The following is a 72089-nucleotide window of genomic DNA, read 5'->3' as shown; positions in this document are numbered from 1 at the left end:
CGATCGCCATTTTTCAAAAAAATGGTTTCAACAACAAGTATTGAAAATATTAAATTATGTCAATCACAAAAATAAATTATAAAATATATGTAAACATTATGTAATATGAATTATTAATGTGTAAATATTAATTATATAAATTTATAAAACTTTGCACACTAAAAAAATAAAACACAAGGTAAATGAATACAAGATAAACTATAAAAATATATACAACAAAATACAATACAAAAATAACGTCAACACAATAGAAACATAAAAAGTGTCAAAAACTTTATATAACAAATCATAAAATATGTAACATATTTAATGCTTTCAAATTATGGAAAAAAATAAAAAAAAATAAAAATAAAAAAAATCAAAACAAAACAAAAGAGGGAGAAACATTCGGTAAATTAAATAAAAGGTGGTTTTAAAAAAATAATTAGGAATTTAAGTCGGGTTTTTTTTTTCAAACTTAGAGAAATAAGCTGATTTTGGAAAGAGAAACACAAATGCGCATCCTGCAAGAAGCATTTTATGTTTCTAAAAACTTGTTTTTTTTTTTGTGTGTGTATTGGGTGTTGAAATTTTGGGGAGAAAGATTTATTTGTGCTTGTGTTTGATGTAAACATTGTGATAATTTTAAAGTATATTTGAGTTCACAGTGATGCGATGACGCTCGGAGACTTACACACTTCATTTGTCGTGTGGGAATAGAACCATCCCTTTAGAAGCTCATCGCATTGCAACTCAGGCTCCTAGTTCACAGTGGTTATACAGTCACGAGTTAAAGTATAACTCGGGCCCCCAATTGACAGCGGTTATGTGGTTACGAGTTCAAGTTTCATTATATTGAAAGAGGATACTTTATAAACCCCATACATAAATTTGATATCATAATCATAGAGACAAACAAAGGGGCCTTCCAGTATAATCAACTTAGTTTTTTTATCGATCTCCACCAAAGGTAGTATCCTTAACCTCATTGTCCATAACCTGTGATAGAGTTGGGGACAAGAAGACTTACAAGGGGAGGAGTGACTTTGACGGTGGAGAAAAAATTGAAACTTGAGTCGGGCAGTAGCGGTTGTAGTTAGTAATGAGTTCTTTAATCACAGCAATCACTGTCGCGTTTCAACTTTTTTCCAACGTCACAGTCACTCTTCCTTGTGAAAGTCTCATTGTCCCCAACTCTGTCATAGGTTATAGTAACGGGGAGGTTAAGGATATTACATTTGGTAGAGATAGAAAAAAATAAAAAGTTGATTATACTGGAAAGCCCATTTGTTTTTCCCTATGATTATAATCTCAAACTTATGTATGAGGTTTATAAAGTATCCTCATCTGGTGGCATTAAATTTGAACTCGTGACCCCATAACCACCGTCAACTAGGACCCAAGTTATGCTTGAATCTGTGACTGCATAACCATCATCAACTGGGAGTCATAGTTATACTTCAACCTATGACCATATAACCATTGTGAACTTGGATCCCGAGTTGCAATGTGACGGGCTTCTCAGGTGATAGTTTGATCCCCACACAGTAGATGAAATGTGTGGCTCTTCGAGCACCATTGCATCACCGTGAACTCAAACGCATCTTAAAACTATTAGAATGTCTCCCTCAAACACAAACATAAATAAATATTTCCCTCCAAATAGTTCAACACTCAACAAAAAAAATATAATTTAAGAGAGAATTTTTAATTTTCTAAGGGATAGTGGGCGAGAAAGTTGATGGAGTAGGGGGAGCAAAATCTCTTTTATATAGGCAACCAAGAGGAAATTTTTTTTTAAAATGATGTGGGAGCCCATTTTTATGATATTAGGGATTAAATTGTAAAGTTGTGAAATTTGTAATTGAAATAAGAGAAGTTATGATAAAACTATACATTAATGATAAATGAGTTTTAAGGATTAAATTGAATACTAATTGAAGTAAAATGATTATGTATGTCTAAATGAAAGTTAATACAAAGAACCATGAAAAAGTAAAAATTAGCATTAAAATAGTTTTAGACAACAACAGTAGTATAACTTTGAAAATTCACTAAAAAACGAATCTTAATTTGGAATACTGTAGATCAAGATAAAAATAATGTAACGACTGCTACTCAAGTGGACAACTTTGCTAAAATTATGTAATTAGTAAAATTGAAACTAATGTTACATATAGGCATACAATAATAAATGCCATAAATTTTCATATAAATACACGTACATAAAGGATGTGGAATTGAGAGCAGGAGGAGGAAAACTTGTAGAAGAGTGTGATGCTAAGAAATTATTATAAATGATAGAATTGCGAATACATAAGAATAGTTTAGGTGAATTGTTAAGACATTAAGTGGATAATTGTAAAATGATGTATTAATAGATTTATTTGTAAAACTTTGATAGTTGTGTTAATCTTATAAATTTTATTGAAACATATGGTGTGGAATTTGGAAATGGATATAATAGAATGATATGCTGAGTTGAATTGATTGAATTTTCAGTTTTGAAAAATGACTTGGATGTTAAAAACTTGAAATATGGTAAAACAAAAGAAATAGAATTCTCGTCGCGACGATAGAGAAACCACATCGTGATGACATAGGTCAATTTGTGACGTCGTGACGAGGAATCCCTGACATTGCAACGCCAAGCTCGAAATTTTGAGAACCTTTTATTTTAGTCTTTGGTCCTCGTTATACTATTTTAAAGGCTGCAATAAACATGTATAAGACCCGAAAATGATAATAAAACATCTCAAAAGCTTAAATTGATCAAATTGATTAAATAAGTACTCAGAACCAAATGAATTTGACTATCGCTACTTCAGCAACAAATGTAGCATTCCGATATCTTGACCCGGTGATCAGATCGGGTATAAAGGTGTTACAATACCAAATATTACGTTGCTCGCAAGTCAAAAGATCAGTCGAATTCTACTCAGAAATGCAACAATATGAATATTTGGGAGAGGATAGACCAACCGAGGTTATGCAATTATTGTAGGATTCTAGAGTATAATAAGCCAATATGTCCACACTTGGGGTAACATTGAGAAGAAGAATTAATTAAAACATTTATTCATTTTTTTATAAACATACAAAAAAGAAACAAACAAACAAATAATTTGTTCACTTTTTTATTACTTCTCATTTTCTGGTAAATTGTAAATATTGATATATTATTGATGTAAAATATAATAGAATAAATATAAATATTTTTTTATTTTTCTCGTAGATTGTAAATAAGTATATATTATTGATATGAAATACAATAGAATACAACAAAAATATTTTTAAATTTTTTTTTAGATTGTAAATGAGTGCAACATCCCAAAATAAGGCCTAAACGGAACAATGGTTGTAAAACCATGAATCTGAGATAGAAAAGTTTATTGTGATTAATTTTTATGATTTACTGATTGATTGGATGCATGTGTTAGAATACCGATAAGAAATTTTAGCGATTGCATGTCTGAATTGCATATTAGGGTTTAATTGCAAAAGTGGGTAAATATGAGCTTTAGATGATAAAGGATTTAATTGAAGTGCATAATTGAAGTAGAGGTCCTTAAATGGGAATTAGACCATTAGATTTTCATGGACAAAAATGGGCAAGCATAGATAAAAATAACTAAAGTTTTAATGAAGGGCATTTTAGACATTTGGTAACAAAAAGAATTAAAAGGGAAAAAGATGGCAAAATGTGCTCATCTTCTTCCATAAGGGAAAACGAGTAAAACGACATAATCGGTAAAAATACCTAATGTTCATAAGTAAATGTTAGAGTGGGAATTTGATGTTGCCATAGAAGGGAAAGATGTTTAGCATGTCATAAAACATAAGAATAAGGGATGAAGTTTAATTTCCGAGCTTTGGGGCAAAAGTGTAAATATGCAAAAGTTGAGCGGCAAAATCATAATTTTGCCGAAGTTCGAGTCAAGGATTGTTTTGATGAATGTGAGTATTAAATAAACTAAAATTTCCATTATAGATCAAGAGGAACGAAATCCAGAGTTAGACCGGGGAAAGAAAAAGGTTGATGACTAAGTTGCTAGATTTGATCGTATTTTGTACCGAGGTAAGTTTACGGTAAATAAATGTAATATTTAAATGATTATTATTAATGTTGTTATTTTCCAGTAATTATGTACTTATTTCATGAAATTATTTAATGTTGACTCAAGTATGAGATGATAGAGAATCAGTGTTAAAAAGTCCCGTTGAAACATTAGGAATGTATCGGATAAAAAAGTCATGACATTAAGGGAATGAGACCCCATGTAAGATCATGTCTGGGACATAGAATTGGCATTATTGAGGTTATGAGAGGTCCCACGTAAGACCATGTCTGGGACATGGCGTTGGCACCGAGATGAGAGGTCCCCCGTAAGACCATGTTTGAGGCATGGCATGGGCACCGATATTGAACTCCCATGTAAGACCATGTCTAGGACATGACTTTGGCATGTTATTATCAGATGGGAGACCCGAGTATCCTTAGTATTCCAAGTGGTTCAACGGGCTAGTAAATAGACTATGTTACATGAAGGTTCAAGTAAAAGCATAATAAATAGATTCTGGTGGGTTATAAGGGTTAAGAATATTTCAGTTATCAGTTGAGAAAGAAATTTCAGCAAGGGAGGAGAAGTTATAATCATGAGTTATTTAAATAAGCAAGTAAGTAAACAAATAAGAGAGTAAGTAAAGAAGAAGCAAAGATCATGATACTTGATGATGATTTATGAGTATAATTATTTATGATAAATATTGTTATTTATTTGCTTGTAAACTTACTAAGCTTTACGGTTACTCCCTTTATTTTCCTTCTTTTTTATAGTATGGCTAAGCCAATTCAGGGATCGTAAGGGCGTTGGAATTCGTTTCACACTATCAACAGACCATCTCGGTATTTTGTGGTTCGAAAAGTTTTAAGTTATGACATGTATAGGGACATAGTCATTTTGTGTGTGTGCCCTTATGATATGGCTAATGAATAGCATGTAAATATTCGATAATGATTAGTTATTGAAATGGCTATTTAAGAACATGTTTTGGTGTTATGTATGCTTAAATGATAGTTAATACAAAGAAATTATAAAATAGTAAAAATTTGCAATGGAACAGTTGTTGGACAGTAGCATTGACGTGATTTTGAAAAATCACCAAGGATAGTATAAATGGAATTAGAGAGTGAATGAGATATAGAATTAAATCTTATCGAGTCTATTTTCATATGAAAGAAACGATGTAGGCAAATGAATTTTATATTTTGTAATATTTGAATTTTAGTAAGACAGGGTCAGAATGGTTTTTGAAGTCCCCTGTTCTGACTTTAGGAAATCATTAAAAATTGTACAGAAAGAATTATGAGTTATAATTTATATTTATAGATTCCTTAGTGATTCTATTTTCAATAGAAACAAGCGGAAGCACCATATGAAGCCCGTACAATGAGATAATTGATTTGTAGTGAATAGAGGTCAGAACCGTCAGACAGTGAAATATGGGAGAATTTAACGAATAAACTGTACTATTTGGCTAACTGAAAAATTTTGAAAATTTTAAGATAAGAAGATATATGAGTCTAGTTTCAAGGAAAATTTATGGATCTATATTTTGAGTTTCGTAACTCGAGTTATAATTAAATTAGTGACTATTACGCAAGCGGACAATTTTATTATGAGTAGTGAAATAAATTATTTTGATTTGTTTAAGTATTCGGAAAATTTTTAATGTTCCTGGTTTGGACCCGAACCGTTTTTGCTGCATGTTTTAGGGTTTCGAGGGTCTTTTTTAGGGACATATTGGTTGAACGTGAGCGAATTAATTTTAAAAGAAAATTTTTATACTCTGAATTAGTAAGTTAAGTCAAGCAATGCCTCGTGCTCGACTCCGGCAACGGTCTCGGGTAAGGAGTGTTACATTTATTGGTATCAGAGCAAGAGTTTAGTCAGTTCTCAAAATATTCAATATGAATAAGAGTCTAGCTATACATGCCATATTGTATTTTGATAGTGTGATGACTCTTGACGATTTTAAATTTTTTTCTTTTATAGTTATGGATCCCAAACGAGCTGGTACAGATGATGTAGAAAGTAATGCGCCCACTCCCGCAGAAGGGATGGTGCCACCAGATAGTAGTGAAAGGCCCGTTATAGTTAGTCAAGGAGAAGGGGCTCGAGAAGCCTTTTTCTAAGTTATGAATGAATGGTTTGCCGAGTTCGTTCGTACGAATCTGACTGTTAGACTCCACCCCCTCATGATTCTCCAATCCCCCATGTAGCTCCCCCAGTAACAGGTACAGTTATAAGAGAAAGGTCACCAGTTGGTAAGATCAGAAAACAAATGGCTGAAGAGTTTCGGGCTACTAAAGATGATGATGTAGAGAGAGCAGAATTTTGGCTCGAGAATACTATCAGAGTCTTTGATGAGTTATCTGTACACCTGAAGAATGCATGAAGTGTGCTGTCTCACTCCTTAGAGATTTGGCCAATCATTGGTAGAAGACTCTTGTGTCAGTTGTACCGAGCGAGAGAGTTACTTGGGATTTCTTTCAAGAGGAGTTCCATAAAAAGTATATCAGTTAGAGGTTTATTGACCAAAAAAGAAAAGGGTTCCTTGAGTTAAAGCAGGGTAAGATGACTGTAATCGAATATAAATGTGAATTTGTCAAACTCAGCAAGTATGCTCGAGAGTGTGTGTCTACAGAGGCTATCATGTGCAAAAGATTTGAGGATGGACTCAATGATGATATCCGACTGTCAGTTGGCGTTCCAGAGATAAAAGAGCTTGTTGTTCTAGTTGAAAGAGCCTGTAAGGCAGAAGAGTTGTTTAAAGAAAAAAAAAGGGCAAAGCTAAAATTGAGGTTCAAGACACGAAGAAAAGGCAGATGAGCAGATCATTTCAGGCTACACCCAAGAGGCCTAGAGAGTTCTCTATTAGATCAAATTTTTTAGCTGGTATCCTAGCTGAAACAGAGGTAAAAGATTTGTGGGTTCAAGAGCTCAGACTACTACAGTCGCAAGTGTGGGTAGTACTCAACCACCTAAACCAGAGTGTGCTCAATGAGGTAGACGTCATCTCGGTGAGTGCCGAGCAAATGAAAGTGCTTGTTTCAGAAGTGGTGCACTAGATCATTTTATTCGGGATTGTCCCGAAATAGTTAAAAGAGAAGTAATACCGAGTGCAAGATCGGGAAATGCTCCCACTAGAGGCAGACTACAGAGGAATCTGGGAGTTGGAGCAAGTAACAGGGGTACGTCCAGAGACTCAATAGCTAGACCAAATGCTAGAGCACCCGCAAGGACTTATGCTATTCTCGCTCACGAAGAGGCATCCTCCCTCGATATAATAACGAGTACATTTTCTCTCTATGATACTAATGTTATTGCTTTGATTGATCCGGGTTCAACCCATTCCTATGTTTGCATGAGATTGATGCCTAGTATGAACATGCCCATAGAATCTACCGAATTTGTTATTAAAGTATCGAATCTGTTAGGCCAGTATGTGTTAGTAGACAAAGTATGTAAAAATTGCCCTTTGATGATTAGAGGTCACTGTTTTTCGACCGATCTTATGCTATTGTCATTTTAATGAGTTTGATGTGATTCTTGGTATGGATTGGTTGACTTCTCATGATGTGATAGTGAATTGCGGAAAGAAATACATTGAGTTGAAATGTAAAAATAGTGATATTATTCGGGTTAATTCAGCTAAGTCAGATAGTTCCCTTGCCATGATTTATGTTATGTCTGCTCAGGAATGTTTGAGAAAAAGGTGTGACGCTTATCTTACTTTTGTATTGAATACTAAAGATCCAGAGTGGAAAATTGAATCAGTGCCAGTAGTTTGTGAGTTTTCCGATGTGTTTCCAGAAGAATTGCTAGGTTTGCCTCCTATTAGAGAAGTTGAGTTTAGTATTGAGTTGGTTCCAAGTACCGCTCCTATTTCTATTGCTCCTTATAAAATGGCCCCATTGGAATTGAAAGAATCGAAAGCTCAGTTGCAGGAATTAACTGATAAAGGTTTTGCAAGGCCTGTTGTTCTCCGTGGGGCGCACTAGTGCTTTTTGTGAAAAAGAAAGACGATTCGATGAGGTTGTGTATAGATTATCGACAGCTTAACAAAGTAAAAATAAAGAATAAATATTCACTGCCTAAAATTGATGATCTGTTTGACCAATTGAAGGGAGCCACTGTGTTCTCCAAGATAGATTTGAGATCCGGTTACTATCCGTTGCGGGTTAAAGAGTCAGATGTCCGAAGATTACTTTCCGGACTAGGTATGGTCATTATGAGTTTCTTGTGATGCCATTTGGCTTGATTAATGCTCCTGCCATATTCATGGATTTAATGAACTGAATCTTTCAACCATACTTGGACAAGTTTGTTGTTGTGTTTATTGATGATATTCTGATTTATTCTCCTCATGAGATTGAACATGCCGAACATTTGAAAACAGTTTTACAAATTTTGAGAGATAATCAGTTGTATGCCAAGTTTAGCAAAAGTGAGTTCTGGCTTCGAGAAGTCAGATTCCTTGGACATATTATCTCAGGTGATGGTATTAAAGTTGATCCGAGTAAAATTTCAGCAATTGTTGAGTGGAAACCACCCAGAAATGTGTCAGAGGATAGAAGTTTTCTTGGATTAGCTGGTTATTACAGGCGATTTGTAAAGGGATTTTCCATGATAGCTACCTCGTTGACAAGCTTATTTAGAAAGATGTCAAGTTTGAATGGATCGAGAAGTGTCAATAGAGTTTTGACAAGTTAAAGGCATTGTTGACTGAAGCTCCTGCTTTAGTACAGCCAGAATCGGATAAAGAATTTGTGATTTACAGTGATGCATCCTTAAATAGATTAGGTTGTGTACTTATGCAGGAAGGTAAAGTAATAGCATATGCTTTTAGACAGTTAAAGCCACATGAGAAAAACTACCCAACGCACGATTTAGAGCTAGCTGCCATTGTATTTGCGTTGAAGATCTGGAGACATCACTTGTACGGTGAGAAGTGTCGAATATTCACTGACCATAAAAGTTTGAAATACTTGATAACCCAGAAACATTTGAACTTGAGGCAAAGAAGATGGCTAAAGTTGATTAAAGATTATGAGCTAGTGATCGACTATCACTCGGGTAAGGCAAACGTTGTTGCCGATGCCTTGAGTAGAAAGTTTTTATTTATATTGAGAGCTTTGAATACTAGTTTGGCTTTATCAGATGACGGTTCTATTTTAGTTAAGTTGAGAGCTAAACCGATGTTTCTTGAAGGAATCTGTAAAGCTCAGAAAGATGACAGTGAGTTGTAAGCTAAAAGAGCTTAGTGCGAGTCAAGTGTTAAGTCTGATTTTCAGATTAGTTTTGATGGTTGTTTAATGTTCAAAAATCAGATATGTGTACCGAAGAATGATGAGCTTATTCGAAATATCTTACAGGAAGCACATGGTAGTTCTTTGTCTATTCACCCAAGTAGTACAAAGATGTATAATGATTTGAAGAAAACATACTGGTGGGCAGGAATGAAAAGAGATATTTAAGAATTTGTTTCTAGATGTTTGATTTGTCAGCAGGTAAAGGTCGAACATCAGGTACCTTTAGGTTTATTGCAGCCTGTGTTTGTTCCTGAGTGGAAATGGGACCGAGTTACCATGGATTTTGTGATAGGGTTGTCATTGACACCGAGAAAGAAAGATGCAGTATAGGTTGTGATTGATAAGCTAACGAAGTCGGCTCATTTTATCCCAGTTTGTATGGATTATTCACTTGACAAGTTGGCTGAGTTGTATGTTTCAGAGATAGTCAGACTACATGGAGTACCGTTATCGATTATCTCAGATAGAGATTTGAGATTTACTTCGCGGTTTTGGAAGAAATTACAGGAAGATTTGGGCACAAAGTTGAGTTTTAGTACAGCTTTCCATCCTCAAACCAATGTTCAGTCAGAGAGAGTTATTCAGATACTTGAGGATATGCTCAGATGTTGTGTTAGGATTTCAAGGTAGTTGAGAGAAATATTTGTCGTTGGTAGAGTTTGCCTATAATAATAGTTATCAGTTGAGTTTGAAGATAGCACCTTCGAAAGCTTTGTAAGGACGTAAGTGTCGTATGCCTTTGTATTGGACAGAGATTAATGAAAATCAGATTTACGGGGTTGATCTAGTCAAAGAAACAGAAGAGAAAGTAAAAGTTATTAGGGAGTACTTGAAAGCAGCTTCAGATAGATAGAAATCCTGTGCAGATTGAAAAGAAAAGAGATTGAGTTTCAGGTGGGTGACAGGGTATTTTTGAAAGTATCCCCGTGGAAGAAAGTTCTCAGATTTGGCAAGAAAGGCAAACTAAGTCCACGTTTTATTGGACCGTTCGAGGTGACTGAAAGAATTGGGCCCTTAGCATATCGATTAGCTTTTTCGACTGAGTTAGAGAAGATTCATGATGTATTCTATGTGTCTATGTTACGCCATTATTGTTCAGATCCGTCACATGTGATTTCTCAGACACAGGTTGAGATTCAGCCAGACATGACTTACAGTGAAGAACCGGTAAAGATTCTAGCTCGAAAGGCCAAGAAACTAAAGAACAAAAGTATTGCACTTGTGAAAGTATTATGGAATAGGCATGGGGTAGACGAGGCTACATGGGAGCCCGAATAGGCTATGCAAAAATAGTACCCAAATCTCTTCACAGGTAAGATTTTTGGGGACGAAAATCTCTAAAGGGGGAGAAATGTAACATCTCGAAATAGGGCCTTCATGGAACAGTGGTTTTGAAACCACGAATTCGAGATAGAAAAGTTTATTGTGATTAATTTTTATGATTTACCAATTGATTGGATGCATGTGTTAGAATACTGATAAGAAATTTCAGCGATTGCATGTCTGAATTGCATATTAGGGTTTAATTGCAAAAGTGGGTAAATATAAGCTTTAGATGATAAATGATTTAATTGAAGTGCATAATTGAAGTAGAGGTCCTTAAATGGTAATTATACCATTAGTTTTCATGGACAAAAATGGACATGCATAGATAAAAATAACTAAATTTTAATGAATGGCATTTTAGTCATTTGGTAATAAAAAGAATTAAAAGGGAAAAAGATGGCAAAATGTGCTCATCTTCTTCCATAAGGGCCGAAACTTCAAGGAACACCATAGCTAGGGTTTATTCACTTTCTCAAGCTCATAGTAAGGGCATCCAAGCCCTGTTTTTAATGTTTTTTTTACGTTTTTGGAGTCCTTGTAGCTCGGTTTAGCTTATTCTACCATTAATTCATGTTAGGGTTCATATTTGGAAAAATACCTATAGGTGAAATGTGTTTATTTTTATGTTTTATGGTAGAATATGAAGCTTTAAATTATGTTAAACAACTTTTGCTAGGCAATTTTAAGTGAAAACGAGTAAAATGACATAATCGGTAAAAATACCTAATGTTCATAAGTAAATGTTAGAGTGGGAATTTGATGCTGCCATAGAAGGGAAAGATGTTCAGCATGTCATAAAACATAAGAATAAGGGATGAAGTTTAATTTTCGAGCTTTGGGGCAAAAGTGTAAATATGCAAAAGTTGAGGGGCAAAATCATAATTTTGCCAAAGTTCGAGTCAATGATTTTTTTGATGAATGTGAGAATTAAATAAGTTAAATTTACCATTATAGATCAAGAGGAACGAAATCCAGAGTTAGACCGGGGAAAGAAAAAGATTGAGGACTAAGTTGCTAGAGTTGATCGTATTTTGTACTGAGGTAAGTTTACGGTAAATAAATGCAATATTTAAATAATTATTATTAATGTTGTTATTTTTCAGAAATTATGTACTTATTTCATGAAATTATTTAATGTTGACTCAAGTATGAGAGGATAAAGAATCAGTGTTAAAAAGTTGCGTTGAAATATTAGGAATGTATCAGATACAAATGTCATGACATTAAGGGAATGAGACCCCATGTAAGATCATGTCTGGGACATGACATTGACATTATTGAGGTTATGAGAGGTCCCACATAAGACCATGTCTGGGACATGGCGTTGGCACCGAGATGAGAGGTCTCCCGTAAGATCATGTTTGATGCATGGCATGGGCACCGATATGAGAACTCCCATGTAAGACCATATTTGGGATATGGCATTGGTAGTACAGGAAACATCCCATGTAAGACCACGTCTAGGATATGGCTTTGGCCTGTTATTATCAGATAGGAGACCCGAGTATCCTTAGTATTTCAAGTGGTTCAACTGGCTAGTAAATAGACTATGTTACATGAAAGTTCAGGTAAAAGCATAATAAATAGATTCAGGTAAGTTATAAGGGATAAGAATATTTCAGTTATCAGTTGAGAAAGAAATTTCAGCAAGGGAGGAGAAGTTATAATCATGAGTTTTTTAAATAATCAAGTAAGTTCACAAATAAGAGAGTAAGTAAAGAAGAAGCAAATATCATGATACTTGATAATGATTTATGAGTATAATTATTTATGATAAATGTTGTTATTTATTTGATTGTAAACTTACTAAGCTTTACGGTTACTCCCTTTATTTTCCTTCTTTTTTATAGTATGGCTAAGCCAATTCAGGGATCGTAAGGGCGTCGGAGATCGTTTCACACTATCAACAGACCATCTCTGTATTTTGTGGTTCAAAATGTTTTAAGTTATGGCATGTATAGGGACATAGTCATTTTGTGTGTGTGCCCTTATGATATGGCTAATTAATAGCATGTGAATATTCGATAATGATTAGCTACTGAAATGACTATTTAAGAACATGTTTTGGTGTTATGTATGCCTAAATGATAGTTAATACAAAGAAATTATAAAAGAGTAAAAATTTGCAATGGAACAGTTGTTGGATGGCAACATTGACGTGATTTTGAAAAATCACCAAGGATAGTAAAAATGGAATTAGAGAGTGAATGAGATATAGAATTAAAGCTTATCGAGTCTATTTTCAAATGAAAGAAATGGTGTAGGCAAATGAATTTTATATTTTGTAATATTTGAATTTTAGTGAGACAGGGTCAGAATAGTTTTTGAAGTCCCCTGTTTTGACTTTAGGAAATCATTAAAAATTGTACAGAAAGAATTATGAGTTATAATTTATATGTCTAGATTCCTTAGTGAGTCTATTTTCAATAGAAGCAAAAGCACCAGATGAAGCCCGTACAATGAGATAATTGATTTTTAGTGAATAGAGGTCAGAACAGTCAGATAGTGAAACAGGGGAGACTTTAACGACTAAATTGTACTACTTGGCTAACCCAAAAATTCTAAAAATTTTATGATAAGCAGATATATGAGTCTAGTTTCAGGGAAAGTTTACAGATCTAAATTTCAAGTTTTGTAACTTGAGTTATAATTAAATTAGTGACTATTATGCAAGTGGGTAGTTTTATTGTGAGTAGTGAAATAAATTATTTTTATTTGTTTAAGTATTTGAAAAATTTTTAATGTTCCCGGTTTGGACCCGAACCGTTTCCGTTACATGTTTTAGGGTCTCGAGTGTCCTTTTTAGGGACATATTGATTGAACGTGATCGAATTAATTTTAAAAGCAAAATTTTATGCTCCGAATTTGTAAGTTAAGTCAGGTAACGCCTCGTGCTCGATTCCGGCAATGGTCTCAGGTAAGAAGTGTTACAATGAGTATATTATTGATGTAAAATACAATACAAGAACTTTTTTGATATAATTGGAATAAGTACATTATGGATGAAAAATTTTAATACAATACAAATTAAAATTTAACAAAGTAAATGATAATTTACATGGCAAAATTAAAAAAATCATTGACATCATCGGCCCGAATGTGTGCCAAAATTCAATGGGTGTCGGATGTGAGTAGAATTTCTTCGTAGTTGGGGTTTTGACTCCTCATTTTCTTCATCTTCATCTTCATCTTCACATACGCCTCTATCTTCATTTTCATCTCGTTTCTCCGTGTTAGAATGTCATGTCATCCTAGATTCCCCTCGTCTAATATCACCGATTATAGTAATAGGTGGTTGTGTACATGACCCACCTAAGTAAAATAATGATGTTGGGGGTGTTTACGACACTATTGGCAAAGTAGTGTATGGTGTAGCATAACCCGGTTACGGATAGAATGTTAAAATTTTCGAATATGGCGGATACGTTGGTGTTGTTGTCGACATTGGCGTGTAATATGGTACTGGGGATGAAGGTGGAGCAAAAAATATACCTGTAATAGGTGTTGATGCACGATATGATGGTGTATAATGTGGTGCTTGTGTAAAAAAATGGGATTAGTGAAAGCATTAAAATAATATGAACCATACTGACCGGGAGGTGCTGCACCATCGGTGCCTCATATAGGGTTAGAGTTGATGATAACTCCATCAAGGCATGTACTATTGATCGCGGTCTCATATGGGGTCATCTTGGGCTCCTACAATGATGTTGCCTACTCTTTTCCTCCTTCGACAGTAGATATGACTTACTGTGATGTCTAAACCATCTCATGTAATCCAGAGAGGTCACCAAATCTAGTGGGAGAATTGGTTCACGCATAGGTATGAAATTGTACTTATGTTCCCAAATGTAGATATATTTGGCGTGAAATTTCTATCAATCTTCATTTGTTCTCCCCCGTAAGTTGATCTTGTGCTACTCTTCGGGGCCCCAAGGTGACGATAGAATGCTTTGCCTGCACCCAAGCTAGCACATCACTCAATCAGATTTGTGCATCTCGACCGTCACAAAAACTATCAATGGCACATTGACGTGCCAAATATTGCGATTGGCCAAAAATTCAATCGAAATGCATTTTTGAATTCTCGAATCAGCATATGACATCCATTCAAACTATAGTACAAAATTATAAATTTTATTAAGTATCTAATATTAAATTTCAAATAATTATTTAGATATTATATAATTTAAAAATTCAAAAACTAACATCGATTTTCGATCATTGATCTAACAATAGCCGAATTTCTTCGAGCTCGTCCGTTATACCCACATGATTCGCCTTATTGTTCTACCTATCCAAATAATTTATTATTTAAAAAATATTATGATAACTATATTATTAAATGAATTTTACCTTATTACGAGTGGGAATTCATAAGTGGCATTTACTCGAGGACATAAAAATGGTAGTCGGTATAATGCTCATGACTGAAGAAGGAGTATGCAACCACCGATTTTAATTTTTTGTTGTTCCGTCACCTAACACATCTCTCACTATAATATCATCAACACAGCTGATCCCCAACCAAGTTGCCCCGCTTCTTTCAAGTCGACGAGTTTCAGTAGTCACTTTAAATGCACCAAATTTTGAGATTTATCGGGTATTAGAAGACCTCTGATTAACCATTTCATGAATGCTCAGGCGTATTGTTCTCTTTCCACAACATTCTCGGAGTTGCCGATATAATTGAAATTGTTAGAGTTGTATGACCCAAATTCCTGTTAAATAAAATAAGAGATTGCTTGCAAATCAAGTTAAACAAAATATATTTTCTTTCTAGAAGATTTAGTATTTATTAGTATAATATATTTAGCATTTATTAGCATAATTTATTTGACCTACGAATTTAGCCTATAAATAGGCTCTTTTACAACCTTAGAAAATAACACACATTAAAATATTAGAACTCATAATACTTTTGGATAATTGTGCTTACGTTTTGAGGGTTCTTTATTTTTGGGTTTTGGGGTTTAGTTTTTATCTCCAACTTTTTTACTCTTCATTCTTTTGTCGTGATACTAAAATTATATTTGTCCATGGTTCCTTCTCCTATTTGGAGAGGGTTTTCTATGTTAAATTTGTGTGTTCAATTTCTCAATTTCTTCTACTTTTTTTATTTGTTTGTTGCTTAATCGGGTCAATCCCCAACAAGTGGTATCAGAGCTTATTCAATTTTTGTAGATCAACCCATTCAGAAATGGTAGCAACAAGGTTTGACATTGAGAAGTTCGATGGTGCCACAAATTTCAATCTGTGGCAAGTTTGGATGATGGCAATTCTAGTTCAAACAATCCTAAAAAAGGTCGTTACTAAGAAAAAACCTAGGAATCTAGATCAGACAAATTAAGCAGAGCTTGATGGAAAAGGCCTATCTACAATCCAGTTGTGCCTCGCGAATGGGGTATTGCAGGAGGTATTGATGGAGAAAACATCATCCGCCTTGTGGAAAAGGTTAGAAACTCTTCATGCGACTAAGTCTTTGGCTAACTGTTTAGTGTTGAAACAACGTCTATTTATGTTTCGCATGAACGAATGTGAGTTTCTTAGAGATCATATTAGTCAATTTATTACTCTTTTGAATGGTTTAAAGAATGTTGAGGTTAAAATTGGCGATGAAGATTAGGCAATGCTATTATTATGCTCTTTACTCTCTTTATACAAGTCTTTTAGGGAGACCCTGATTTATGGTAGAGACAAACTCTCGTTCGAAGATGTGAAGGGTCATTTGTTGAGTAAAGACAAACTCGACAATGAGTTTGGTTCGGATAGCAAGGTAGATAGGCAAGCTTCCGTTTTGGTAGCATCAAAGAAGCGAGACAAAATGTGTTACTATTGTAAGAAGTTAGGTCACGTCAAAGCAGATTGTTATAAGCTGCGAAATAAAAAGGCTACTGAGAGTAACAAGGAAGATGTAGTTGGTCCTAATTTGGCTGACGAAAGCGGTGATGATTTATTGTTAGTGTCAACGAGTGATAGCTCTGAGCTTACGTCCGAGTGGATCCTAGATTCAGGATGTTCTTTTCACATGTGTCCTAACAAAGAATGGTTCTCTACATACAGTTCGGTTGAAGGTGGAGTTCTGTGCATGGGAAACGATTCATCTAGTAAGGTAATCAGTATTGGTACTTTTAAAATTAGGATGCACGATAAGATGATTAGGACACTCTCAGATGTCAGGTATGTACCTGATTTATGAAAGAATCTCATCTCCTTGAGTATTTTGGACTTGAAAGGTTATAGAATCAACATTGAGTCGAACGACATTAGGGTGCCTCGTGGAGCTCTTATTTTGTTAAAAGGACTGACAATCTTTATATTCTGGAAGGTTCTACAGTGATCGGTGAAACCGGACGTCCCTCGTCCGTTACAGAGTCGAAGTCAACTTGTTAAAAGGTATGCCTGTTTCGTTAAAGATAAGTTTTCTTTTGGATGCAGGTTTTGAAGAGTTAGGGTATTGTGTTCGTGAAAATTAGACCCGGGTTAGTTTTGATTTGGAGTGCACAAGTTAAAGGCTAGAAGTCTTCCAGCTTCTAAGCATAGATTCGACTCAGTTAATTCCCTGCATAGTTCAAATAGACCCGTGGCGGGCTTTGGCAAAGATGGCGTTGTGAGAATTTGTGTCAAGGTGGAGATTGTTAGAGTTTTGTGACCCAAATTCCTATTAAATAAAATAAGAGATTGTTTGCAAGTCAAGTTAAACAAAATATATTTTCTTTCTAGAAGATTTAGTATTCATTAGTATAATATATTTAGTATTTATTAGCATAATTTAGTTGACCAACGAATTTATCCTATAAGTAGACTCTTTTACAACCTTAGAAAATAACACCCATTAAAATATTAGAACTCATAACACTTTTGGAGAATTTTGTGTTTACGTAAGTTCTTTGTTTTCGAGGTTTAGTTTTTATCTCCATCTTTTGTAGTATTTGTTCTTTTATCATTACAGTAAAATTATCTTTGCCCGTGTTTTTTATCCTCTTTGGAGGGATTTTCCACATTAAATTTGTGTGTTCAATTTCTCAATTTCTTTTGTTATTTTTTACTTGTTCGTTGCTTAATCGAGTCGATCTCCAACAGAAATTATTTTCTAATAATTTCATTTCTATTCGGCTACCATTAAACTTGTTCGGTATCTTGCCTAATAGTTGCTCGCAAATTGCAATCCAATCGTGAACGTCCACTGCCCTCGTAATGACTCCCCCATCCACCGGTAACTCGAGTTGTAAAGCTATGTCATCGAGTATAATTTTACACTTATCACACAGAAGATGAAATGCGCATGTCTTGGGTCTCCATTTTTCCACCAAAGCGCTGATAAGTGCAGGATCCAATTTAGTCCCCCCGAGCATATGAGACATGTGCAAAAATCCCGCCACTTGCAAGTGTTGTTCAATAACATGCGGTGCCCTCGCACTTAAATTGTATATGTACGTCTCTAAAATCCGATATTCGGTCTAATTATATAAACATAAAAAAGTGATAAAATTAATAATGTTAACTTAATAATTAACTTAATTAAAATTAAAAATTTTAATAATATTTTCTTACCATTTGCAATTGGACGCCGAAAATGTGTTTGTTGTTCAAATGAATAAACGACATTGCTATTATAAAAATTAATTAAAATCAAAGAAATTATGAAATATAAAATTAAAACAACTAGAATTTGAGAGAAATTGAATGAAAAATTGATAACTAAATAATTGAGAGAGTTGAGAGAATAGAATTTGAATGCCAAAAGAAAAAAATGATTTGGGTTTATATAGCAAATAAACTAGTTGTTTTTAGTCGTTTAAAAAAATTAACTGTTAGACTTTTTTACCGTTGGACGAAAATGCGTCCAACATGACACGTTTTCAACTGAGGTGGTAACAGGGATGCTAAAAACACGTCCTACAAAAGGTGTTTTCTTTTTCTCTCTCCAAAATTGACCTACTTCCCTAAATTTAGGGGGGAAACGATCTATTTTGTTAAATATATTTTTAAATTGGCATTTTCTACTCATTTTTCCCAAAAGATAATATGAATATAAACATAGTATAGAAATAACATGAATGCAATAGTAACATACAAAAGTGATAAAATCAACATATTAAACTTATACAAATAAAAAATTATAACTATGTAATTAAGAATCAAAGTATTATATAAATTCGTTTTAATTTTAATAAGCTATAAATAAATTCTTAAATTAATTATCATATTCAATTTCACTATGAATACATAATCTTGTTCAATCTTCATATAAGTTAATCTATGCATTACGATAGCTTTGAAGTATTGTTATAGTTATGCCGATTGAGTTGTAGTTCAACTGATATGGGCATTGTTACCAATATAGAAGCACTTGGGTTCAAGTACACTGAAACACATTATTCTCCTATTTATGGATTAGGAGGAGAAATTATATATTATTAAAAAAATATTTTCATTTATTATTAATAATTAAAAACAGATATTATTTATAGGAATTAACAATTAATGTAAAAAAACAATAAAAACCAATCAAAAGCAAACTTGGAATTGCTTATCTATTTTAATTTACATCCCTTAAATTTACACTTAAACAGCAAACCCTTTTACAAAATGCAATCACTCAAATCAATCCACTAATTTTAACTTAAAAAATGAAAAAGAAAAATCAAGAAAAAAATGTACTGCAAACTTAGATTACCAAGAGAAATATGAAAATGTAAAAAAATCTCACCAACTCCAATTTTGATGGTATGCAAAACATGTCAGCTAGCAATTTACACACAGACATGACATGAACATGTCACACAACCTCTGCAATAATGTTTTAAAATCATGTCCTATATTATTATGTTCTAAGGAGAAAACAATCTCTGGAATACTTTACAATTCATGGCCAGTAGCATCTCTTGCAGGCATCTGTTAAATTAACAAAAATAAGTAAGCAATATTTTATATATGAAATTTGTATCATGCAAATGCATTTTCACATTTTCAGACAATGAAAATCAAAGTACTTACCTTTGTAGTGTTTGTAAATAAAGCCTCAAGGAATGAGTTCTTGTTGGTACCCATGTTCATGTTCAGACAATGGATTCTTCATGGTGACTTTGTTTGTGTCCTCAAATAATTGATATGTTTCTTCAGCTGTGGAGCCGATGTTCGGCTTTTCGGTAACTGTATCTGTATGTAAGATTGCCTTTTCTTCAATACTATTAGCTTCTAAATGATCCATTGTGTCCCGTGTTACTTGCAAATTGTATGCGGACTTCACTATGTCCGCCGGCATGAATTCACTGGGGAACTTCAACCTGTAAAACTCTAGCTCGGCTTCTAGATCTTGAATCTCTTTCTCTTTCTCCGCAAGAAGGTCGTTTGTGTTTTGCAGTGCTTCCATATCGTACTCGGCTTGTTCTTCCATCATTCTCAGGTGCTGCAAGGCTTCCATTTGCAGCGTTGCCTTCTCTTCCTGCAGTCGAGTAATCATGGCCATCGCTTGATTTGTAGAGACTGCAGACGCGTTTCTTTCTTCTTCCAATTCCTTATACAAAGCACTCAATAGTTTCCTGTCATGCTCAACCTGTCGTTTTAGCCGATCAACCACGCTTTCACCTTCGATTTCGCTAACAATGCTTCCATCTAATGATAAACCAGACTCATTTCTCTCCAATGAGACCCTCCTTTGAAGTATCTCAATTCCATTAAATGCAGAAGAATCTGAGGCTTTTAAATCATCACTGTTTATAGATATCCTTGGACTTACAACAATCCTCGGACTTGCAGCGATCCTAGGACTTACATCACTCATCAATTGCTCCATCCCTCGAGAAGATAATTGCGACAATAAGACCTTTAAATCTTCACTAAGTCTAGAAGAATCTCTTCCAATCCATTGTTCAACAAGCAAACCAGATAACTGTCTACCTTTACTACCTACAGCTAGCTTATAAGCATCGCTTAGGTCCAATGAATTGATCGCTTGGATGCTTTTCCCATTCATGACACGGTTTTCTTCCACCAGTGATTCAGGTAGTGGAAGTGGCTGTTCTGCCGATACGTGGATTTCTTCACACTTTGCCTCAGATATCTTCTCAACTTCAGGAGTTTCTATGACACCTAGTGACAGAAAATGTTAAATTAATACGAAACAATCTCACAGATATTAAGTAGGAGGGGTGTATCTAGTAAGTTCAACTTACTACTCTCTTTTGATTCTTTGACGGAAGATGCAGCAACATTTGATGGAGAAACATTGTCGACGGAAATGTTCTTGCTTTCCTTTGGTACTTCAACCAGAGTTTCATTGTCGATTGGAGACGAAGAAAGAAAATCAAGGGAAATAAGCTTACCATCTTCCGACCCTTGATTAGGAATTTCACCAGCATTCGACCATGGGGAGACCTTATCAATGGAACTAAGATTCATTTCTGTTGACACATCGATAGAAGCTTCCTTGTCCATCGATGATAAAGGCACATCATCAATAGAAATAAGCTTAGAAGAAGCGGATGGCTCGATTTTGGTACTGGCTTGCTCCCAATTAAGTTCCTCCAAGCCATGTTGTTTCAAATCAGTAGATTCCGCCGGTATAGTGCCAAGAGGCTCAATGATGGCTGATTCTGATTCTGATTCTGATTGTGAAATGAATATTGAAGGCTTAAGTGCAGAAACAGGATCCATGAATTTCTCTGAAGCAAAATTGTCAGATAAAGTAAAAGTTTGAGACTCTGGCTGCACGTGTTGATCAACAAGATCTTGTTTTAGATGATGAGTTTGGATAATTATGCCATCTTCCTCACCGCCAGCATCGTTTTTCACTTCAGATTCTGACTCCGAATCAATCTGAAGCTCCGAATATACTACATGAGATAAAGTATCAGGCTGATTTTTTCTCTGATGTGTAGCTTGAAACCAAACAGACACATCGCTACTTCTGTTCTGCTCATCATGACCATGTCCTACAGAAACCGGTAAAGGTAGATCAAATTTAGTATCCGGAAACACAGCCGATCGAGTCTGAATCGATGTTTTGACATACTCTCTTGGCATCCATGGCTCATTGCAACAAGAACAGTGTCTTTTAGTTGAACATCCAAGTTTATGATTCCCAAGTGAGGGATCCTCCTCAAGACCACAATCAAAATCCCCCAACTTTCCGACCAATAACCGATAGGTTTCGGCATTAGACTTATTCATTGTAGCAAATGAGAAAAGGCAACTTTCGCACATTCCATGAACATCAACAAGCTTGTTGTGAGCATGACAGTAAACTAAGGATGAAATCTCCAACTTATGATCATTACATACAAGATCCATATAAAACTTCCCTTTTTCTTTGCCGAAAACATGATCAAGTCTTGAGCATAGCATACACGGGGTTCGCAATTTGCATTTATGAGCAAATTTTTTTATTAGGTATGAAACTATAGCATCAATGAAGAGCATAAAAAGCAACAGCCATTCAAAAAAGGCTGATGATAAGGCCGTACTAAACCGACGGGAAATTCTCCCCGTGTTAGCAGATGAAGTACCCCCTCTACCCATCTCCTAGAAGATTATGCGACCTTAGAACAAGATAATGAACTGCTTCAAATAAATCGAAGTCCAAAACTCCCAAAATGAAATCAATAATCCAAGGCTAGATTCAAAGCTGCCAATAGAAAAAGATCGACAGAGATAAGAGAAAAGATCGAAAAGAAACGAAACATCATCTGACAGACAAATTCTACGACATAAAGTTCTTGATAACAACATCATGCATGATGCCTCTATGTCATTCATCAAAAATCTCAAAAACCACTTTTCATAGAAGATTTATGCATGCAAGAGAGAGTGGATAAACAAAATTCCAATACAAGATTAATAGCCATAATTGCCAAATATAAGGGTGAGTTTGGATGGACGGTGCGTTTACCTGCGGTTAGTATAAAAACAGCGGTGGCGATGAGATTAGATACTGTAGCGTGAAACAAAAAGTAAACTAAACGCACCGCACTCAATCGCCTATCCAAACCCACCCTAAATCTCAAACAACAAACTAATGAACTAAAGTTCTTATATTAAACAAATTCAAGCACAGAAATCTTAAGGATACCAATATCCATACATCTTGCATAAAGATGAAAAGGTATATCATCATAAAATTAGGCCAAGAACATCATTTGTTTTCATTAAACCCAATATATTAAAGTGTATAAAATGCATCCAAATCACAAAGTAATGAGACAAGTTCCAAATATAAAAAAAAATCAGCTATTGTAGAGGATCAATTTTAATCATATAAAGAAAACTATAAAGCATAATCAAGAAAAGAAACAGGAAAAAAAATCATTTTGGGCATATGCAAATAGCTAAAAATAAGAAACTAACAAAACAAAATGATAGCAGGAGACAAGCTAGTTTCTTATGAGAGATAAGTATGGACCATGGATAAAGAACTTTAAAAACCAAATTATAAGCAAATAACATAGAAGCCTAAATCAGAAGCTAACAAAAAGGTGTAAACTTTCAATCAATACCCTCACAAGATGACCTAATTAAACATCCATCAGAAAATCAAAAGTAAGATCAATTACACAATAGAACTTAAATCATATTAACATAATTCAAGAACATAAACTGGATCATACATGCAGGTCAAACTATGATATTTCCAAGGCCAAAAAAGAAACTTTTACAAGTTGTAGAAAAGAGAAAGCTGATCTGTGTGCGAGAAACTCAAGGAAGAAAACCAATAGAGAAAAAAAAGGAATTACTGAAAATTCAGAGGAGAAATCGTCTAATGAAACTCATCTAACAGTTATTGAAACGAAAGAAAACAAAAGTTGAAGTAGTTTTATATATAAGAATTAAAAAAAAAAAAGAACAGGTAACAACAAAGGATGCACGTTGTTCTCACGTATTTTTTGTATTGATTTATAAGGAGAAAATTTCTTTTTATTAAAAAAATAATAAATAAGCAGCCCACAAAGACCAAAAGGTCGGCTGCTGATTCAGAAAAATACTGAAAGCCGAAAGTAGAAGAAAGACAAAAAAAGGGGGGGGGGAGATTCCAGAAAGAATTCACTGTCAAAAACCCAAAAAATAAAAAAGGAGTAATAAACCCAAAAGAAAAACACTTAGTTTGTCTTCTTTGTTAAGAAAATATATGGTTATGGAGGATGAATGGAAAATGGCGTTGCTCTAAAATTTTGAGAAAGGAAAAAAAAATGGTTACTTTTTTCGTAGTGCTGATGATTGGTATGAGTTGTAGGTGAAGAAATTAAGTAACCGACCAATGGCGGAAAGCATTGAAGGGGAGGCCGACCAATGACGATAATTGGAAGTTGCAAAGATATGTTTTTTAGTTTTATTTTTTTTGAATTATTGCAAAGATATGTTCATCTTACGAATTTCGGGACTTCCTTTGATTTGACCGTTAACCTAACTGAAATGTAAGAAAAATTGTTTCTTTTTTCTCTTTTACCAAAATTGACAGAAAAATTGCAAAACCGTGTTGACTGTGTGATCCAAAATTTTTTTCTCTTTTTTCTCTTCCATGTAGTTATTTTACTTTTGATTAATTTAATGCCATAACTGAAGTTCTGTTTGATTGTCAGTAAAATATTTTTTGTAAAATAATTTTTGGAAAATATTTTACTTTTCTGTAAAATGATTTATTGAAAAATATTTTCTGGTGTTTGATTGAATCTGTGTAAAATATTTTCTGTTGTTTGACAGATTTCTTGAAAATAATTTCCGGAAAAGTTGTTTTTACATATATTAATATATATATTAATAAATTTTTATATTTTAAATTATTTTTACATATATTGCAATAATTTATTTATAATAATACTCAATTATTAAGCTACAATAGTGATCGATATAAATTGAAAAAAAACTAATATCAGATAAATTATTTGTAATTGTGTTAAAAAACAAGTATTGAATAATTATGCACAAGGAGTTGTGATTAGGGAACAAGGCCCAGTTTTTGTTACTGCCTTTAGTCCCCTTTGCATGATCAACACTGCAGCTCTGGGATCTTTTATATTAGCGGAGAAAGTTCACTTGGGAAGGTATTTTACCTCATCATTTTACACCTTAGATTTTCCTTTCCATTTAGCATTATTCACTCATGTAAATTTCTTTTGTTTTTTCCCAACATAATAGGAACTGTAATCATAATCTTAAGACTCTACACTGTGCTATGAGGCAAAAGTTAAGATCAGAAGAACTCAATAGCAACAGAGAACGGTAAAGTTCAAGAATTACCAATCACTGACGGTTCTAAATCGACCAAGTTGGAGGATAGCATGGAATTACCTGCTATGGTGTTGAAGATTCCAGCTGAGAGTCAATTAACTAGAGAAACATGAAACAATGACTGTAGACTTGTAGCCAAGTTTTTTTGAAGCTATAATATAGTGATTTATATATCTAAATCTAATCTCTTCCTCTAAATGGACTCTTGAGTGTTTTGTTAGAGAATAAACCAATTGTCGGCCTTTTAAAGCTTTTTAAGTTAAAGGTTCTTCACGGTACTAAGCTACAGTTTTTGTCTATAAATATAATTTTGCTTTTGCAAGGATATTGTGCTTACCTGTTACTGATAAAGCTATATTCATACGGTAAAATTTAGCAAAGATTGCAGAAGCTATATAGCATACGCATGCATGATAGGGTGCTAAAGTTTGTAATTTTGTATTGATGTGGTTGGTTTATGTGGGTTGGCACGACTGTGTTTTATAGGCAGTACAAATGCACTGGACTAGGGGCAAGCTTTGCAGGCAGGGTTTTATGGTCAAGAGAACTTACAGATGAAGAAGCCAAACCTTTTCTTTCTCTTAAAAAGAATCATCCTTAATAGCGAAAATTGAAAGAGAAGACATAACTATCTCTTTGCTAACTGATTTGGCCATGAAAGTATCCAAATTACCCATTTTCTAGTTAACCCAGAAACTGATTTTAATGGTATAGTATGGTATCAAAGGAAGCACTCTTCTCTTAGCATCAAATACTAACCAAAAACTGATTCACAAAACTATGGACAAGAAATAAAATAAAAAGATAAAAAATTTGCAGAAAACACATCTACTACAAAAACTTGCAATAAAACTTGCAGAAATCAACAAATCCTCTACAAACCAAACTCGAGTAGAAGAAACCCCTAACCTAGAGCTTGCAATTTTACCTTCGATAAACCAACAGAGGTGAACCAGCACGCTAACGAGGCAAGCAAAGAGAATAGGTGAACTACCAGAGAAGATGAGGCAGCAATCGGTAGGTGAAGAGAGTGAAGAGAGGAGCTGTGGAAATGGTTTCAAGAGTGAATAGATGAGCCAAGGAAAATGTCTTACCGATTTCTAAGGGGTAAGACATTTTCTGGAAAGATGAGATGATTTTACCCGTGTTTTGGAAAATGTTTTCCTTAGGAATTCATTTTCCAACAATCAAACACCGTAAAATGTGGAAAACCAATTCCGAAAAATATTTTCCCCTATCAAACAGACCCTGAGTTTGTAAATTTGTTAATGTACTTTGATTTACGGCTCATTTTTTAAGTATATGCTGAAAATAAAAAATAAAAAGAGAAATTATATATTTTTTAATTTATTGATTGCGCTATTTTTGAAGAGAAAGGAAAACGCATCTTACAAGTTGTGCTTCCACTTTGTTAAATTTGTTTTTTTTTTTACGGTTAGAAATTAGAAGTTTGTAGATTTATTTTTCTCATTGTTTGAGATGGACATTGTTATAATTTTAAAGTATGTTTGAATTTACGGTGGTGTTGTGGAGCTGGGTGACCTACAAATTTCATCTACCATGTAAGTATGGAGCCATCACCAGAGAAGTCGGATCACGTTGCAACTCAAGGTCCCAGTTAACGAAGATTATACAGTCTTGGGTTGAAGTGTTACAAATGTTATGATGTCAATGGATGGAGCATAAATGGGGCCCCAGTTGACAATGGTTATGCGGGCACGACAATGAGTTTTTCTTCATCAAATGAGGATGCTTCATAAAACCCAAATAGAAGTACAAGAAAGAAAAGCGTAGTGGTGTTTTAGTATAATCAAGTAATTCATTTTATCCATGCCCACCAAAGGCGGCGACCCCGTTACTATATCCTATGACAGAATTGAGGTGTCACATATTTTATTAACAAAATCACTGCCTTCAATGGATATGGACAACATGAATTACTTGATTATACTAGAAGTCTCATGTGTTTTTCTTCCTCGCACTTCCGTATGAGTTCTATAAAGCATGCTACTCCTTTGATGATAAGAAGCTTGTTGTCATGCCCACATAACCACTGTTAACTAGGGCCTCAGTTATGCTCTATCCTTTGACAGCATAGCATTTGTAAACTTAAAGCATTAGTTAGACATCAACTCAAGATGGTATAATCACCATCAACTTAGACCTTGAGTTGTAACGCAATCCTGACTTCTCAAGTGATGGCTTCATACTCACATCGCAGGTGAAAATTATAGGTTACCGAGCTCCATGACATCACCATAAACCCAAAACCCAATTTAAAACTATGACTATGTCTCCCATAAAGCCAGAGAGAAATAAATCTTTAAACTCGGAAATTTCAACACGCAAGAAAAAGAAAAAAAATTAAAGGGGACTAAGATATGTTGGAGTAGGGGATGAGAACGACCATTTATATAAGGGATGGGGTGGGGTAAAAAAAGGAAATTTTTTAATTTATCCCAAGAATCCCAATTTGCAATGTATGAAATTTCTCTCAGGAATCTTGGGTTATAGAGGCTTAGAGGCAAAAGCAATCAAGTTGAGGTAGGGGTTGAAACGCCCAAAGAGAAAACACTTCCTACAAAGAGCGTTTTCAGCTGATATAGTAGTGAAAACGCTTCTTGCAAGATATGTTTCCACTAAAATATCAGTCAGACATGTGGCATGAAAACACACATTGTAGGAAGCGTTTTCACTACCACGTCAATTGAAAACGCCCACTGCAATGAGCTTTTTCTCTCTAAGTGTTTCAACCCCCACCCAACTTGATTGCTTCTACCTTTGAGCCTACTGCAACCCGGGATTCTCGGGATAAATTTCATACATTGCTGCCTTGCTAAAAATGCCACTGTAAGGGAGCGTTTTCTCCCCCACAAATTTCAACTTTAACTGTATACCTCAAAAATCCGTGATGCACAGGGCATGTGTTGTTGTTGGAGTCGTTTGATGTGTCTCGGGGTACAAGCTCTATAAAATAAACTCAATACAATCCCTTGTGATGCGATCCCAGCCACATCATGTTATGACACAACTCGATGCCACCGAGATTGGCCCAAACTTGAGGGGCCCAAGTGCAAAATGAAGCTTTTAATTTTACTTTGTTAATTTGGTTGCTCGAATAAGGACTTTGATTTATTTATTTTAGTTAATTTAGTTATTATAATATGAGTCTTTAATTATGTCTTGTTTATTAAATGAATCTTTAATTAATGTCTTGCATTATTGATCTACATCTTTTAATTATGACATGCATTATGTGTTCTACATTTAATAAAGTCATGCATTATGTTACTCTCGTGTTAGTTAAGATTGCATCATAAATTATGTCATGCATTATGTAACTCCCATGTTAGTTAAAGTTTGCATTTTTTTTAATGAAGTCATGCATTAAGTAATTCATTGTTCATTTAGTTTACATCTTAATTAAACCAAGCATTTAAGCATCTTAGTTGTTAAATATGTTTGAATTTGTTTATATTTAAATTGGCTATTACTTTTTTTTAATGCATAAGTTATAGTGTGTTTAATTTTTCTTAAATAAATTGATTGTGTGATTGTTGTAGGAAAGTTCAAAAGGCTGGTCACATATTTAAAGCTACAATAGGGCTGTTCGTTTGCCAAGAAGAATCAAATGCTGTCACATTCAATTGGCTGTCCAGTTTCGGCATAAAAGAGTGTGCATTTGGTCACTTAATTGCCAGTGCATATTTGGAACATTTTTGGGGGATATTGAAGCACCCAAAGCTCATTATAGTGACTTTTCAAATGGACAAAGAGTGACTCTTCAAGTCTAATCGGTTTCATGCACTCAAAGCTAGTTATGGTGCTAATTAAAGAGATGAATACACAAGCATTAAGGCATTTGGTTAAGGGGAAAATGAAGGGACATCAAGCAACACATTTAAAGGACTATTAAGCCTTCATCAAGTGAAAATGCATGACTTTTCAGCTATGCATGAATCAAGTGAAAAGACATGACTCTTTGGCTGTCCATTAAGAGTTATAACCGAATTTAAATATTTTAATAACTTTAGTTAAATGCTGAAGGTGAAAGGTCACAAATAGGCATTTGAATAGTTATAATAATGCCTATAAAAGATTGTAAGAAGACATTATTTTGGTTAGATAATACACTTTGACATTTTATGAATTTTAATTCATTTGTGAGTTTATTCAACTCTCTAAATTCGTTTAAGAGTCAAGCTGACTTATCTAGCATAGCTAGTGGCGTCTTCTTTGTTTCTTTGAACTTATCACTCAAACCCGAGTGTGGCGTTCACCCCTTTTGATGCCTTTGGTTCCTAACTCTCTATAGTTAGCGGGTCAAGGTCCTTTGTTTCTTTTTTAGCATCTTAAGTGATTTATAAGTTTCGGGTCAATACTCTTAATTGTATTAGTTCACTCTTGTCCTTAAGTTCAACAGTTTGTTCTATCCAACATTCTGATTTGTTTACTTCAAACCTTAGCCGAATTTTCACCATCATTCACTTAGTCATTTCCATCATCAATTCATTTAGCCAAATTCCTTCAAACTTTGAATTGAACGAAGCTTCTCCATTTTACGATTGGGCACATCTACGACTTGAATCACAACCCGCGAGATGAGTTCGTATCATTGAGTTTCCATACTGACCTTTCAAGCAGATTATTTCCATAATGATACTTGACATTAGGAGAAGAGTGTTGCCGTGAAAAACTTGAATTATGTACCTATACTATTGTCCAAGCAAAGGTCATTCATTAAATTACGTATAGATCTTTTAATTTGGGTGATGAGAACTATATTTTTTTACCATTTTCTCAGTTTTAAACATGAGGAACAAACTAATTGGTTCAATTTAAGCAGACGAGTCAGAGTTGTTATCCATTACAATGGTTAAATTTGTGAGATCGAAATTGGGCTCATTTTTTATATTAGTCCAATTTGAAAATTTGGCATTCAACCGGAGCATAACGTTAAAAAAGCTTTATGTTGGAAAAATTCTAGTTTGAAAATGGTTTTATTGCATAGCAGAAAATTAAAATTTTGAAAATCAACCTAATTTGTCATATTTATAGCAATAAACTCTAATAGAATTCATACTTGTGTTTTCGACTTAGCGAACGTTCATTGTTCCTAATTTTCAACCAAATGATCTTCTCCACTATTCTCTTACTACGAACTGCTCCGAGTGTGGGCTCGAACCAATTGAATCAAAACACAGAACTAGAAAAAGCTTCTTATTTTATTTGGGGTGAAAATAGAAATACTCTATTCTTTAATAGAAACCGGTAGAATTGTTATTTTAGAAAAATATATTTAATAGTTAAGAATAAATTCTCTATATTTTTTGACAGAGTAACAATCTTTCAAAGTTGTGTTTAATGCTCTACCAATGTCATCTATTTATAAGAAGAGAATGTAGAACCCTTGTTGAGTTGTAATGGTTTATTTCAAATAGAAAAACAACTTCTCACTTAGAGTATGAGTGGGGTGGACGACACACCCTAGTATTTCTACTAAGGTTGTTGCCCTCTTTATGTTATATAAGAGGTTTTGGGTCTCTCTCATATCGGGTCCAGTTACGAGTACTTCTTGAGCCTTTTGACCAAGTAATCTGTAATATGATCCAACCCGATTTGATTTTTATATTTCCTAAAATAAATTTTACTATTCTATATTAAACAATTTTCTCATCTTTATTTTACCTCTAGTAAAATTTTAACGATTTTACCTCCGATAAAATTTTGACGATTTTGCCCTTGGTAAAATTTTGAGAAAATATGTATAATATTTCATAACTCAACATGTTCACTATGACCAAATGGTTTATTTTCATTTTTGGGCTTCAAAATAGTCCAAAAACATAAAATTATTCTTCCGATCATTTTTAAGTAATCCATATAGAATTGCAAATGAATCATTTCCATTTCTTTTTCCATTTTGGAAACCTACATTCATTTCTAAATGATTTCATTTTTCCATTTCAGAAAAAATTATAATCATTTTTGAATGTTTCTCATTTCTCTTTACCTATTCATTTTGTTTATTTTTATTCAAACACGTAATTCATTTTTGATTTCAACGAGCTAGCGAAGGACTGATTAGACACTTGTAATTAGGGTTCAAATGATTTATAATTAAGTTTCGGCTTTTCTCCTATTAATTATAAACTCATTTAGTCACGAAGTCATTCCACTATAGTATCGTGATTGAGCTCTACCTAACGACATACTATTACGAAAACATCTACTCAGTGCTCATCCAATGACCTTGTTATAAGTGTGTTACCTTCATAGTATATCCTTGATCTCTTTGGGATAGTATTCATTCTCCCAATATGATCTTATTTTATCTCACGGTAACTATTACATCTCTCTTAATAAAAATTCAATCACTATCAAATAGTGATCAAGTTATCCATCACAAAGACGAATGACCCGTGGCCACATTTACTTTTCATCAACCATGTAATGCCTATGAGAGGATGTCATTTACCCATGTCTCAGGCTATGAATTCTATTGTTGTGAATGGCGCTACATACTATAGAAGTCGTACACCAAAAACACCAGTTTTTGATTCATTATCTATTTGAACTTAGGCTTTTACTTACATCAAAGTGTACGAGTCACACATATATAGTTTATCATCCACTCAGGATTTAGGTATGTCATACTATGAACACAACAAGTGAATAAATCTATAAACAGATTCAGGATCTATTCTTCTTGGGTCCTGTCCATTGTACTGTTAGCCTAGTCAATCATATCTATGTCTCTATCTTTTAGGAGTCATCCATTCCGATGCCTAAGACAAAACATCTCCCCAATTGAACTTGATAGATGACATTTTAGACTTTCAATCGGTTTGCTCATTTTTAATTAGACTAACGACATGTTTAGGTTCATCTACTAATATAAGTTGTCTTTCTATATTACGATCCGGCCACGTAATACCGCTTAATATTAGTTAAACATTAGACAAAAAATGAGCAACATTTGCTTCCATTTTGTTTTGCGTACAAAAACCATATGGGGACAATTATACAAATTATATTAATGTAATCAATTAATTTGTTTTATTAACCAATCTATTCAAAAAAATTACAAGTGTACTTAAACGAAAATACTACACTTAGGGCACCAGCTCCAACACTTCGGACAAGGATTAAGCGCAAAGTAGGGATCCAAAGAAGAATCTCAAGCCTGAAATGTAGATATCTGACGTCATTGAACCCCATTAGATATGTCAATTTTGATATCACAGGGGACAACAAGTTGGAGATGGTGATCGAATCACATTGCTCTAGTGGGAATGTTGTACTAGAGTTATATGTCGACTTTGTCGAAGAGGATGAAGGTGGCCCGAGCTATATTGTACTATGTCTGCCAAATTCTACGCCAGATCAAGAAGCAAAAAGTCTGACCACACAGTTGTACGGTAGATTTACATCATTGCTGTAAGCTCTTACCAAGAAAACCCAAAATCATCATCAATGGTGAGGCATTCATTGGTTTCACCCCTGATTACAACTTCGTAGGATAGTAATACGTATTTGGTCATCGATCCTATGACACACATGCATGATATTTTGCCAGTGCCTTTGATTTCAACTTTGACATGTCGATGTTCAACCCAATAACACTCACATGGGTATGCCATCAAGTTACTTCGGTGGGCCAAACAAAAGTGATTTTGAGATTGACATCGGAGTTACAAGAACGAATGATCTACTTCTAACAACCTCGACCGGCGAGGGCACATCCAATATTGGACTTGCAAATGAAGTTGATAACGAAGAGGAGTCTGAAACTAATAATGACCCAATAGAGGAGTCTGGACTGGATAGTGCAAAAATTACAGTCATTTCATAATTGAATCTCATTCTTATTAAACTAGAAGACGATGGATCTAACGGTAAAGCTTCGAGCATTATTTGATGGGATGATGCGGGTTTCACGACATACAAACTCCTACCCCACATGTGTACTGTCAATCTTACTGCTAAAGGTGGTTTACAATTCCGAAACCTCCCTTATAGGAGACTAGGGCATGCGACTTAGTCAACAAATTTCGGTCACTTAAAGGTTGGGATGAAGTTTGACTCCAAAGATACTTTTGCAGCTGCAGTCAAGCGGTATAGCATACAGTTTGGCGTCAACTTCATTGTTACATGCTCCCGATCTAAGAAATATGAGGTGAAGTACGGAATGCATGGAACAAGATGTTTATGAAAAATCATGGCATCTGTGAGGAAAAAGTCAGCGTTCTAGACGATCAAGAAGTTTACCGCTCCACATCTATGTGTTGCAGTTGGTATGTATCATGGTTAACAATATCGATTCAAATTCTATCATTTTTCTGACATTCTATTACGTATGGGGACACAACTTATTGTTTTTCAAGCATGTCAAACGATTATCTAAAATTGGATTCGAACATTATATTTGATTTTATATTACTCATAGTCAAAGTGAGTCTTAGGATTTTAATCCCAGTTTTGATTGCACACATTCGTAACAAGTTCGATTACACCATGTCCTACCACAATACATGGTTGGTAAAACAGAAGATGTTGGAGAATATGCATAGCGAGTGGGAGAAATCCTACTATGAATTGTGGCAATGGTGTCAGGTACTGGAGCGGTATGTACCAGGTTCCGTTGCTGACCTCGTAACGGAGCATGTGTATCACGTCGATCACTTGGCCCATTGAAAAAGACTTTTTCATCATTTTTTTAAACTTTCAAGCAACACATAACTGCATTCTGGTACTGTAAACCATTTGTCCAAATTGGCGGCACATTCATGTATGGAAAATATGAGCATCGGTTGTTGTTAGTTGTTTTAGGATGGTAATAAAAAAATCTTGCCAATGTCTTTTGCAATAACACCCGAAGAATTAGGAGATGAAATATTTCTTCTTTACTAACCTGAGAAGGCATGTTGTGCCGCAACTCGATGTATGCATCATTTTTGACAGGGGTACTAGAATACAGGCTGCATTTAATCAGCTTTCAATCCTATGGGATCATGCATACCATAGGTATTGTTTATGTCATATAGAGTCTAACTACATGGGTCGATATCATAAGGATTGGAAACAATGACATGTCATTAACATGGGTACGTTGTGCATGGCATTTTTTTCATGTATAATAATTTAACATATACATTTGGGTCGCATTTCTTGAATACAATATTGATTGTCATCAACAGGGTACAAGCTCGTCCAACATCGATTCCATGAAATGTTGGAGAGACTATGGGTTGTAAACTAATAAGGTGCGACGTACCTCGATGGGATACCCAAAGAGTAGTGGATGCAATTGTATGATGGAGGACTATAATACGGGCACATGACAATGAACCCAGCGGAATGTATTAATTTCGTAATTGAAGGGAATGTGTCATTTAACGGTAATCTCAGTGGTCAAGGAAACATATTTTCGATTAGCAACCTTGTTTGCAAAATGGGCTGAGACATATGTGGAACAGATAAAGGGTGATCACATTTGGTGCGATACGGTATTGAAAGATATTGGGAAAAATGTAGAAAGAGCGAACTCAATGTCTTTATTCCAGGTTACGGAGTCCCATAGACCTGACCAAGGAGTTACCGGGAGAACGTACCAAATAGACTTGCAACAAATGACTTGCGACTGTGGGAGATTTCAAGCACTTCATAGCACATACAGTTGTGGCATGTGCCTCAACACGTATAGATTGCACATACAATTGTGGCATCTCGTTAAAAACTTCTGACGCAAGCCAAAAGGTCAATCAAACTCAACTCGAATATGAGGCAATATGGATATTGAGGAGTAGAGAGACACACCGAGGTTATGCGGTTACTGTAGGAACCCAGGATGTACGAAGCCAACATGTCCACGCCTGTAAGGAACATTGAGGAGAAATGCTAACTAAAACACTAACTCATTCATTGGTAAACACTAACTTATTCGTTTATTCATTAATTTTTTCTGTAAATTGTGAGTTAATAGTAATTATTGAAGTAAGATATATTACAATATGTAATAAAAAATTTAATCTTTTCTCGTACCTTGTTAGCAAACCTTTGCTTTTTGAAAATATTGTAATTAACAAATAGACGGAGAAAAACATAAATGAAAAAGTAACAGAAATGAAAAAAAATATTCGAACTCACCAAATGATATGGTACAAAGCAAACGAAGTTAATAAATTTGTTTTGTAGATTGTAAATAAGTGTACATTTTGGATGTAAAACAAAGTATACATTTAGAATCTAAAACAAAGTATAAAATTTGGAAAAAAAATACAAATAACATAATTACTGGCGTCTCGAATGTGTGCCACAATCGGATGGGCGTCGGGCACGCCTAGGGTTCCATTGTACTATTTGGGTTGGCAACTCATCATCGTTTTTTTCTTCATCTTCATGTGTACGTCCATGTTGATCGCCATATTCATCTTCTTCCTTCGTGGTTGACTGCGTCTAGGTCCTAGCCGCCTATCGTACATCCCCCTTGTATGAGTTAATGGTTGCAAAGATTACCCACCTTGGTAGAACAACAATGTTGGGGGTGCTTGTGACACTGTCAACGGATAACTGTATGGTATCGCATAGGCCAATTGCGAATAAAAGGTGAGAATTGTTAACGATACCAGATGCGTCAGTGTTGCTGGCGGCACTAACATGAAATACGGTACGTGGGTGGCGGTCGTGTGAAATATACACCTGGAGAAAGTGTCTTGTAGTGAATGATGATGCGTGTTGTGGTGTTTGTGTAAAATAAAGTGGGTTAGCACCAAAAGTATATGAACCATACTAACCGAGAGGTTGCACGACAATTAGATCATTGTGTGGAGTTGGAGTAGATGTTGATCCTCCTGTAGCATGTTCTCCCGACCTAGGATTGATGGGCCCTCGTCTTGGTCTCCTAAGACAACGCTGCCTACTTCTTTCTTATGCCGACAGTAGATATAACTTGTCGTTATGCCTAAACTAATCCATGTAATCTGAAGATGTCGCCAACTCCGATGTGAGAAATGGTTCACGCGTTGGCAAGTAATCGTACCTACGTTGTCAAATCTCAATATACTTCTTATGGAATGTTGGTCAATCTTCCTCGAGTCTCCCCCGTAAGTCGATGTACAGGTCATTGAGCTCCTAGGGTGGCGGCAGAATACGTTGTGTACACGTAAACTGTTGCATCACTCAATTAGATTCGTGAATCTCGACTGTTGCAAAAACGATCAATGACACTTTGATGTGCTAGATGTTGCGATTGGCCAAAAATTCGACCGAGATGCATTCTTGAATCATCGGATCCGCATATGGCATCCATACAAACTACAGTACAAATTTTTAAATTTTAGCATGTGCCTAATATTTAATTTCAAATGCTGGAATAAAAATTCGATAACTTTGAACTTCATAAACTAACCTCCTCTTCGGTTTGCTGATCTAAAGCTAGTTTTATATCCTCGAGCTCGGTCGGTATACTGCGTTGTCTCGCAAGATTGTTCCACCTATTCAACTAATATGTTATTTCAAAATTATGACAATGAAAAATTAAAATGATAATGATATTATTAAATGAATTTTATCATATTACGAGTGAGAATTCATAAGGGGGTCCATTCGGGGGCATAAAAATGGTAGTCAGTACCATGCCCACGATTGAAGAATGAGCATACAATTGTCGATTTTAACTTTTTTTGGTTTCGTTGTTCGACCCATTTCTCAGTACATTGTTGCCAACACGCTGATCCCCAACTAAGTCGTCTCGCTTCTTTCAAGTCAGCTAGTAGTAGTAGTTACCTTAAATGTACCAAAATTTCAAGATTTATGTGGCATGAGCAAACCCCCGATCAACCTTAAGATGAATACGCATGCAATTTTTTCTTTTTCAACGTCACTCGCGAAAGCCTCAATAGTTTTTAAATTGTCCTCCAACTATCTCATCTCGATCCGGCTACCCCTAAACTTGTTTGGCACCTTCCTTAGTAGTTGCTCGCATGTTGCACTCCAATCTGCACTCGTCATTGGCCTCGTAATGACTTCCCCATCAACCGGTAGACCGAGTTGTAAAATAACGCTTTCGAGTGTAATTGTACACTCACTGCAGGAAAGATGAAATGTGTGTGTGTCTAATTTCTATCTTTCAACCAAAGCACTGATAAGTAGGGGATCCAATTTAGTCCACCAAGCATGCGAGCCACATATAGAAATTATGCATATCGTAAGTGTTCATAAATGACATTCGATGCACCTTCGCTTAAATTATTTCTATACGTTTCCAAAGTTCGATCTTCGGCCTGAGTATATAAACATAAAAAATTAATAATTTTGACAACATAATAATTAAATATTTAAAATAAAATAATTTAATATTTTCTTATCATTTGTAATTGAACATTGGAGATATGCTTATCATCCAAGCGAATAAGCTAATTTGTCATTGCACAATTTATAATGAATAAAATAAAATAAAAAAGAATAAGATTCGGAGAAGGATTTTAAAAAATAATTGAGGATTGAAAATTGAGGACTAAGTATTGAGTTTTGAGTTGAAAAGAATGAAATTTGGAGGGATTTATATAGGAAAAATTATGATTGTTGGACTCCTTATAGCCGTTGGAAAAATTACCGTTGAAAGAAAAATGCGTCTTACAAGATGTGTTTTCACTGATGTAACAGTGAAAACGGCAATGAAAATACGCCTTGTAGAACACATTTTTATTTCTCTCCAAAAACAAAATAAATTGATAAATTTTTTTTAAAAAAAAGGGTATAGTTTCTCAAATTTTTTTTATTATTATTCTCAGCATATATCTATAAATTAGCCTTGACTTACACCCAACCCTTCTAAACTGTAAAAATGGATGATCATCAAATTTAGATTTGATATATTTTAATGCAAACTGAAAAATACAACGTGATGAGTTCAAGTCTCATTATCTACAAAGCTGCACCCAAAAACGACTATTTTTCGATCATTTTAACACATTACATTGAAGGAATAATTAGCCTAAAAAATTAAAGAGACAAGTCAAGTGGATATGTTATTGAAGGGAACATTCATACAAGGCAAGTGGATAGCTAAATGACAAGTAGAACAACGCATTTACTTGCAAATCTAATACCTGATAAAATACTAAATTAACAAAAAAAGAGAGGAAGAAAGCAAGAACCATTTTGCACAGATGGGGACATACCCAAATACTATAGCAGCAGTTTTAACTTACTAGAAAATCTGAACTTAAATTGGTGCTGCACATGTTGTTCTAAAATGGCCTGTCTGATTACAACGGCTACAATGCACAACCCGCTTCTCACGGCCACGATCTTCTGCTCTAACTCGCTTTTTTCGTGGCCGACCAGGTGGTTTAAGTGATTTGGGTGGGTGAATGACAACTTGAACGGCTTTGTTGGCATTCGGGTCCCCCTCAGACAACTCTTTCCATAGACTTTTATCTGGAATCGGATGAATGGTTTGAGAATATGCCTTCCGATATGTTGCCACGGTGAAACAGCTCTCAGTAAATCGATGAACATTCTGCCTGCAAGAAAGAAGTGCTGCCACAGCGTGCGCACATGGCAAACCATACAACTGCCAGCCCCGACAAAGGCAACAGCGATTGCGAATGTCCACAATATTTGTCCCTTCACGAGATATAACTTCAAATTCAGCTTCATTAGCACGAAGGACCTGATATGTGCGTGCATACTCAAGTGCCTCCGCAACACGCCTTTCGGCAGAAGGGACAAGTATCGACGTCCACTGCATGCTAGTCTCTCGCCGTTCATTGAACCATGTCATAAGCTGTCTCCTAATGCATTCCATCATCTGAATTATTGGAAGCCCTGAAGCTTCTAAAATCCAGGAATTCAGTGATTCAACTATGTTTGCTGTTAGATGCCCGAATCTCGTGCCTTCGAAATAGGCTGTTGCCCACAAACGAGGTGGGATTCGTCGGATCCAATATGCAGCATCTTGTGATATCTCTTCAATCTCAAGAATCTTTGCCTCAAATTCAATTACAGTCAAGGCATGAGCGGCTTCCCATAAAAGGTTGACAAGCATGGTATTATTGAACTCTTTTCTAAAACTTTCACTCAAGTGACGCATGCAAAATCCATGAAAAGCTGTAGGGAAATTAGCTTCAACACCATCAACAACACCTTTCTGCCTATCAGACAAAATCGTAAGCCTTGGCATGTTTTCAGTATTGATTTCAAGCAGGTTATGAAGTTCAGAGAGAAACCACATCCAGTTTTCATCATTCTCCTCATCAACAACACCAAATGCCAGAGGAAACAAAGCACCATCACCATCAAAACCAGTAGCAAGAAGCAAAGTTCCAAGATACTTGCTTTTCAAATATGTCCTATCTAACCCAAGGAGTGGTCGACAAGCATTCAGAAAACCATAAATTGAGGCCTGAAATGATATGAATAGACGCTGGAAACAGTTATCAGTTGGGTTTCCATAAACAGACGCAATACTCCCCGGATTTGTCCGCTTGATCTGTTCACAATATTGAGGGAGTAGGCGATACCCTTCCTCAAAAGATCCACGCATAGCAGCCATGATACGCTCCTTGCCTCGCCAGGCTTGCTTGTAAGATAAGGTGATTCCATGAACTCGGTGAATCTCTTCCAATATCTCCTTCGGCTTGTAATTAGGGTTCTCCCTTAATCGCTGTTCCACAGTGTTTGCCACCCACTGCACGGAGGCTTGTTGATGGCCAAGATGAGCAATCCCTCCACATGTATGGGTCTCATGGATGGTTCTGATTGTGAATGTTGGGACCCCAGGGAGCTTTGCTGCATGTATACGCCATGGACATCCCTCACTAGCACATTTGGCAGTAAAACGAGTCTTATCAGATTTGATGGTCTGCATTTCAAAGTGAAGAGCAATAGCCGCATCCCTCAATGCCCTACGACAGCTTTTGACATCCGGGAACTCTTGCCCAACAGCCAATTCGTAAGTTGGATTTGAATTCCGAACCTGAAGGACAGGAGGAAGACTAACTACCATCTGGGAGTGCTGCAAATCTCGGGCAGGATCAATTCCCATCTCCTGGCTGTCATCCACAGCCAATGCCAGACTATCATCAAGCTCTTGGTTTTCTGAAACGGTCAATTCATTATGCTCTGATAAAACTAACTCATTGTCACCATGATCTGGTTTTCGATCATTAGCTAACTCATTATCATGCCCATAACTGTGGCCAACATCCTCTTCTTGGTCATGCCTCTGTCCTAAATCCAACTCATGATCATGAGAATGCCCTAAACCTAAGTCATGATCCTGTCCCAAGCCTAAATGACGCTCATGGGTTTGTCCTAATTCCAAATCATGGTTCTGGGTAAGACCCAAATTATGATCATGGCCTAGCACCAGTGGCTGATTCTGCCTCAATGCTAGATTGTGGCTTTGTCCAAGTATCAAATCATGGTTAGCCATTGAATAAACCAATCTATAGGAACAACACAACCCGAATATGCAGACAGATGGTCAAAAGGTAGATTTTCCACCTATGTCAATGCATACCTGCCAAATGAAATACCGTCACTACAATATGAAAAGAAAGGTATACAGCGACACATAAAGGAATGCATCCAACAAGCCTAAGAAACCAAGAGGTCGGTTTTGTTTTAGCAATGCTTTCATTGGAACAAATCACAAAAACATAAGCACATAACATACTGGAATGATCCACTCTAAGCAGCTGACTTTTCACTTCTTGAATGGTGTACAATAAAACCAGGTAGAGCATCCATGACACCCAAGAAAACATTTAGTTCCGACAACACAAGTTATGTCAACCAACATAAGAAATAAAAACATATACATAATGAACAGCAAGAAAAGCCAAATATCAAGGAAAAGAACAACAAAATACACATACTTAACACCAGCTTGACCTCAATATAAGATCTCAAAACAAAAGGAAACAATTAGACTTTGTGTAAGCATTCTTAACCAGACAGAAATTCAGGTTCTCACAAATCTAAACAAATAGCTAGCATTTAACTTTCTCCTCTCAAGTTTAAGTGTAACCATGTAAAAGCTCCCATTTAAGCACTCTTAAAATTAAGCTAACTGAATAGGTACAAAATTTAACACAACATAAGATATAACCATCAGACGAAACACTAAGAAATTCCTAAAACAGAAACCCACAAAAGGGAAGAAAAAACATTAAGAAGCTTGCTTGAAAAATCTTCAAAATAAATAACTTTGTAACACTTCAACAAAGCTAAGTAAATCAAATCACCAAATTTGAAGAAAGAAAAATACCCATCAATTCAAAACATCCGGAAAAAAACCCAGAGAGTAAATCCTCAAAAATGAAGATCGAAGTACCTGGATTGAGAAAGAAAAAAGAACCGAACTTGAAACCCTAGCTCAAAACCCAAACGGCAAGAAAGCACGATAAACAAAGTTAGAAGAAGCAGCGAAGAAAGGGTGTGGGTATTGGGCAAAAACGCAAGAAAAGAAGAGGTGAAGCCAGAAAACCCCCCAGAATCGAAGAAGAAACTAGGGATTGGGAGGGGAATCAAAAGGGGGTGAAGCTGGGAAGGGAAGAAAAAGGTAGGAAATTTGAAAAGGAGGGAAATTGGCGGGTAAAATGGTTAGGGGGAGGGATTTGTTTGTTCCGGGAGAAAATCGGGAATTAACGAGAAAGGGGGTGAAGCGAAGGGCAAAGGGGAGATTGAGGAATTACAGGGGCAGAAGAGGGAGAGTGGTGAAGGGTATTTGAGAGAGACAATGTTTCCATTTTCCCCACCCCGAGGGTATTTATGTCAGACTACGTTCTACCTCGCTTTTTTCCTTTTTGTTTTTAGGGTTTCTGCAATTACTATTTGGCCCCCCCTTTTTTCCATTTCAATTTAATCAAATTTTTAGATTATAAATAGGCCTACTTGGAATGTTTTGATAAATTTATTGGACTAATTTGGATAATAAATTAAGTTTGTTCGGGAAAAAGAGTGAAACTTTTATTCTAAATGAAGCTTACTTGACTTGATTTGCTTTTTACTTTACATTTTGACATCTACATGTTTAAAACTTTAGTTTTTAAATAATTAACTTATATAAAATCATTAAATATTAATTAAAAATAATTTTTCAAAAACTTTTCTCGAGAATATGAGGTAAAGGTATCCATTTTGAGTAAGTTGTATGGGAGTGATATAATTTATAAGTTTAACCGAGCTCAATCCAACATGTAAGCACCACTTATTAATTAATAAGGTTATTCATTTTAAAATTCGAAAACTCAAATAATATTTGAGATATCTTTTGTTAAGAAAAACTAGAACATAAAATCTAATTTTAATTTTGGAATGATTTGAAAAATAACAACATAAATACATCGAGTAAATTATTAAATTGTAAAAAAATTATATAAATTTACTTAAACAGACCAACAAAACACAGATTTGTATGCAAAATATTATGTAATCAAGAATATAATACAACCACGTGAATTCATTTGAAATTAAATCAACATTATAGACCTACCACCACATATATACAATGTACATCAAACAAATTATTAACTTAAAATATTAGATAAATTTTATTACTTTAAGCACCCAAAAATTATCATCAATACAAACACAATAAAACGAATCCATTAAAAATAAACATAAAAAAAAAAACTCATTTTTAAATTTTATGGCTTATACTTTTTAGTCATTTAACTTTAAAAAATTAGAAAATTATTATTGAATTATTCAAAAAAATTTTATTTAAAATCTTTAATGGATAGTTGATGTAATCATTAAATCATTGTTTATCACCGGTCCCCTAAAATATAAAACTTTCCATTGTTCTTTTAAAATTTATAAAAATTTAATTTAGTAAAGGTAAAATTACACTTTGGCTTCTTAAAAATGATTAAATTTTAATTTAATTCTTTAAAAATTATAAAGATATAAATATTAAAATGGTAAAATTATATTTTTACTATTGTAAAAATATACAATTTAATTTTGACCCACTAAATTTTTTTTTTACTTCACCTCTAAATATAATATAAGGTAAATGTACAATTGATCACCCAATGATTAGTGTGTTTCTGCTTTAATCACTGAACTACAAAAAAAATCAATTTTGGCATTAACATTATCATTTGTTTCTCTTTTGATCACAAAAATATTGAGATGTCGTTTTTTTACTTGGTATAGTAACTCGTCAACACTTATACATTCTATCAAATTAATCTTAATTCTCAATAAATTTAACCCTTCACATTTACAAATTTTATAAATTCTATCAATTTAGTTGTTAAACAAAAATGGCTGCTGATAAACCTAACTCTAGCATAGGCTCGACAGCTTTGGGTTACTTGGTGCCTGTTAAAAACATTTTCTTTACTATTCCTCTAAAGGTGAAGACTAATGCAACAACTTCCACAATTCCAGCATGGAGAACTTAACAAGCTTCTCTCCTAAGTACAATACACTGATGCGTAAGTAAAAACCAGATCATCCTCCGAATAAATTACACCCAAAAGGATAGTTATTTCAATTTTCAACAAATATATAGATATAAAGAAAACATATAGTAGCACTAAAATTAAGAAGCTAGAGATGCAGCGGCAGTGTTGGTGGTGGGTCCAAAAAACCTAGTTGAGAGCGTCGGCAGAAAAATCAGAGCAAGATTCCTTCTTGTAATTACAGAGTTGAGAAGCAACAGATAGAAGAAAATAGAGGAAGAAGAAGTGGCAGCCATGTTTTCTGTAAGATGAAGTTGGAAATGCTTTCGATTTTTAGGAACTACTTTGAGAAAACCTAAAGCAGATTTGTTTAGGTTTTTTTTCCCAATTTAGAGAAGAGAGAAGAGGAATAAATGCAGGATGGGGGCCGATGGAGATGTGTTTGATAGAATGTACAAGTGTTAGGAATTAAATATGCTATTACACCAAGTAAAATCTAGCTTTAAATTATTATGCGGGAAGTATGTTCAGATTGAGGAGGTGTGGGTTCAGTGCAGTCTGGGATTCAGATAAAAATCAACTTTGGGGTTGGAAGAAATCAAATATTGCTAGTTTTGAAAAACACAGTACAATTTGCGGTAAAAGTCACACTAGTTTCTAAAATGAAATAAAATCTCTCGTCTTTAATACTTTTTAAAATCTAAATCTGTTTCATAAAATTCAAATTAAATATGCTTCAATACAATTGAAACTTAATCTCCTCTTTAAGAAGGCACTGAGAGACTGATGAAATTAAAGAAAATTCCAAAAATATTGTAATGGGTCAGCCCTAATACACACGGCAAAATCAAACATGTAGTTTTCAGTTTGCTCTAACACCACATTAACCACCGGTACAACACTACAGCACTTTGAAACCAATTTTGCTAGTTCTACCACCTCCATTCTCCCATCATTTTATGACCTCCAACATGTAATATCTAAACCCTTTGCTTAGTACCCATAGTTTGAACCATAGCCATAGCCACCCGCATGTCCTGGATTGGATGGTGGTGATGCGTATAGAGAACCATGAGCTGCATACGGATTATAAGCTTGGTCTGCAGCCCCACCAACTTGTGCCTGTGCTGGTGCGGCAGCTTCAGCCATAAAATTCTGCAACACAAGTAATATCCAGCATATTAGACCAAAGCTCCAAACAATTCAGTGAGCAGTACCCATAGTCTTCAACTTAATAAATTTCCCCCAGTAGGTACCAAGGCGGAAAATATTCTGACAAGATTCTATATGTGAGCATGGCATGCAGGGAGAGACAGCTAACGAAGGCCAAACAAGACCTAGTGCGAACATTTGCATGACTAGTACTTGCTGTCTAATCTATTACAAAATTATTACCTTTTGCAAGCTATTTGAAAAAGAGATATCAAAATCATTATAACAAGCACGTAGTCACAACCTCTATACCTTATTCAGCCCTCTACAATGATGCATCAGAATGAATAATCATATCCTACTACAAGTAGTCAAACCCATATTGCAAAGGATATCAAAAGAATAAGCAATGAAAAACACATGGAAATTGCTTTCGGAGTAGCAAATAGCGAAAGAAAGATCAAGAAGGTTCAGAAGCCAGGGGAAAGAACATGCCTGTATCAGTTGCTGAGCAGTTTGAACTTGTGAAGCAGTACCACTTATTTCAACTGTCATTTCCCCAGGAACACCCCTAGTTTCTTGAATGGTGACAGTTGCCCCACTAACACGTCGAATATAGCTAATGCTAGCACCAGCTGTCCCAATAACAGCATCAGCATAAGATAGCGGAATTTGCATTTGCTGAGTGACCTGCAAACACCAAAATTTTATTAACATATTGCAATCTGATTGTTCGATCTGAGACCAATCAACTTAACACTTCACAGGACTGGGAAGACCTTGCTGTGCCTACACCAAGTAAAACAATCTGTGAAATAACAGCCAAAAACTGACCAACAGCCAGAAACAAAACCAGAAAACGGTAGACCAATGCATGAGGTTGCATACATGGATCTCTACAAAACACAAGAGTATAAAAGGTTTGCTAAAGCCTTCCCACACACCCCCTTTCAGGCCAAGGCATGATAACTTACTTTACATTGATCTCTAACATTAAAATTCAGCAAGCCATCCCCATTACTTGAAAAACTCAAATTCAGAACAAGGAATAGCATTAACAGTCAAAGAGAATAAAGCTCCTGAGCATCTTCTTCTAAAGTGAAATGGAAAAATTAGGGAGGAAAATGGAGAAAAAGTGGACACCAGGTAAGTAAGTGGCTGTTGTACCTGTGTGATCATTGATGGTGCATTGGGATTTGATGATCCATGAGCACCAGTTGGGGCTTCTCTTCCATAGGCAGAAATACCCTGATGTGGCTGCTTATCCATAGGAGGCATATCAGCAGGTGGGTAGTAATTCTCGAGTTGCCGTGGAGGTGGCATGTACTGAGGATTGTGTCCAAAACCACCTCCACCAGCATTAGGAGGGACACCCTGAGGTGGGGCCCAGGTTTGACGAGGTGGCATGTGGTCCATTTGAGGATTAGACTTTTGCATCTGATAGAAACATGAAACAGATTTTCATTAGTCTATACACTAACAGAGGCATGATCAATCAGTAGGTCAACAAAAAGTAGAAGCCTCACATGCATTTCAAATAAGGGAATTATACTGCGGTCCACTAAAAACTTCCTGAGGTGAGATGCAATTAGCTCCAATGCTTTATGCACATCAGCTGCTTCTCCTACAACTTCAACAATCCTATCATCTTGAAGAGCAAAGACTGGAAGGTCTTCTGCAGCATTTTATTTTATTTAACAAAGAGAAAGAGAAAAGAAACGTTAACAAATTATGATAAACAAAACCAGTCAAAAGCACTCTAAAGAAATTAAGAATGAAATCCCTTAACAATATGATAGCATGAGATATCAAACAAAGGATGCCAAATCTTTATAATAATAATTCAAAAAACTTCAAATTATTAGCACTGGAACTAAAAACCATATTCTTGAACTTGGGTAAAAATCAAGAGAGTCAAACACATGCAGAGGAGCAATATTAAGCACCACTTAGATAAACAATTGAAAATAGTTTATGAAGATTAGCCATTAAGCTTTTACTATTTCAACAACACCAACAAACAATCTGAAAGAAATGGCAATTTTTTCCACTAAAAGAAAACGTACAAAAGAAGCGATGAAAAAATACCTGATCCAAGAACTCTAACAATACAATTAGACGATTCTTGAATGGTTTTGACAGTTGTTCCTTGTTTTCCAATCAAACTTCCAGCTTGTGGGGCAGGGACTAGCAGCCTTGTTGAAACCTTGGTTCCCACAGCCGATGGTGCATGAGATGAATCACCCTCCAAGCCATCAATAAGGCGTTTATGGACCCTTAAAAGTCCATCCATAGCAGGCGGAAGAGAAGAATCAGGCTCCTCCTTCCCAGATACCATTACCTATTCACAAGACAAAGCAGCAGCACAAAGGCTAAGTTGTTATGATTCATTGTCCACATGGCCAGATAAAATTAGGAAGGAAAGGTAAGAAACTCAAACAAAACCCAATTTTACCACATACCACCAGCAAATGAGGGAAAACGTGTAAAACTATGAAGCATAATGCTTTGAAGAAGTGAAAATTGCCATACTGGATTAGATTATGTGTAATCTATAGTATACGGTTAGACTCCTTTTTGTTTAAAGGAAAGCTGACATTTTATGTTCAACAATGATATTGAACTTTTACTAGAACAGTTTTATTTATCTTGACACTCTTGACCTTAGTTGAATTACCGTTTTATATGTGCAAATTATTGTTCTTGTCAAGAGGATAGAATTATTAACCAAGTTGTTTTTATCTGTTAAGTTTTTGAAAGTTATTTGGATCATAGATTTTGAGCCCAATTAGGGAATATATCACACATGCATATACCATATGTGTTATTAAGACAGGCTTCACATGAATTTGGGTAAGTTTAGGCCACAATAATTGTAGGTATATATGTATTATGCTAGAAATAGGAGTTTAATTTTAGCTTGATGTCAAGGGATCTTTGAGCTATTTCCACAGGATCCTTTAAGATTCATTTAACAATTGACACCAGTCATCCAGGTTCTGAAGTTACCAGGGAGAAAGCAGAGCTTCTTGGTACAGTTGTTCATACAAGATGTGTCTGTTAGTTCAGATCAAACTTTCAGCACTTTGAAATGCTCAATGATGATCCCTGCAATCTGAGAATTTGGTTCCTCATAAGTGGAGTCTTATTGATGATTGACTCCTTTCCTTAAAATTTGCGGATGGAACCTGCACAGACTCATTTTTGTTATTGCAATAAAGGGAACTGTATTTGTATTTTATGGGCTGCTTTTTATGGCCTTTTTCTTACAATCTTCTTTAGTTACTCAAATATTTAAAATGATAACATGCCTTGGGCATGAATTGACTGCTGAAGTTAGGCAACTTTAAGAAATGATGAACAATTATTGTGTAGCAAAGAATTATTTTTATTCAAATTACCCCCATGTGAAGCACTTCAAACTTTACATCCATTAATTCATCACTTCCATCCTTCTATAATCTTCAATGTTTTATTCTATTAACTTCTTTATAGAATTGTTTAGAAAGGAATATTTTAAAGCTTAACCTTTACTTGTTGATGAATCTTTTTATATTTCCCTTTATTTATTATATTTTCAATTTTTCATGTTTTGAACCGATATAACATTTAAGTAAGTAGTCCCTAAAACTATGAGAGATCTAGATCAAAGAGCAATCTTTGTTATTTTCTATAGTCAAAATCATTTCCACAGCACTATATACCAAAATGGTTTCATCATAAGCACAAATAAATAAATGCATATGGAATGTCGATCAAATATAAATGGAACAGAATAAATTCCAACAACCATAAAGATATTTCCAGCAGTGAGTGTCAGCTTAACTTTGCAGTTAAGGAAAGCCACTCTGTGTAGCAGAATCGTTCTTCAAGAATAGAGGATAACGAAGATACTCATATGACTTATATCACAATAGTTCAAGTAGACGCAGAAAGTGAGCCTCAACAAGAACTGGTTCTGCCCTAATAGTCTATTATCATAATCAAAGTGTAAAGATAATATAAGCTGAGAAGAGAAAGTACAAACTTACAGCTCTCTCTGTTGTCCCTGGAGGACCATCAAGTATCTTGATTCGAGCTCTTGTCTCCTCAACTATTTTTTTTATGAACTCCCCTTTACGTCCAATTATACTACCAACCTTCTGTGCAGGAACTAACATCCGGAACACACTCTCTCCAGGCCATCCAGGCCACTTCTTTTCACCACCTCCAACCACTGCCTCGTTTTCATGGTCTTGTTTTGGTTGATGTTGTGATTCCTGCTGCAATTTCTGCTCCTCCAAGTTCTCTTCCAGTTCTTCCTCCAAGTTTAAGTTCTGCTCCGAGTCCACACTGTGCTCTAAGTTAGCATTGTGCTCCAAGTTAGCAATGTGCTCTAAGTTTGCATTGTGCTCCAAGTTTGCAATCTGCTGTAAGTTTGCAATATGCTCCAAGTTTGCATTGTGCTCCAAGTTTGCCATGTGCTCCAAGTTTGCAATGTGCTCCAAGTTCGCATTTTGTTCCAAGTTTGCACTGTGCTCCAAGTTCAAATCATGCCCCAGGTTAAGATTCTGCTCCAGGTCCACATGTTCTTGCACTTGTTCTACTTCATTCTCACCATAGCTTTGACCAACTTCAGCCATAAGTGTTGTGCTGCGGTGAATAAAAAAGGAAAGACAACATGAACATATGAAAAACATTACAACGCAAAACAACCATGTCAATCTAACTGTTCGTCAAATAAAGGTCAAAAATAGCACACTGATAATAGCAAGTATTAATAATTTGTGCCAAACTCCCATCCCTTAAACATGCAAGTGATAAGCCAACAATATCAAATCTACAAAAGAAGCAAACAAGAAAAAGATCTTAACTAAGCAGCCGCAACTAATTAAAATCCAAAAAAAGAAGAAAAAGAAACAAATAATTACATACATGCGTAACTCTATTAATATTATGGCTTTTGACATTTGTTTGGGTTAGTTTGTAAATGTACCTTTCTTCTTCTTTCTTGTATCTATAAATTTCATCTCAAATATTTTTGCTCGAATCATAATTATAAAACAAAAAGAACCCACAAATAAAACCTCTAAATACTCAAATCACTGAAGAACAAGAAAAACTATTAAAAAACCCTAACTTCACCCAGAGAGAAATTCGGCTCCAAAAAGGATTGCATATATTTGCAAAACAAAGGGAACCCATTATTATTAAGCCTTAAAGCCTAAAATAAGAGAGAGAGAGAGAGAGAGAGAAATGAACTACAAGATAAAACCCTACAAATATAGAAATTGATTGAATTAGGAGACTTACATGAGATGAAGAGAGAAGATAATAATAGGAATGGGAAGATGGGTTTTGACTTCAGGTACGAAAATCGCGAAAACTATAAGAAGACTGAGAGAGTAAAGCAAATCCGGTTAGGTTTTTTGGAGCGTTCGTTTACGAGAGTGAAACGAAGCGATAAATATGTGAAATTATCTGGATTTGGGGAATTTGGGGAGGGGTTTATTTATGTTGGGGGCCTTGGAGAAAGCTGATTTTGCCTTTTTGTCCGAGGAAAACATTCAAATGACAAAAACAACCCTGCAAGTTTGTGGGCCTTTTTTATTTTGCAAATCCGATTTTTTTTTCCTTCATGCCAATCAAAGGCTGCAATTTTGATATCAATGACCAATTTCCAATAATATATGACATCAAAAGCTGTTGCTTGGTAGGAAATACGGAAAATGGCAATAACAAAAACGAACTTAGAAACTGATTATTAACCTTAATCATCAGATTAACAAGTTTTTCATTGTTATATCAGTTACCAATTTCCAAAAAGATATGGTACCAACTTTCATAATGGCAGCATCATTTTCATATGAAAATGGGGGAGCTATGCATTAAAGCATCATATGAGATCCACCAATATATGCTCTCAAAAACCATCAGTATATATAGCTGCAAATAATCTATGCAAGAGCTTGACAATATCTAAAGTAATCACTCCATGAAAACACGATTCAGGTAAATTGTGGACACCACTCTCCACCAAAAAAAGCATTCCATTAAAGACTGTCTAAAAGAGAAAGACTGCCCTATGTAGATACCATTCAATGCAAATTTTACATTCTTTTTTAGAATAACTTTAGATTTAACTACTGAAACGAAATGCGAAGTATGACCGGCTCGATACAACTGAAATAAGCAGAGTGCAGAAATGGTAGAAACAATAAATAGCATGATTATTATTATGCAGGCATACCGAACGAACTCATCGAAATCCATTGATTAGAGTAAGCTGACAGAAGGGAAATGCAGGCTGCCAATGCTGAAGAAGTATATCCAATCAGTTCCAGAAACCAAGCCAAGAAATGCTTTTTAAAACCTTAGGCTAGCTAATTTGTGCATTAGGAAACACAGAAAATGACAGATAAGTTTTACTGCAGAAACTTATTAGGCATCTTCGTGTCATGTACGATTTCCATATTATTTTCATACCATGTTATCATGGATACCGGCTTCGACTTGCCAAATCTATTGTTAACACCATATAAGAAAATCGCGGGCAAAACCTGCCATATCAAGTCGAACGGTCCGTTTCGAGTAAGGATTTAGTAGTGTACATGCATTCGAATAAACTCAGTATGGTTTAAGTGACAGGCTGATCAAGTATCACTCAATACAAAGAACATATCAAACATTGATCAATGTTTGAGTTCCTTGTATTTACACATGCAAGAATGGTTTATCTAAAGAACTCCAGCTTATTTCAGTCATGTTGAGCTTGTTAATCCATTTTAAACAACAACAGAACAAGAGTAATCACATTACTTTGTTAGAACCGTGTTGACCCGAGAGCCTCTTTGGGCTTCAGCATTCCGTTTTTCAAATGTGACAATAAATCATTGAGACATAAAAGTAATGAGAAAAGCTTTCAAAGCTTGCAACCATTTGAAACCTCTGTGTTGACACCTTATTACTGATGTAGAACACAATCATATTACATATTTTGCGGCTGATATAGTTATATTTTATCAAACCGATAAAAGGTGAGAATTAGGATTCAACTACGTGACCCAAACTTGAGTGGAGAGTGTTGGATACGGATATGCTCAAAACCATGTCTGAATTTGTGTCTGAAACATGTAGGGATTCAGTAAATCAAGCAGACCTAATTGACTATTCAATCATCCATTTTTGCATTGTAACATTGAAAATACAAGTTCAAAAAGAAACAATGTAATATCATAGATGATCCCTCCACACATAGAGAATAGAGAGAAGCATAAAATTGGAATTGCCCCATTGTTTATATCATTCTATAAAATGCTGTCTCTCTACACTATTGAGCAATTATCTAATCCACAAGTTTCAATCAATACCTACCTATACTCCTGTTAGTAAGCACTATCAAGGACCAAGGTAGACACATAACAAAGAATTCGAACATCCAACTACAACAATGAACATCAAATATTTTGCTTCACTAAGTTTGTCATTCCTTGTCTTTAGGATCAGTCTCCGTTGCCACATTGGAAGCATTCATCAGCAAGTCGAACTTTTCAGACTTCCCCAACACGATTTCAATCTAAAAAAGCAAGCAAGCAGAGATCAGAAGGAAGGTATATTCAGTTACCAAATCCAGAAGCAAACTATAGACTGTAAGAATATAAACACACCTTGGCTTTTAGGACAACACGCCCTTTGTTCTCGTCTTTCATGCCGACTGTGGATGTCAAAACTTCTGCTTTGTTCCATAAACAATCAATATCAAATTATCCATGCTTGATGAGAAACTTTTTTAGGATTAAGAGATAGAGATTCTTACTCTTCTCAATAGCAAGTCCATTATTCTTCAAGATCTCAGCAATAGTGACAACAGTAGTGATTGCTGCATTACAAGTTTGAGAAAAAAAAGCAAGCATTATGACAATGAATCGATTTCAAAGCCGATAATTACAACTAGGTGGTGAACTACATGGGCATTGAAGCATCAAAACAGATCAAAAGTATAAAAGAAAGAAGGGTAAGTTAAGGATATCAGTAATTTGCAATTGTAAAGTTATACAAAGTTTTGAGATAATATGGATTCAGAGAAATTTACCCATGCCCAAGGCAGAAAGCTCAACCTCATTATGCTGCTGGATATATCTCTACATCGAAAGAAAACTAAAATGAAACATGAATTTGTAATGTGAATCATCCATTTAGACTAGCAATTTCTTGGAATTGGTAATAAGAAAACTCTTTATCTTTGAAGTTACATCAGATCAACCGCAGATTACAACGAAATTAAAGATCAATTAGCAAAACGGGAACATTCAACAAGATAAGACAAATCATCGTAATTAGCCACTAAATCTTAATTTTTAATATAAAAAGAAAGATGATATGTATGGCAAAAGCAACACACTGTGAACAGATTAGACAATCAAACGACAAATCAAAGAAGACCCAAAACCAAAAAAACATCATTTTTCAAGAAATATATCAAATTAAAACAAAAAAAAACCCCATACTTTAGCAAGATTAACATAGAAAAAGAGAGGCTTTTTGGTGTTAGAGACTTGAATTCTGTTCTTCTTCTGTGCCTCAACTCCTCCTCCTCCTCCTCCTCCACCTGTAGCAGCCACTGCCTCCACACCCATTTTTTTTCCTCTGATTAATGCTCCTCAAAATTCTTTGCTCTCTTGGGATCCTTGTTTTGTTTTTTATCTTCTTCTTTTTTCCTCCGGTTTTCTTGATTTCTTTTTATGTTGTTTTTGTGTAGCGGGAAAGTTGGGGGCGGAAAATACCGTTACGGGAGGGTGGTTATAAATGGGAACAAATGGAACCAATGAGAATTGAACACGTGGTGGGGTTTTATTGGTTTGTGGACGCAGTAAGAGAGAAATACGGGTTTTCTTTAATTACCGAATTAATTTAATTTAATGGATAAAAAGATTGTTTAGAAACGGATGAAACGAGCGTTATACCCTCGTACTGTATGGGCTTCCCGCTTCTTTCTGGCCCATTTCCACGTTTCAAGAAATGGGCTCTCATAAGTAGGGTCACCAAAACTGAGTGCCAGAGCCCGATTCTTAAAAGAATTCCAACATCAAAATTAATAAATGAGATTGGCTTCTTCTTTTATTATTTTTCCTTTAAATTTATTTATCCCCACAAAAAAGATTAGGAAAGCGTGCACAAAATTGTCGGTGATTTTTGAAATAGACCTTTCTTTATGTATATACATACATGGGTTTGAAATCAAAAGCATTGGGACAAAACCAATTTTCTGCGATTTGTCATTTTCTCACCAAAAAGACGAAGGTTTCTAATAATAGTAGAAAACATGTGCCGTCTTAATACACACGTAGTAAAAATATTTGTCGGCACCAACTGGCTCGCCAATTTTATAATTTGGTCATCAACCCTTAACCAAACACTACTAAAGCAATACAAATTTCAAAGCTTTTGTTTTTTTGTTTTCTAGATTCCTTTGTATTTGGATCCCATAAAGTTTCTATCTTTTAATCCCTTTTTTAACTTCAGACTACTTCATTTTTAATCAATGATTATGATTGATATTAAGTTAAATAAATTTAATTAAGAGGGTGGTCCAACATTAGCCTTTATTTTCAAACTTTAATATGTTTGACTAGGACTAACCAAAAAATGATAGTTTGGATTCCAGCTTTTTTTTTAATCTTTTTAATGATAAATTCTTATCGTATTAAAACTTACGATCAGTGTCTACCTCCTTAATAGACTACAAAACGTGGAGGATTAACCAATGGATTAATTCCGGATAGCACATTAGAAGAAAGAAAAAACAATAATAAGCAATTTTTTTATTACATTATTTTGTTTCTTATTTTTATCTTATATAATATTAAGCTTTAAAAAAGGGGTAATATCTAATATAATAGTGAATAAAGGGTGAAAGATAAATTGATAGCAAGTAAATACTTTTTGAGGACCGACCTTAGCTTCGTATGATGAGAATTAAATACGATTGTCCAAAATTAAAGTCAATGGTTCCATCTTTCCGCCACCCCCTTTCGCTTTATTACACAAATTGAATAATTAAAGTCTAATTTGGTGCCTAAAATGATATAAGCATGCTATACTTTCGTATACGATTTGGTTTCTTAATAAACTATCTCTTATAATTACTTCATGCACTTGTGTGAAAAATAGAAAAAAAAATTAAAATTTATTAAATAAATATTATTTTTTAAGCTAATGTTTTTGTCAATATAAAAATGCAAATGATTTTAATAAAAAACTGCATGGTAAACAAAAAAAAAACATTTATAAGTAATTAATAATGTGGGAAAGCAAACTCAATTTTTTCAATAAATATGTGAGCAATTATAAAACGACTGCATGAAAGGATAAGAAGAAAAAAAATAGGGAAATGATTTTTTTAATTTATTTTAATAAAGTGAGAGAAAAACTCTCAATTATTAATTATTGATCAACTATTTAAGGAAATGTGAGCAATTATAACATATGCATGAAAGGATGAGAAGAAACAATGTTTTTATTTTATTTTTTAAAATTAAAGATGTGAGCAATTATGACATATTTATAATGTGGATGAAAAAGAACTATAAAAGTATATTTATAAAAATTTTAAACAAAAATAAATAAAATTTTAATTGAGTTTTAATTCGATTGACATCGATATTATTATTAGTGTAGGAGGATGTAGGTTCGAATACGCTAAATCGCATTATCTTCTTACTTAAAGAGTGGGAGGGGTTATGAGTGGTTTTAGACATTATGTATATATATATATAAACAGATATGATAAGGAGTTCTAATGAGATTAATGTTAAAAAATAATTTTAATTTATTTTAATTTTAAATAACTTGTAAGTAGAGGTGGAGCTAGAAGGTTGGAAGGGGCCTTGACCCTAAAAATAAAAAATTTATGGTAAAATTGTACTTTGACTTTTAAATATGAAAATAATTATTTAACCCCTTAAAAATAATAGAATTATAAATTAGTATATAATAAAATTACATTTTAATTTTTTAAAATTTTATAATTTAGTTTCAACCTCTAAAATTTGTTTGATTCCGCCTCTACCAGTGGCATTAGTCAAATTAAAGTTGTCTTATAATAACTCAAAATCTACCCATTTTACAAGTTAAGGGTTTGGCATTAATTAGATTCTATGTTTTTTCTTTTGAGAAAGGCATTAATTAGATTCTTATCACATCATACAAATAAACAAAAAAAAAAGAATCCAAATCAAATATTGCCCTAAATCTTGGTTTCAATTTGGTCCATACGTTTCTCTACGCATCTACATGAACCCCACTTTCCCTTCCTTCACTTAAGGCCACCAGAAATGAAAATGTTGGCAAATGGGTCCCTTCATGTTTCTCCCCAAAATGCCTTTTTTTCTAATTTCACATTTTCATAAAATTTTACCGCCAATTGCTCCCCCCACGGCTAGATTAAATTAACTCCATCAAACTCGGCAATGATTGTATCGGTAAGGTTAAAGTTTGAAAATATATAAATACAAGGCATTAATTGTACGGGTAAAGTTAATAATAAACCTAATCATGGGTGGAGTTATTCATCCAGATTTGAAGGTCTGTTTAAAATGTGAAAGAACTTGAGTAAAAATATTAGGTCGAAAAATAGATTTGGACAAAAATAAGATCTATTTTTTAAACAAGTTGAGCATTGGGTAGGATTTTTTTATCTCGAGCTCGACCCGGCCTGAATCGACTATTTTGCTACTATTTTGTTGCAATTGTTTGAATATTGTATAACTTTTTTTATTGTTAATTTTGTAACTATCTCAGCATTATTTAAGTATAAATTTTTTTAATGTATTTTCAACCTCAAGCTACAATTTTGGTAATTTATGTTTGAAATGTTATGTTTTAATCACTTGCGTTAATGTGTTGTAACATTTTAATCATTGAGCTGTTAATTGCCGTTAACATTATAACGATAAGCTGATGCGACATCTTAAATCATCATTTCAAAAAAAAATTAAGTTAAATTATACAATGGTCCTCATATTTTTTTCATTTTGAGCAATTTAATTTTTTTCTTTTATGTTCTTTTGACTTTTTTTTCATTCTCTTCTACTTCTTCCTCTGTTTTCCTCCGTTCTCCATCTTTTTTAATTTGGTTTTTCTATATTTTCCATTTGTTAAAACTAAAGGGGAAGAAGAAAAAGGAAATAAAGAAAAAAATTAAATTGTTCAAAAAAAATAAAAGTATAAGGACTAGTTTTAACAAATGGAAAATATAGAAAAATTACACTAAAAGATATAGAGAAAGGAGGAAAACAAAGGGATAAGCAGAAGAGAAAGGACAATAAAAGAAAAAAAAGAAAGTTAAAAGAACATAAAAAAAAATTAAATTGCTCAAAACGAAAAAATATTGGGATCAATTGTATAATTTAACCTAAAATTTTTGTTTGAAATGATGATTTAACGTGCCACATTAGCTTACCGTTACACCGTTAACGACAATTAACGGCTCAGTGACTAAAATGTAACATTTCAAACATAAGTGAGTAAACTATAATATGAGATAAACAAAATTGACTATCTTGATAGTTTACCCTTATTTTAATGTATTTGACGTATTATATTTTTTAAATTTAATACGGACAAGCCAAGTCAAGCTTAAGTTTAGCATTTTTTATCTGGATCAGGTTTGGATAGAATTTTAGTCGAACTCGAACATAAAAAATGAGTCTAAAATTTTGTATTGACTTAAGTCGACCCATGGTCAAGTATAATTAAAATTTAGGATTTATAATATTTAAATGCGTGTCTTATATTGTATAAGTTATGAGTAGTTGGGTAAATTTTATTTTAGTTTAAATCTTATACATATAAAGTTAATATTATTTAAATTTTGTAATAATTATTTCATTCAAATATATGGTGCTTTTTTATTTTTATTTTAAAAAAGGGAAGCCACGTAATGTGTTGATTGGAAGATTGATGGACTTTGGTCCCCTTCATTGATGTGGGAAAGATAGTGACTTTAATGGGATCATACATAATATATAGTGTGTGTAAGCTGAAATCACAGTGCATGACTGACGAGCCTTGACCATTGGGGAATGAAAACTACTAAAGTTAGATGCACATTAGGTCTTTGTAACGTATTCAACACGCACGTCGAATTGACATATGTTTAAAGAAAATTCAGCATGTTAATTAAATTAGAAAATAGAATCTTTGTTAGGTGTAATTTTATGGGTGTACGTACACTAATAATCAAATAAGGAGGTGGGCAGCTGAAAATGTCCAAAACATACCGCTTCTTCTATCTTTTTGACTTTTTCAGAATATTCAGAACAACCGAATCTTTTCTATTAACATACATTCCAATTTCACTACTTCCAACTGGGAACTCATATATCTACTATTCTAACTTTTTATCTTTTTCTCCTCTTTTTTTTATAAATCGATTAAAATAATTATAAAATAAGGGTGTTCAAGGAAATATTACAAAATTTCAGTGGGGTTTTTAAGGTATTAAATTGAGTGGTTAATTTTTTAAATGGAAAAAATGTAAAATTTTCATTATTTGAAAAAGTTTAAAAAAACCTAAATTGGATCAATGATTATCTAGAGGGGCTGCCATTGCAATTATCGATTTAATAAGGGGAACAAGGCCAATGCTTGCTCCTCATTTTTGCGACGGATGTAAAACATGGGTTAGGCTTTAACACTGACATTCAAACTTAGCTTGAATCATTTTCTGATATTTTATTTATATATATAGGATTGAGATATTGTGAACTTGACTTCAATCATGTGCAAATCTTTCTCAAATTTATTATAGGATTATGTCTCACTAATTGTATGCCTCTTTAATTTTAGCCTGATTGTGCTTTGGTTATTTTAACATGTGTGTACTTGCAATCTCATTTATATAATGTAATTTGTATTGCTTAAAAAATTAAATTTATAAAAATTTATATATACAACAATGTAAACATAAATTGTTGGACAAAACAAACGGATTTCAGGTTAAAATAATAAGATGTGAATGTGCTTTCGAATGATTTGATTAATATAGAAGTGTAACTAAGAATGTATCCCATATACAAACACGGAATGGAAGCAATATTTCATACCAACCCTTTTGTCTTTGCCGAAAACATGACAGCACCGTAAAAGTACGAATAACCAAAACTTCATCAATTGTATATGTAATTTTTACTTTTACTTTTGTCCTTATTTCTACAAGAAAGTTGAGAAAAAGGAATGTCCCCTTGAGACAATTTCAGAGATTCTATGGAAAACCAAAATCTTTGCTTCGCAGAAAATTTGACCGTCATTTTGAATCATCACATCATACTTTTTTATCTTCCTTCCATTATTCCAAAATTTTTTGCTACAACTTTGTCCTTTTTCAGGTCATAATGGTTTGAAAGGTCTAGAACTTACCTAATTTAAAGAAATTACAACCTGTAATAAAATATGATTTTAATTGAAATTATGAAATTGAGATGTTAATATTTTGAGTTTGAATCCTATCAAACATAAATATTTTTTAAAATTTTAAATAAAAAAATAAAATAATATCTATTGTTTTATGTATGTCTTGCCTCTCTAGAGGGTTTTCTCTCTTCTGTGTTTTGAGTACAAGTTTTTGTCCAGCATTTTTTACTTGGTTTTTCTTTGCAGTCTATAGTGCATGGTAGTTGTCTTGCTTAGTCAAGGTTTCTGTTTGGTCTGGTTTATATTGATTTTGTTTTTCTTTGATTATGTATCTGGAGTTTCAAGATTTATCTATCCATGATAAGGAGAAAGCAAAATTGATTATATCGCCGGAGAATATACAAGAATCACGATCTGTGCTTAGTAGGGAGAGGACTATCAATTTCAATGCAATGGAGATAAAGCTTCTTAGTTTTTGGAAGTCAATCCAATGAACAAATATTAGAGTTCTTGGTGAAAATCTCTATCTTATTCAATTTTTTCATCAGGTGGATTTGAAGAAGAGGATATGCGATGGGTCGTGGTCATTCAACAATTATATTTTAATACACCAACTTGTGAAAGGGGAAAATCCTAAGGTTATTGATTTCAATAATGTCGATTCTTGAGTTTAGGGAGCATAATCTTCTATTGGGTTTTCATTCAGAAGCACTTACAAGGAATACTGGCAAGTGTCATGGGCTTTTTTCTAGAATACAATGTCACTTCCAATCATATTGGGTGGAACAACTTCATGTGTATCAAGGTCAGTTTGAATGTTCGAACATCGCTTATGAGAGGGTTCCTTTGGTGTGTTTTTTTGTGGCTTGATTGGTCCTAGGGAACAGACTTGTTGAAAGCTTATTGATTTGGGTGAGGAAGAGGTGGTGCGGGCATGGCCTGAAACAATCGGGGCGGAGGATAAGGAAGCACTAGAGGCGCAAAATTTAGGTTAGATGGATTTCCAAGCGAGTGTTGAGGGAATTTCGAATTCTAATAAGCACGATAATAGCAAATGTAGGTTCTATCCTAAGTAATTTCAAGTTGATTGAAATGCTGATGGAAGGGATGCTAAAAATAGTAATCATTAAATCTGTGAATTAAAATAATGTGCATGTTAAAAATATCAAATTGACATAACTTTACATATATGTATGTTACATAAGATTTTAAATATAATATACTTTAACTTGATGAATTTAACGAATAGGATTGAATCAAAATTTTAAAATTAAAAAATGTATAGGGACTAAATTATAGTATAGAGACAGATTTTACAAGTTAAGACAATGATAGAAGTATGGGAGGTGTCGAAGTTTATGGTTCATAACGGTGGGGAGAGAATGTGATAAAAGGTTTTTAGGGTTAGTTTTTCATAAACCTCCCTCTCTTCGCTATCATTGTTGTTGAGGGTGTATGGGGATGAATGCGTGGTTGGTGGGAGTATGTATTATTGGCTCGACCCAACTGTGCCTTCATTGATTTTGACAATTACATGCTGCCTATCTAGGCATTTATAAGAACTGAGCCTTTTAAGTGGCTGGTTTTGGAGCTAATATAACAATATTATTAATAAATAAATAAAAATCAGGTAGAATGACAAATATTCCGTGCAGACATCATGTAATTCTTGGATAATATATTTTAATTTTAATTAAGTCAAATTGGGTATACAAATTTTATAGACACTTTAAATTTCCCTAAAAGAAGGACTTCAAAATTTCACCTTTACAACTCCCATCCTCCCGTAATTCAAAACCTTTACCATCAACATATGGTTGTATTATACGTATGATTGGTACCACCCCAACAAACTTTAATATCAAAAGGATTTTATTTTATTTGCTCATTAAAATGGTCCCTATTTCTTGACATCTTCAAACCAAAATTCCTTTTCGGTGTTGCCACCAAATGTTCCAAGAACATTCTACAATGCTTTATACCATGGAGGAACAAAGATGTCAACTACTCTATTTAATATGATATTATTCTTATAGAAACTAACTTCAAAGAGTGTCCAAATTATTTGTCAGATGATTTTAACATGTTTTTTTTTTTAATTTTAAATAAATTCATTATCCAGAAGACACAAAACTCTCCTTATCTCATAACACTCAAATTTAAAATTTTACTTATTTAGAAATTTCAAAACCAAAAGAAAAAGAAAATAATGGTAAAATGGAGGGTAATTTAAAGAATTTGTCCTATTTTAGGTCTGACAAATATATATTGCAAGCTGAAGAAAGAAATTTGAAAAGAAGAAAAGTTAAAAGCTTTTTTTAAGATTTGAACTCATCATTTTGGACATTTTCCATCAACCCAAAGTTAATCCCACGTCGGTTCTATTTTATTGTCATAAAATATTCTACCCGTTACTTCACGCCGTTAAAATTATCTTCACATTTCCGAAAAATTATTTAAAATTAACCTTAAGCAGTAAAAATTATTCAAAATTTATTTAATAAAATGTTTTTTCTCATTTATTTTCGGTTATTAGTTACGAAATTAGTTTTTCTTATCACTATAATATTAAAAAAATACAAATTTTGAACTTCTTTTAATCATCATTCTACATAATTTTTATAAAACATTAGAAATTATATTATACTGTTTATGTGCGCGGAAATCACATATTTTGTGAAATATGAAAATAAAAAATTAGATTAAACATGTTTTACAAAATATATATTTCTAAAATTATTTCAACAAATGATTATGGGATAGATTGGTAAGAGATTTTTAAATAATCTTTTTCAGTTGTTTTATTTGAAACATTGTATAAAAATATGAAATAACAAAAATATATTTATAGTAATATTAATTACCCTTTAAAGTAAGGGTATTTTAGTAATTTCATAATCGAGTTGGTGTCATACAATTACTAAATAATAGTATGGATATACAATTAATGGAGGTAATAAAGTATGCATGATAAAATTAAAATGTATAAAACATTCAAAATAAAGCTTTAGTTGAGTGATAAGTCTAAGATTTTACACATTGGTATGAGTTCAAATCTCACGATAAGCATATATATATTTATTATTTAAAAAAAATAAAATGTTAAAATACTTTTGAATAATATAAAAAGATATTTTCGTAATTTTTTTAATCGAAGTGGTGCTGGATTGATTGTTATAATGTGATTTGAATGAAGTTTAGTGGGTAAGCATGATTATAATAAATAAAGTAAGTATTCCCTTCTTAACACCTTTTTTTTTTCTTTTAGAAAAAGAAAAATATGCTTCTTTTTCATTTATAAGATGTTAGGTAAAAGTTGAATGAAGCGCTAAGCACATTAAGTTATTTAATTAAATGGAATTGATGTTGTTGTGGCACTATTTATTTTAACAAATTAAGTTGGTACAACAAAATGGTGGGGGAGACATTTAAATAAGCTCTTAATTTACAAATATTTTTAATTCCCATTAAAAGCATGGCTAATTCTGCAATTTAATTATAGAATCCAAGTTTGATGCCAACTCATCAATAAAAATAGACTAACTAATGTAAATGGTAACGCCGTGAATGACCAAAAAGAAGGCGTTTAACACATCAAAGATAAAAACTGAAAAAACTGTCCCCTATAAATAACCACCAACTCCACATTATAAAGAAAGAAAAAAACTCAGCTTTCAAAAGCCTAGGGAGAGAGCTAAATCAAACGAAAACACACTAAAATAGAAAAGAGAGAGAAACTGAAGCAGAAGGAAGGGAGGAAAAGGGTTTCAAGATTTTGTCAGATCAAGCTAGAAAAAAAAAACCTGTAAGTGAATCAAAGTTCTTATCCTTTTTTTTTTTGGGTTTTTTGCTGTTCATTTTTTTTGTTGGTTTTAACATAAGCAATGAGTTTTGATCTGTTTAACTGAGTTTCCTTGTTGCTGTCTTTTTCAAGGTATGTTTCTTCTTTCTCATCAGGTTTTCTGGGGTTTTTTTTCTTGTTTAATTGGTATTCATCAGGTCTGTTTGTTTTATGTCAAAGTTTTCAAAGAAATGAAGAGTTTTGTAAGTTTCAATGGTTTTTTTATTCTGGGTTTTCTCAGTTTGATCAAAAAGTGTTGGATTTGTGGAATTCTTGTAGCTCTCTTATGTTAAAATGTAAAATCTTTTTCTCTTTTTATTTATTTATTATGTTTGTTTTATGTGAAAGTTTTCAAAGAAATGAAGAGTTCTGGTAAATTTTTCTCCTTTTCTCTTTGTCCATCTATGGTTTTATGATTATAAGTTTTCTCAGTTTTGTCTAAAAGTGTTGGATTTGTGGAATTCTTTTAGCTATCTTAAGTTAAATGCAAAGTCTTTTTCTTCTTCTTCTTCTTCTTCTTTTTTGTGAAATTTTCTCCAAGAAATGAGGAGTATTGCAAAAAAGCTTTACTTTTCTTGGTTATTGACTTTTTGAATTCCCTTATGTTTGTTTTAGCTATTGCATGATTCATTTAATTATTCTTAAAAAGGGTTGTTTGATTTGAGGTTGCTAAATTTTACTTCTCTGTTTGTCCTGTTTCTAGATGAACATGACTTTTCTGTTGCCTTGTAATTTACTTTTATTTGTAAGCTAACCTGAAAGATGATACTCCCCCCCCCCTTTTTCTGTTTTTGGCTTCATAGATCTTCAATTCTCTATTCATTCAAAAGAAGAGGTTTTGTTTCTTTTTCTTGGATATCTTTTCCTTTTTGTGCTTTACTTGTTTACAACCATATGTGTAGGAGACATCTTTGCATACCAAAATAGTGACTTAAATTCCTTATATTTTGTATTTGAAGGTTTCATTTCTTGTGCCATGTGACTTCCAAATCATTCCATAAATCCTCTTCTAGGTTCTTCTTTGGGAACCTTTTTTGTATCCCAAGGTTTAAGCAAAGTGAAAGTATTGCAAAATTTGGAAATATAAAAGGGATTCTTTTTATTAGAAAAGAATATCTACTTTGTATTCATACTGCAGATCATGCGCCGATCTACATGAAAGTAGGTTTCATTTGATATGCGAGCTTTTCCGCCGGTTATACATTCACAACGAAACTTGTTTTGAGTCTCTTATATAATCATGTATTACTTATCATTCTTGGTCCAGTTCTTATTTTGGCAACCCGGAATTGCATGTTGCAGTTGTTATCTAATGCATATTGACACAAATTAGAAACCAATTACCTGTTTACCTTTTTGTTCCTTTTTTCCTGCATTTTTTTTTATGTTTAAGTAAAAGAAAGTGTAGTTCGCATTCTCCGAGCTAAAAAAAATCCATTTTCATAGCACTTTGATGATCAACTTATGTCTAATGCAGTGTAATGGGGAGGGAACTCAGAGGTGTTCAAGTGGACAATAAGCCAAACAGCGTAGTGAAATCAAATAGTGCGGTGAATAAGAAGTCAAGTCCCCCAGCATTGAAATCCCCTGGTGCTGGAAATACTCAAGCACACCTCACTTTCTCCAAAACTGCTGCAAATGGCATCGCAAATGGTGACTCTCCACCTTTCCCCACCAAGGATTCTGAGGTAACTACAATTCTCAAGTAAGATGAATTTTCTGACCCAATATGGACTTTTGGATGACTTGAACCTGATCATGGTTGGGTTAAGACAACTCGGTTAAGTACTGTTCTATGTAAGAGGCTTGACCGGTAGGAGAATGACATTCACTTCAAGTAGGGACATAAAATAAGTGATATTTTTTTGCTATGCGCATGGTACTGAACTTGTCAGTTTTTCCTTTTCTTTCAGACAAACTCTCCAAAGACTCCTTTGATATCAAGAAAGCATACTGATGAAGAAGATAATTGGTCTGTCGCTTCCTCGTATCCTATATTTGGTGTTAAGAAGACATGATGCTATGATCTTGTTATTTGCAGTTATCATTTTAATAAATTGTTGAGGGACTTTCCCATGGAAACTCTCCTTTATTTTATTTTTTTAACTCTTTAGCAGGAAGGTAAGTTGTAGTGGAATTGATATTTATTGTTTTAGTTGAATTTTCCTTAGCTGTGTCTAGTACTGCTGCATCTGTACGAACTGCTAGATCGAGGGTAACTATTGGGACTGCTCCAACTTTTAGAAGTGCTGAACGAGCTGAGCAACGGAGGGAGGTACATTCTTTGTTCAAACAGTTGATATTTGATTTCTATATGATGCTTTTTTCTCCCCATTTCATTCCAAGTTAATCCTAATCCTAATATTTATAACTTCTTTCAATCCAGTTTCACCAAAAGTTAGAGGAAAAACACCAAGCTCTGGAGGCCGAGAGAAGCCAGTATGAGGCCAGGCTCAGGGTACATACATGTTGTTTGAAATATCTCCTATTTATAGTTATACTAGAGTCAGTCTGCTTGGACCTATACATTTTGATACTTAACAAAATCCACCCTCCTTGCTTTGTTGCAGGAAGAGCAAGAGGCGGCCATTAAGCAACTTCGAAAGGGCCTGTTTGTCAAAGCAAACCCGGTACCTAGTTTCTACTATGAAGGACCTCCACCAAAGGTTGAACTGAAGAAGGTATTCTGTTGAATCTTTTCTCCTTGTTTCACTACGAGTCTTTGAAGTAGTTAGACTGGACAAAAATGAAAAGCATAGAATGGAATGGACCTTCATATTCATTCAGGATATCAATAATTTGGGTTTTACTTGCATGATATGTGGGATGAAACAATTTCGTTGTTGCTTTTATTTCATTTCAGCTGCCATTGACTCGGCCAAAGTCACCAAATCTTACCCGGAGAAAGAGTTGTAGTGACGTAGTCCACTCAACCGAGGATGAAAAGGCAAAAAGTTGCTGCCGGGCTCACCGCCACAGCTTTGGTAACCTTAGGGAACGGTCCACTACTGTAAACGAGGAGAAAAACAAGGGTCAGGTGAGTGGGGAGAGAGGTGGCAAGTTGAAAGATAGAGCAAAGCAGGTAAAAGATGCGACGAAATCCTCGCCGGCTAAACTCACGGAGCAGCAGAGTAACGCTAACATCTCGGTTCAATCATGAACGTGTGGTCATTCACTAACTCATAAACAGGGAAAATGGGCTTGAATTTCCCTAGTTCAATATGAATGTCCTGAAAGGAATTAGCGTGTTTTCTTGTCAGCAGAAATGACTTGTGTTCCTTTCTCTTTTTGTAATTTAATTTGTTTTTTACTATATTTGAAAGTGGTTTGTGGTAACGAGAAATGTATATGTTCTGTAAGTTATATGGTTACATATATAATCTTCTGATATATGAAAGAGAGATTGATTCTAATTTGGACCAAATCTATGATATTGATGGACTGCATTCTTCGTAAGTTGTGGGATCCCTTCTAATGTTGCATTGAACCCGCGTTCATTGCGATGTTTCCCATAGTTGTAGGCAACATTTGAGCTTCCTCAGCATTAATCTTGTATCTGCAATTCTCTCAAATTTTGCTCTGTCACTGGTAAGGTTGACACATGGACATGCCTTAATGGGCATTTGCTGGAAGTTGCGGAAACAACATAATCTAAGGGATGAGATGATAGGTCAGCTTGTTGTACAATAAATTTATACAGGCGGAAACTATTTTAACAATAATTTATTTTTCTTTTATTTCGTGCTAGAACAATGTGGTAGAGAGATACTCAAAAAGAAAGAAATATTCATTCGCGATCATTGTGTCTGTCTATAAAATAGCAATAGAGACCTATGCGTTTCTTTGAAATTTTCTTTTAAAAAAGTTTATGAGTAATTATATTCATTTCTATGGTATTCATTCTTTTCTTTTCCGTTATATATATTATAAATAACATAAAATTTTAATAATATTTTTTATATACAATCGGAGTCATTTTATCAAGACGATAAAAAAATCATCATAAATTGATTAAGGTAAGCGTACCTATCAATTAAGGCTACAATTATGATGAGTATAAATATCGTTCCAACGAAAACTAAAAGTACTAGTAATTACTGTCTTTCTCTTATTTAATTGAATAATTCGAATGATTGATTAAAACTAAAATTAATTAACTAATGAATACGACAAAGAAAAAATCATGAAAATAATTTATTAACAACCAAGAAGCGAAACAATACCCAGGAAATAATTCACTTAGATTTCATTTGTCACTATCAATTTAAATTACGCAATTTCTTTACTTAGTAACTTGACCCGTAGAAATCTCTAAATTATGCAAATATATCTTTCGAGCATAAGGGCAACTGACTCTAGGTTGATTAATTGAAATTTCTTTCTAATTAAAACTCCTATTATCGTATTAACTCGTGCTATGGACTCCCCTATTAGATTTGACTCTAATCCAGTAGATTTATATCATCCTATTTCAAGGGTCGCATGCAACTTCACTTAATTATGCAAGATCTAATATTAAACAGGGTCTATTCAACCATCGATTTAAGCATATCGAACATGAACCAATAATCTAGAAATATTAAACAAAGAATTAAGCACACATAATTGAGAACAAGAAACTAAGTTAAAGTTGAACAAATTTGACAAAATGATTTCTCAAATTAAGTCTAAGAGATAAAATTTTCAATTCTTACTTTAAAACTCTTAAATTTTTTTTGAATCAACCTTAAAATCAAGTTAAAATGATTTTAATCAGTAAGAATTGTTTCAACTAGTCAAACTATTTTTAAAACAAGTGAGTATAGCTCCTGGCCAAAAACTATTGATTGTTTTCAAAATATCGATACCCCTTTGAAAAATGATACCAAATTGACATTATGTTTTTCACAAATTCAGCTAAGTATTGATCCGGTCGGTATCGATACATTTCATATGGTATCGATAAAATTTGTCTAGTACAGATATTTAAGCTCCAATGCTCACTGAATTTTGCATTTTGTGCAAAAATGATCGATACCATTTTATTTAGTATTGATACTCGCTGTTGCAGGTGAATTAAATGCATTGGTTTTCACATCCCCAACGGCTCTATTCATATCTTCAACAACCACAATGATTGGAAATCAATTAGGGGTATAAATAACAGCTTCCAAATATCCTACAACAATAAGAGAGAATATTCAAGCTCAAAGATCAATCAAACAACCTTTGTGCCAACATTTTCATACTTTTCTTTTATATACTTGTGAGCTTCATTGCTATTCTATTAGCTCAAGTGTTCTTCGTTGTAATTGAGCTTAATTTGCAAACACATTGACCTTATAAGGATTATTTCTTTGTTTGCTTCTTTGCATCTCTTTAGAGGGTTTGTGTCTTAAGGTTTGGGGTAAAACCTTAAGGGAGTTTGTAAGGTTAAACCTTGTCCTCAAAGGTTATCAAATTAATGAATTTGGGAAAATCCTTAGTTGTGTGATAACATGTTAAATTTGCATGATTTTTTGTGTTTAAATCGGTTAATTCTTGAATTGATCCCTGCTAAATTATTGATTTTATGTTTTAATCTTGTCAGGAATGTAATTGGGATGCTATGAGTTAAAAACGAGCAGAAAAGGACCAATTTGCAGCATAGCCAATAAAGTGGGGCCGAATAAAAAACGTGGAGATAGTCAATGACTCATCAGATTTCTTTTGACTTTGTAAAAGCCAAAATTAGAAAAAAAAGGTCTAATTTTATCTTTTTATTAAATTTTAATTATGTATTAAGTGGTTAAGCCAAATTTAGTAAGTAATATGTATATAAACAAGGCTTTAAGGTAGCTTGGAAGATACACTTGACACTTGATTTTATTTGGATTAAATAAGAATTATTTTATTTCTTTTCCAAATTCTTGCGTCAATAGCTACTGCAATTCCATTTTCATTTATTTGTTCTTTGCAAAATTTGTTTAATTGCTTTCCAAGTCCCTTCTTTTTCCAATTCTCACTATTTTCATTCAAATCTACTCCATAGCCAACCAAAGCATGAATAATTTCATGCTTCACTAAATTCTATCTAATTAGCTTTAGGCTGGTATTCTTTCTGGTCAAAAATCGTGAGATACGTATCTGTACTAAAAATTCTTCCAATCGATTTTCACATTTTTCCTAAGTATCGGGATTAACAACTCATCCCTTAAAGTTAACTCGATTTCAAGTCAAAAAGTGCGTTGGATTGGAGTCGTGTTTGCATTCGGATCTCTGAGAACAAATCAAGGGAAAAGTGATCGGTTTAAACGATCTACGCGGTTGAGGCCGTTAATCCGAGTTGGGTTCTACAGAGTGCAAGGCTGTCGGAACCTTGAATCAGGAACGCGTGTATCTCGGTTAGATAATTGATAAGGGTTAGTTTATAGGTCGTACCGAGTCAGCTACAAGAGGAAGAATTGGCGGTTAGGACGTTCTTAACTGCTATAACCAGCTTATTATTTGGAGGAGAAAATTAATTTTCGAGGACCGATTCTAAATCCAGAATCCATCAAGTCTAGGGCTAAGGCTTATTATCTCTGATTACAATATTCGAATTTAATTTTCAATGTAATTTAATTTCCAATTGATTTAATTATTTATTTATGTTGTTTCAATTTTTTAATTTCTAAACATTTCAAAACTCCCCTGATTTATTTGTTTATTTTTTAGCAGGTCCGTTTGGAGTCGTGGGCATGACTATTGCCACGACTATCGACACGACAGAAATTCTGATAACAAGTTAAACACAAAAGTTGATTATAATACCAATCCCTGTGGAGTCGACCCTACTACCACTTTTTACTACTATTTAGAGTAATTTTTATAGGAATTATTTTTGGTGGTTTTGACGCCCATCATTGTGGAAAGTTAAGGTAGTGGAGTAGGCAGTTGAGGTCGAACCACTATAAATTGAAGTGTTTATTGTCTCTATCATTTTCTTAGCAACCACACATTTTTAAGAGGCCAATTCACCCCATTCTTGGTGATTTCGAGTTGAATTATCGAGTTAACAAAATTCCTAAGAAATCAACTTGGAATCTTTAATCTTGACGGAAATATGCTTCAGAGTAGGCTTCAATGGTGTTTTTCGAGTTGTTTTTGTGAGTATTCTTTGACGACCATCTCCTATCTTCTTATTTTTGTCATATATATGTTTTAAAATGCCTGAAAAACCTAAAAGTCACGGTTTTTTGTAATTCGGTGTGTAATTTCATGAAATCGACACGACCTACCACATATCCCCGTGTGGAATGGTTCAACTTGTGTGGGTCCTGGAGCTTACTCCGATGCTTCGATTTTCACTTGTTTTTCTCTCCTTTTGCTCCCAAGTGCTCTATCAATCATTAAAACATGAATTTAAAGGATTAGGAGCATAAAATTCACAATTAACCTCGAATAATCACCCAAAAACACATCAAAAATAAGGTTAAAACATGTTACTTTTAGTATTTATCAAATATCTCCACACTTAATCATTTGGTTGCCCTCAAGCAAAATTCTCAACCCACATTCAAGTTAACTTCCCTTAGTTTATTATTTTCACCGACAATGTCTAAGATAATCTATAGATAACCGTGCATTGGATATTCAAACTAAAATGAAACTAAAGAATACCAACAATATAAGCAGAAATCTTTAAGGCTTAAAAACATTAGGCATCTCCCCTATTTCAATAATTACCTGAAATTCAAACTCAACAAGTAATTCCTTTACGAAGATGCATTCAAGCACTCAAGGTGTTTAAGATTCAAGTAATGTGCACTCAACAGTCGAACAAGAAATGTTATATCATAAGCTTGCTTGAAAATCAAATCTCCACCACTATAGAATGAGATGACACACCAATCAAGAGGTCTTTACAAGGTTGTAACGGGGCTTAGGTTAAGGGTAAGGAAAATGTTATAAAAGTTTGTTACAATCGAGAATCGAGTTAATAAGTTATCAAACCACAAAAAAATTAGTCGTTAAATTAGAAGAATTTACATCAACAAGAAATAAAAAGTGGATATGAGCTTTTACACAAAATATGAAACTAATGATTCAAGCTCAATAAAAAAAATTTCATTCATTTTTTCAACTTTTATTTAAGAACAAAGTAAAATTCAACAATACAAAAAGATAAAGTATAGTCAAACAACTGACCAAATCGAATCTTAAAAAAAATAGAGTCAATAAAAAGGGTGATTTACAACATTAATGGGTGTTTCGGGTTAACAAGAACGGTTGTTAAGTAAAAAAAAGGTGTTAGGATCAACGAAATTTACTAGGGGTTAATTCAACGGGTAAGCTGTTTAAAGGTTAAGAGGGTTAAATATTAAGTGTCTCTATCATATCAATATATCAAATCAATAATATGGTCATCGACATGCATAATTGAAGCAAGTTCTAGAATAACATATCAAGTTGACATGCTCACAACCAAAAATAAAATGAGCACGAAATAATAAATGCTCTGTAGGCTCAAAAGGTCACAAAAAATATTATGATTTTTATGTCAAATTTGTAAATTTAAAATTTCAATATAATGCTTCAGTTTAGGGGGACAACCTAAAATAATAGTTTTGAAAAATAACTTATCATGCTTAACTCTCTCGTGTCTTAAAGTATAAATAAAACAATGCACAAAAATCTACAAATTAATCCTAAACGGAACCAATAAAAATCCAAATTAAAAAAAATTAACTTTAATGTTAGGTTTGAGAAATTACTTAAACACAACAACAATTTAGGGAGGAAGCAGAATATCGGAAGGGAGGAAGAGAACTGAAACTACCCTAAATTTGGATGATTTCGTCGAAATAGTAAAATTCAGAATCGTAGAAGATCCTAAATTAAATATATAGTTCCAAGAACACTAATAAGAAGATAAATAAAAAAAGATAAAGAGATAAAAAAATATAAAAATAGTCGAAAAAGCCATAACAGTAAAGTGCATAATAAATTAAAATAAAACATATAAATTCGAAAAATAAAAAAAAAACAAATAACAATATAAGTAAAAGTACAAAGAGATTTAAAGTCATTGATTGGTGTCATGTGGGAAGCCAAGAAACTTTGTTTTAAAATTTTAGTAACCATTTTTTATCCGGAGTAGACTAGTCCAAATTGATATAGATAGTCTCCTTTTGAAACCAGCTTTATAATCCAATTCTGGAAATTTGTTCGGATTCTTTGCTACTTCATTTTGGATTTTAATCTTGATTTAATAAAATCTGTTTCATGCTTATATATATATAATATATAATATATATGTATTTTTTAAGTATCATATTTTTTTCACATAGTATCATAAATTTTTAAGTATTTTTTTCAATTTCATATTTATATTTAAAATATATATGTATTGTTTAAATTTATAATATTTTTT

General features: G+C 33.9%; 5 protein-coding genes and 1 long non-coding RNA gene across 12 annotated transcripts; 1 reads left to right on the top strand and 5 right to left on the bottom strand.

The window, feature by feature from the left end:
• Positions 1–19194: 19194 nt before the first annotated feature.
• Positions 19195–24036, bottom strand: LOC107926810 (myosin-binding protein 1). 5 transcript variants are annotated; one of them, XM_041104584.1, is made up of 4 exons: positions 23935–24036; positions 20860–22310; positions 19682–20776; positions 19195–19579 (listed from the first exon to the last, which is right to left on the bottom strand). In XM_041104584.1, the coding sequence occupies exons 2-3, from the start codon at positions 22202–22204 to the stop codon at positions 19707–19709; spliced, it is 2415 nt and encodes an 804-aa protein (XP_040960518.1). In that variant the 5' UTR covers positions 22205–22310; positions 23935–24036; the 3' UTR covers positions 19195–19579; positions 19682–19706. The 5 variants fall into 5 exon arrangements, with proteins under 5 accessions (XP_040960518.1, XP_016713226.1, XP_016713223.1 ...); XM_016857737.2 differs by having other exon boundaries at positions 23877–24008; XM_016857734.2 differs by lacking the exon at positions 23935–24036 and adding an exon at positions 23290–23876.
• Positions 24037–35136: 11100 nt separating this feature from the next.
• Positions 35137–37185, bottom strand: LOC121223333 (uncharacterized). Its single transcript, XR_005920671.1, has 3 exons — positions 36318–37185; positions 35704–36223; positions 35137–35608 (listed from the first exon to the last, which is right to left on the bottom strand). It is a non-coding gene; the product is annotated as an uncharacterized lncRNA (long non-coding RNA).
• Positions 37186–37912: 727 nt separating this feature from the next.
• Positions 37913–41670, bottom strand: LOC107926828 (uncharacterized). Its single transcript, XM_041104583.1, has 2 exons — positions 41253–41670; positions 37913–40436 (listed from the first exon to the last, which is right to left on the bottom strand). Exon 2 carries the CDS (start codon positions 40347–40349, stop codon positions 38136–38138), a length of 2214 nt encoding a protein of 737 aa, XP_040960517.1. The 5' UTR covers positions 40350–40436; positions 41253–41670; the 3' UTR covers positions 37913–38135.
• Positions 41671–44095: 2425 nt separating this feature from the next.
• LOC107926815 (flowering locus K homology domain) lies at positions 44096–50119 on the bottom strand. 3 transcript variants are annotated; one of them, XM_016857743.2, is made up of 7 exons: positions 49777–50119; positions 48516–49116; positions 46573–46825; positions 46011–46159; positions 45652–45921; positions 44980–45174; positions 44096–44487 (listed from the first exon to the last, which is right to left on the bottom strand). In XM_016857743.2, the coding sequence occupies exons 2-7, from the start codon at positions 49104–49106 to the stop codon at positions 44326–44328; spliced, it is 1620 nt and encodes a 539-aa protein (XP_016713232.1). In that variant the 5' UTR covers positions 49107–49116; positions 49777–50119; the 3' UTR covers positions 44096–44325. The 3 variants fall into 3 exon arrangements, with proteins under 3 accessions (XP_016713232.1, XP_016713233.1, XP_040960516.1); XM_016857744.2 differs by having other exon boundaries at positions 46011–46156; positions 49777–49977; XM_041104582.1 differs by lacking the exons at positions 44096–44487; positions 44980–45174 and adding an exon at positions 45223–45273 and having other exon boundaries at positions 49777–49977.
• Positions 50120–51739: 1620 nt separating this feature from the next.
• LOC121223332 (uncharacterized protein At2g34160) lies at positions 51740–53232 on the bottom strand. The gene is made up of 5 exons (XM_041104581.1): positions 52971–53232; positions 52556–52604; positions 52280–52342; positions 52131–52195; positions 51740–52039 (listed from the first exon to the last, which is right to left on the bottom strand). The coding sequence occupies exons 1-5, from the start codon at positions 53097–53099 to the stop codon at positions 51947–51949; spliced, it is 399 nt and encodes a 132-aa protein (XP_040960515.1). The 5' UTR covers positions 53100–53232; the 3' UTR covers positions 51740–51946.
• A 9279-nt stretch (positions 53233–62511) lies between these two features.
• On the top strand, positions 62512–66129 carry LOC107926739 (protein WVD2-like 2). Its single transcript, XM_016857660.2, has 7 exons — positions 62512–62680; positions 64194–64404; positions 64630–64703; positions 64898–64991; positions 65103–65174; positions 65287–65397; positions 65580–66129. Exons 2-7 carry the CDS (start codon positions 64198–64200, stop codon positions 65874–65876), a joined length of 855 nt encoding a protein of 284 aa, XP_016713149.2. The 5' UTR covers positions 62512–62680; positions 64194–64197; the 3' UTR covers positions 65877–66129.
• The last annotated feature ends 5960 nt before the right edge of the window (positions 66130–72089 follow it).

Source organism: Gossypium hirsutum, chromosome D11 (assembly GCF_007990345.1).
Source record: "Gossypium hirsutum isolate 1008001.06 chromosome D11, Gossypium_hirsutum_v2.1, whole genome shotgun sequence".
Lineage (NCBI taxonomy): Eukaryota > Viridiplantae > Streptophyta > Magnoliopsida > Malvales > Malvaceae > Gossypium > Gossypium hirsutum.
Note: the sequence above shows the minus strand (reverse complement) of the source record. Positions and strands in the feature narration are given on the sequence as shown.

Coding starts and splice junctions, on each gene's coding strand:
- LOC107926828 (XM_041104583.1), bottom strand. CDS start 40,349: ATGGCTAACCATGATTTGATACTTGGACAAAGCCACAATCTAGCATTG.
- LOC107926810 (XM_041104584.1), bottom strand. CDS start 22,204: ATGGGTAGAGGGGGTACTTCATCTGCTAACACGGGGAGAATTTCCCGT. Junction 20,777..20,859: donor CAAAGAATCAAAAGAGAGTA/GTAAGTTGAACT, acceptor TTCTGTCACTAG/GTGTCATAGAAACTCCTGAA.
- LOC121223332 (XM_041104581.1), bottom strand. CDS start 53,099: ATGGGTGTGGAGGCAGTGGCTGCTACAGGTGGAGGAGGAGGAGGAGGA. Junction 52,605..52,970: donor TCTATGTTAATCTTGCTAAA/GTATGGGGTTTT, acceptor CTTTCGATGTAG/AGATATATCCAGCAGCATAA. Junction 52,040..52,130: donor GTGTTGTCCTAAAAGCCAAG/GTGTGTTTATAT, acceptor TTGCTTTTTTAG/ATTGAAATCGTGTTGGGGAA.
- LOC107926739 (XM_016857660.2), top strand. CDS start 64,198: ATGGGGAGGGAACTCAGAGGTGTTCAAGTGGACAATAAGCCAAACAGC. Junction 64,992..65,102: donor GAGCTGAGCAACGGAGGGAG/GTACATTCTTTG, acceptor CTTTCAATCCAG/TTTCACCAAAAGTTAGAGGA. Junction 65,398..65,579: donor CAAAGGTTGAACTGAAGAAG/GTATTCTGTTGA, acceptor ATTTCATTTCAG/CTGCCATTGACTCGGCCAAA.
- LOC107926815 (XM_016857743.2), bottom strand. CDS start 49,106: ATGGCTGAAGTTGGTCAAAGCTATGGTGAGAATGAAGTAGAACAAGTG. Junction 46,826..48,515: donor CAGGGACAACAGAGAGAGCT/GTAAGTTTGTAC, acceptor TCTTGTGAATAG/GTAATGGTATCTGGGAAGGA. Junction 45,175..45,651: donor CACCATCAATGATCACACAG/GTACAACAGCCA, acceptor TGGTGTTTGCAG/GTCACTCAGCAAATGCAAAT.